Below are 72,089 nucleotides of genomic sequence, written 5' to 3'. Positions count from 1 at the left end.
AGCCCTATGTCAGTAAAGTCGGGTTCTATTCTACAACCTGGCGAAGTTTACAAATCTTGGGCGCCAGGTAACAGGAGCATTTAACAGAGAAACTCGAGATTATCCATAGCAAGGATTTACGGGAAATGCAGTTTTCACCAGGATATTGGACGACGCTGCTCCGCTGGCACAGGCGTACTTCCGCTTGTAGCTGTAAATTGTCTTTCCCTAGGCCTTTTTCGGGAAGCGATTCCTGGGCTGCCTAGTCTCTGCGCTCCTCAGGAGCCAGTGCAACCCAACGAGGGAGCAGAGGGTGAGCCCGGGAGGGTTAGGGGAGGGAAGATCGGTACGACGCAGCTCGGGGGCGGGCGGAGGTGGGACTAGGGAGGAGCCCAGCTGACCTCTCTGCAGGACCCCGCTGCACTTGAGCTCGAGAGGTCGAGAGCAGGCCGCCTTGTCTTGCTAAAGGGACCGCTGGGTGGAGGCGCCTCTGTCAGTGGAAGAGGCCGGCCTCCACAATGGGGACCCGGGGGCGCGAGCTCCGTGGCGGCTGCACAGTTCGTGCGTGTTCGTCTAGCCAAGGAAAGGGAGCGCTGGCTGGAGCGATCGGAGCGGGATTCCAGTTCCAGCGCTTTCACTGAGCAACCCTGGGAATGACAGTTAACTGCAGGGGGTACAATTTCGTCTTCTGCAAAACGAGAATATTAGTAATACCCGACTCATGCAGTTCTGCGCTGTATATATAATGTATGTATTAGTAGTAGTAGTAGTGTATGGATGCTCGGTTGTGTCCAGCTCTTTGCCACATCTTGGCTCCTCTGACCCTGTCTACTCCCGCCAGGCTCCTCTATCCATGGGATTATCCTGACAAGAATACTGAAATGAAATGGGTCGCCATTTCCTTTTCTAGAGGATCTCTCCCACTCAGGGATCCAACCCAAATCTGCAGCTTCTGCGTTGGCAGGTGGATTCTTTTACCATTGAACCACCTGGGAAGCCCAATATATATATTATGAATATACAAATACACACACACACTGGTTTTTTTCCATCAGAGATCTTCATTTCTCACAACTATCTCTGAGGTGGGTTTAACTGTCTTCATGTTAAGAGAGAGGACCACTTGAGGCTCAGAGAGGTGAAGTGATCCAAGATCACAGAGTCAGCAGCGCTGGGAATCTAATTTTCAACTTTCAATGTTCTTTTTCCTTTTTTGCAAATCTCTTGTTCTTTCTACTAAACCACCCTGCTTAAAACCCAGCATTGTTATTCATAGCATTGGGCCCTGATACATCTTTTTTGATCCCAAGGAAATAATTGTGAAATACATATGGACTGAATCATTGCTTGCCCTTGTGTCTTGGGGATTCTTGATGACCCTTCTGAGCCCTTCGAACAGGCAGCCCAATTGAGGTTTCTAAGCCTGGTCTGCCTTGTTCTGTCTTCATTCTTGGAAGCCTTTATTTGAGTTTGTAGAGGACCCAGCCCATGAACCTTAGAGAAAGTATGTTCTGTGAGGGTCAGATTGGGGGCCCTGTTTGAAAGTTCCAACTAAGTTTAATTCGTCCCTCTGGCCCTGGTCCCAGCTTTCTTGTAACGAAACAGCTCTTGAGGTGAGAAGGGGCAATCCATAGAAACCCTCCCTGGAAGATTACCAGAGCTCAGAATGGAGTCAAAAGAGGCCCAAGAAAGAACTTCCTGGGCGTAATTATTGGTTCTCCTACTCAGAGTGAGCAAGGCTTGGGTGATGTAATTACATCCAGAAGCCATTGCATACTGTCCAGTGAGCAGCTTTCAGAACTGAGATGACGCTCAGCATGAGCAAGGGGCCAGCAGCACAGCTGAGGGCAGTTAGGAGGCAGCGTTGTGAGGACACAGTTCAGCAAAAGGAATTACTGCCTATAGAAGGGGAAACTGCCCCTCTCGCTGGCCCTAATCAGTCCACTCCCTTCACCCTGCATTTACTCTTTACACAGTCTACAGAGAGGCATCACTGCTCCTTTAATTCTGATTGTTAAAGAAATCAATATGTAAAGAGACTTTGAAGATTGTTTTTTTGTTTTGCCTTTATTTGAAAGGTGAAAAGAAATGGTCCTACAAAATGAATGACTTGTGTACAGTCACATGATTTATTAGTGGCATGCCCAGAGAACTTACTACTGTCCACTCTTAATAATTAAGTGACATCAAGTTGTTTTATTAAAAGATCCTTTTGAGAAACTAAGAGTAAATAAAACACTCTATCCCTTTCCAGGAGATGTTGGTGAGGATTTTCTAACTTAAGGTCCAAACGCTGTCACTAAGAATGCAGAGACACAGTACAGCCAGGGCTTGCTTGCTTGCTTCCCTGATTTTATTTAGCTATTTTTGCAGTGTTGGTTCTAATGAAGGCAGTCTTCTTTGTACTGTACTTTGTTTAATTAGTCCTCTGTTGTTCATTTTTATTTCAGTCAGTGGGAGGGAAAGATGAATCCTTTATAAAGTAGTAAGAAATGTGTGCATTCGTGCATGCCAAGTTGCTTCAGTCATGTCTGACTCTGTGCAGTCCTATGGACTGTAGCCTGCCAGGCTCCTCCGTCCATAGGATTCTCCAGGAAAGAATACTGGAATGGATTGCCATGCCCTCCTCAAGAAATATGTACCTTCATTCAATGAAGAATCACATTCCAAACTCTCTCTGACCTATCAGAGTCAACGTAGACACATGGGTGCTCTTCCACAGGATCTGTCCTGCCCTTCTTAGGGCTTAAGGGATGTTGTCTCACAGGGGCCTGTAGACAGCTGCTGTTTGAAGCTTAATAGGCAGCTGACTCTGGGAGCTGCACAGCAGGCTCGTTGCACAGGACCTCATTCTCTCTCCATCCCCAGCTGTACCTTTAAGGTTCTTTTCAGGTTTCTAAGAGAATCAAGAAATGAACAGATCACAGGTGAGTTGTTTATTCCCACTTTGTTTTACAATGAACTTTATGCAATTGTAAGGGAACAAGTATTAAAATAAAAAGGTAAAAATACATGAAAATCAATGTCAAAAAACTGTACAGAGTATAAGGTCACTAGCTGAGCTGAATCATAGTATAGGTATCTACAGGTTCTACAATGTGCTGGAGTCATGAAAGTCAACCTGCGGATTGGCTTCTAATCTTCCTGACGGCAAAAGAGAACCCACAGAGGAGTCTTCTAGAGTACTAAAACATTGACAGTGCTATAGCAAATTATCATAGACCAGTGGATTAAACAACAAAGACTTATTTCTCAGAGTTCTGGGGTCTAGAAAGTCTAAGGTCAAGGTGCCGACAGATTTGGTTCTTGATGTGAAGTCAAGTGGGCCTTAGGAAGCGTCACTATGAACAAAGCTAGTGGAGGTGATGGAATTCCAGTTGAGCTATTTCAAATCCTGAAAGATGATACTGTGAAAGTGCTGCACTCAATATGCCAGCAAATTTGGAAAACTCAGCAGTGGCCATAGGACTGGAAAATGTCAGTTTTCATTCCAATCCCAAAGAAAGGCAATGCCAAAGACTGCTCAAACTCCCACACAATTGCACTCATCTCACACGCTAGTAGAGTAATGCTCAAAATTCTCCAAACCAGGCTTCAGCAATACGTGAACCGTGAACCTCCAGATGTTCAAGCTGGTTTTAGAAAAGGCAGAGGAACAAGAGATCAAATTGCCAACATCCGATGGATCATGGAAAAAGCAAGAGAGTTCCAGAAAAACATCTACTTCTGCTTTACTGACTATGCCAAAGCCTTAGACTGTGTGGAAAATTCTAAAAGAGATAGGAAGACCAGACCACCTGACCTGCCTCTTAAGAAACCTATATGCAGGTCAGGAAGCAACAGTTAGAACTGGACATGGAACAACAGACTGGTTCCAAATAGGAAAAGGAGTACGTCAAGGCTGTATATTGTCCCCCTGCTTATTTAACTTATATGCAGAGTACATCATGAGAAACGCTGGGCTGGAAGAAGCACAAGCTGGAATTAAGATTGCCGGGAGAAATATCAATAACCTCAGATATGCAGATGACACCACCCTTATGGCAGAAAGTGAAAAGGAACTCAAAAGCCTCTTGACGAAAGTGAAAGAGGAGAGCGAAAAAGTTGGCTTAAAGCTCAACATTCAGAAAACGAAGATCATGGCATCTGGTCCCATCACTTCATGGGAAATAGATGGGAAACAGTGGAAACAGTGTCAGACTTTATTTTGGGGGTCTCCAAAATCACTGCAGATGGTGACTTCAGCCGTGAAATTAGAAGACGCTTACTCCTTGGAAGAAAAGTTATGACCAACCTAGACAGCATATTCAAAAGCAGAGATATTACTTTGCCAACAAAGGTCCGTCTAGTCAAGGCTATGGTTTTTCCAGTGGTCGTGTATGGATGTAAGAGTTGAACTGTGAAGAAAGCTGAGTACCAAAGAATTGATGCTTTTGAACTGTGGTGTTGGAGAAGACTCTTGAGAGTTCCTTAGACTGCAAGGAGATCCAACCAGTCCATCCTAAAGGAGATTGGTCCTGGGTGTTCATTGGAAGGACTGATGCTGAAGCTGAAACTGCAATACTTTGGCTACCTCATGCAAAGAGTTGACTCATTGGAAAAGACCCTAATTCTGGGAGGGATTCGGGGCAGAAAGAGAAGGGGACCACAGAGGATGAGATGGCTGGATGGCATCACCAACTCAATGTACATGAGTTTGAGTGAACTCCGGGAGTTGTTGATGGACAGGGAGACCTGGCGTGCTGTGATTCATGGGGTTGCAAAGAGTCGGACACGACTGAGTGACTGAACTGAACTGAGGGCCCTCTTTCAGTTTGCAGATGGCCACCTTCTCTTTGTATCCTTACTTGGTTGAGAAAGAGAGCTGGCGGGCGGGGCGGGGGCGGGGGGGAGGCGGGCCCGCTCTCTTGTGTCTTTTCTTCTAAAGGAACTAAATTTATCATGAGGCCTCCATGCTGACGAGCCAACTATCTCCCAAAGGCCCCATCTCCAAATACCATCACATTGGGTATTAGGCCTTCAACATACAAATTGGGACAGTGAAGAGGGGACACAAATGTTCAGTTGATTACAGGGTTTGAATAGACAATTTTCCAATGGTCTTGCTTGGTCCAGCAGTAAGATCTAGAATATCAGAAGAAGGTTGAATGGTCTGCATGCCCTTAAAATAGCTCTGCATGAGTATTTCCCTTAGCTAGATGGTAGAGCTGTGCATAAGACTGCCACTTACCCTGCTTTCTTGCCCGCAATCAGCAATTGGTATTGTCAGACTCTAGATGTATTGCCAATCTCATTTCTTTCTTTTTTTTTTTTTAAGAAATTTGACTGTGACTATTTTATTTATTTATGGCTGCACTGGGTCTTCATTGCCATCTGCAGGCTTCTCTTATTGTGGAGCATGGGCTCTAGGATTACAGACTTCAGTAGTTGTGGCACCTGGGCTTATTGCTCCTTGGCATATTGCCCCTTGGCATGTGGAATCTTCCCAGAGCAGGGATCAAACCCATGTCCTCTGCATTGGCAGGCAGATTCTTAACCACTGGACCACAGGGGAAGTCTGCCAATCACATTTCTGAAAAAAGCTCATAATTTTAATTTGCATTTCTGAGATTACTTCCAGAAATGATTTCCCATGTAGCTCAACTGGTAAAGAATCTGCCTGCAATGCAAGAGACTCCAGTTCGATTCCTGAGTCAGGAAGATCCGCTGGAGAAGGGATAGGTTACCCATTCCAGTATTCTTGGGCTTCCCTGGTAGCTCAGCTGGTACAGAATTCACCTGCAATGTGGGAGACCTGGGTTCAGTCCGTGAGTTGGGAAGATCCTCTGGAGAAGGGAATGGCTACTCATTCTAGCAATCTGGCCTGGAGAATTCTATTGACTGTATAGTCCATGGGGCACAGAGTTGGATACAACTGAGTGACTTTCAGTCTGAGATTACTAATCAGCTTGTACATCACATATATTGGCTTTTCGTTGCTTTTGTGAATGACTTCATTTTTAAATTATATTTTTCTATATTAATTTAAATAATATTTTATACATTTTAAACAGTAATTTTTTCTTTTTCTACTATATTTTTTGTGTATGTTTCCTCTAACTCTCCCAAACTCCCTCTGCAGTGCCTTTGGCCTTATGAGAGTTTTGTGTTTTTGTATAGACTGATCTTTTGATCTTTCCCATTTGATTTTTTTTCTTTTGAATTTTATTTTAAAATTCTTCTCTAACCCAAGATCATAGTATTTTATTTAATTAATATTAATACTATTTAAAAATATTTAAGTAAAATATTTAAGCCTTGAATCAATATGGAATTCACTATTGTAGATAGTTTGAGGAAGGAATCTAGTTTTACCTTTTAACACATAAAGCCAGTTGCACCAACTCATTATTATTGTTTGTAATTGTAATGTAATTGTAACTGTGATGCCACAGTGTATTACCATGTCTCCACACATCTATTTCTGGGCATTCTAATTTATTTGATTAGTTATTAATTCAGCTTAGAGTGTGGAATCCTGGATTAGATCTTGGAACAAAAAAAGGATATTAATGGAAAAATTGGTGAAATCTAAATAAAGAGCATAGTTTGGTTAATAGCATACCAATGTTAATTTCCTTTTTTTTTTTTTCTTTTTGGCCTGTGGAATTTTAGTTCCCTGACCAGCAACTGAATGCAGGCCCTTGGCAGTGACAGTGAGGAATCCTAACCACTGGACCATCAGGGAATTCCTATGCTGTTAATTTCTTGATTTTGATAATTGTATTGTTTGCAGATGGGACATGGAAAGTATAAAGTAATTCTGGAAAATGATTTTGTGCTATAAATAAAAATGTACTGAAATACCTGATTAAAAGAACTCAGAAGGCCACCATTGACCAAACTGAGACAGCTTAGCTTCAAAAAGAATAACTGGTAATGGATTATTACACAACAACCAAAAAAATGTCATGAGTTCCTAGTAATACAGAAGAGAGATGTAGAAGAAATAAAGAAAGCTCTTCCTCATGGAAAAAAAAATGCCAACTAGCAAATACAGAAGAAATTAGAGTAAGAAAATCATCATTTTATAAGCCCCACAGTATTAACTGACTTTACAACAATCATCCATTGGTACTAAAACCATTGACTGAAATGTTGAAGGTGAACAGGTTAATTATTAAATAATTATAAGGCCTTAAAGCATTGCTTCCTCTCTCTCCCCAGAGTACTTATCAATTCCAGGAGAAAGTGTACCTTTACAATGGAGATTGCTGGTGATCATCACTTTATCCAAATACTCATACTCATTTTCACCAATAGAGGCATAATCTGGTGTTTAGTTCCCCTTTCTGTTGCAATAAGAGGTGAGCAAAGCACCTGTGTTGTGTTCTTTTCCAAAATATAAAAAGCCGATCTTCATTTAGCCATAAGGAAACAATCTGACAAATCCAGGATATGGGATATTTTACAAGACAGCTGGTCTGGGTTTTTTTTAATTAATTAATTTTATTTTTGGCTGCTTCCGCATGTAACCCGCTCCACCTGTGCTGGAAGCGTGGAGTCTCAACCACTGGACCACCAGAGAAGTCCTGGATATTTAAAAAAATCAAAACCAAAAGATAAACTTTGTTCTTAGACTAGAGAAGATAGAAGAGGCACAACAGCCAAGTGTAATATGTGAAACTGGGTTGAATTCTGGATTGGGGAACTATTCTGAAAAATTGCATAAATAAGAGTTGTGTTAGATTATATTATTGAATTAATCTCCACAGGTATGAATGTGATGTATGGGAATGTGACTTTATTCTAAGGATATACATGCTGAAATATAGAAGAGTGAAGTGTCATGATCATTGCAAATTTCAAGTAATTCAGCAAAAGTTATATATAGAAAGAAATACCAAAAATATTACAAAAGAATTTAGGTGATGATTATTCAAGTGTTCATTTTAGTTTTTTCAGCTTTTCTTTAAGTCTGAAAATCAAAATGAAAAAGTTAGGGGTAAAAAACAGCATTGTGGTTAAAACTTCCCTGGTGGTCCAATGGCTAAGACTCCATGCTCACAATGCAGGGAGCCCAGGTTTGATCCTTGGTCAGGGAACCAAATCCCCACATGCTGCAACTGAAAAAAAGAAGATTCCCCATGCCACAACTAAAGGTCCCACATGCTGCCCTAAGGCCTGGCTCAGCCAAATAATTAAAAAAAAAAAAACAAAAAAAAAACACAGCATTTTGGCATACACCTCGCATCTGGAGCTTGATGTCTAATACCACTCCCCACTGAAAGGAACCAGGACCCATTGGAGGATTGACTGTTCCAGAGCTGGAGCAGGATGAGTGTAAGATGAATTTGGGACATCGTGTTATGCCCTAAAGGAAAGAAGTATTCAAAGTAACCACAGGGCATGTCAGGTTGAAGGGGCTTCTACCAGTCAAATTTGAGATAGTTGAACACCAACATAATTAGGTACAATAATGAATTGTAAACCACTGGGGAAAATAGGAATTTGTGAGTCTATATGTATAATAAATTGGCAGAAAGGAGATTTCTTGCTTATGGTAGATTAAGAGCAAATTGGTAAATATGGAAGGAGTACAGAAGCTGAAAAACATTTTGCATTTATCATAGTGAAGATTGTATCAGGCAAGAATCATGAATTGGGGCTTCCCTGGTGGTGCAGGGGTTAAGACTGTGCTTTCACTGCAAGGAGCACTGGCTTGACCCTTGGTCGGAGAAGTTCTGCATGCCATGAGGTGTGGCCGAAGGAAAAAAGAAAATTTGAAAATTTAAGAAAGAATCATCAATTGATGCAAAATCTGATGAGGATTGAGGGCTTTTCATGGTCTTAAAGTCTCCCCAGAGATCACTTATTAGTTCCAAGGGAATTTTAAAAAGGCAGTAATTATATGGTGGAGAAATTCGACAACCCTTTGCCGAAGTGGTCAGAATTAGCATTTTCACTGAGGGAGAGTGGCAGCATATGCTGTGGATGGGATGCCTATGGAGGGGACAACATCACCTATGCACTTTCCAGCCTAGTTCACATAACCTGAACCTAACCACGAGGAAACAGCAGACACACCGAAAGTGAGCATTCTAATTTTTTGAAAGGCTGTGCTCAGTCACTTAAGTTGTGTCCAACTCTTTGTGACCCTATGGACTATAGCCTACTAGTCTCCTCTGTCCATGATGTTCTCCAGGCAAGAATGCTGGAGTGGGTTGCCATGCCCTCCTCCAAAGGATCTTCCCCACCCAGGGACTGAACCTGTATCTCCTTTATCTCCTGCATTACAGGTGGATTCTTTATCTCTGAGCCACCAGGGAAGCCCATTTAGAAAGGGTTGGGAACCATATTTTTCAAAGATGCCAGTGTCATAAAAGACAAAAACTGTGGAAATGTCCTAGAACAAGAGAGCCTAAAGAGACATGGCAACTAAATGCAATACTTGACCCCAGACTGAATCTGCTTGGAAGAGGAAAGTTCTGTAAAAGAGGTTATTGTGTCCATTAACAAAACTGACATAAGAGAGATAACAGATATAAGTACCATGTCAATGGAGGCAACCTAGATGTCCATCGGCAGACAAATGGATAAGAAAGTGGTGGTACGTATATACAATGGAATATTACTCAGCTATTAAAAAGAAAGCATTTGAATCAGTTCTAATGAGGTGGATGAAACTGGAGCCTATTATACAGAGTGAAGTAAGTCAGAGAAAAAAAAAAACACCAATACAGTATACTAACACATATATATGGAATTTAGAAAGATGGTAATGATGACCCTATATGCGAGACAGCAAAAGAGACACAGATATAAAGAACAGACTTTTGGACTCTGGGAGAAGGCAAGGGTAGGATGATTTGAGAGAATAGCATTGAAACATGTATATTACCATACGTGAAATGGATCGCCAGTTGAGGTTCGATGCATGAGACGGGGTGCTCAGGCCAGTGCACTGGGATGACCCTGAGGGATGGGATGGGGAAGGAGGTGGAAGGAAGGGTCAGGATGGCGAACACATGTACACCCATGGCTGATTTATGTGAATGTATGGCAAAAACCACTACAATATTGTAAAGTAATTAGCCCCCAATTAAAATTAATTAATTAATTTTAAAAAAGAAAAAGCACAACTTATATCTGAGCATATCAACTCAAGCAAGACATATTCATACAATTACTTGACTTTAAAAACGGGAAAAAAAGGAGCAATAACTAGATGAAAAGTTCAAGTGACTTACAAAGGAAAGAAAATTAGATCATTATCAGATTTTTGCCGGCAATGCTTTATGCCAGACCCCCCCAAAAAAACCATTATTTACATTGAGTGAATAACAAGTTAAACTCCAACTGCTCAAACAATATATGTAATGTAAGACAGATGCAGACTTCTCAATAAATTTAAGAAACTTAAAAAAAAGTATCATGTTGATGTGATATGTACTGAATTTGATAACTATACCATGGTATATAGGAGAATATCCCTATTCTTAACAAAACACACTGAAATATTTATGGCCATGATATATGTAACTTAGCTTCAAATAGTACAGGAAAAAGTGTGAGTGTATGTTAGCAGATATGTGTTTATAGGTAAAGAAGAAGAGGGAACACCTACAAATAACAAAATGGGTTAAATGTTAACAAAAAGTGAATCTAGGTATGTGAGTATTCCTTGTACACATTTTATTTTTGCAGTATTTCTGTGGGTTTGACCACTTTTGAACATTTTTTAAAAATATAACATTATAGAGTCTAGTCTATATACTTTCTAAGGTGACTCAGATGTGCAGGCAGAGTTGGGAACCACCATTCCAGAATGTTAAATCTGAAATTATGTAAGTCCAGGGCTTATTCACATCTTTTTACTGATTCCACATTTTCTGGAGTGGGGGCTTTCAGAATGGGAGATGGGCATTCCAGGAGATGTGCAAGACTGTCCATCAGAATCTCTGAATAAGATATTACAATTTGTATTAAATTTTTATCTAAAATTGAGAAAGTGATTTTCATTAAATAATGCTTGGGTTGTAATTACATGTACTTATATACAATATATACAAATAGTATAGTTCAAATGATGGAGTGATGACCAAAGGATGTTTGGAGAGCACTGATTTATAGAAACTGGTTCTGAATTATTCCATGTCTGGCCTAGTTTAGTTCTTTATCTTACTTTATCCCTTTACTCTGTTGATCTAACACATACCCTAGTTGCTCTCCTCTGAACTTAACTTCTAAAATACATTTTAAATGCCTACAAAATGCATTTGACCATGTGGAGGCTAATGAATATTTTTACATAATACAACTACTCAAAGATTTTCAGCCTTATAACAGCCACATAATAATAGAATGGAACTAATTTTTCCTTCCTTATGTCTACGCTATATACCTTGTACAAGCTTCCCTGATGGCTCAGCTATAAAGAATCTGCCTGCCAGTGCAGGACATGTGGGTTTGATCCCTGGGTTAGGAAGATCCCCTGGAGAAGGAAATGGCACCCACTCCAGTATGCTTCTTTGGGAAACCCCATAGACAGAGGAGCCTGGCAAGCTACAGTCCATGGGGTTGCAAAGAGTTGGACATGACTACGTGACTAAACAACAATCTTGTAAGCATTTCTACATAGTTCCTATAATATCTTATTGTAAATAGATGCTTATATATCTATTTTGCTACTAGAATTTAAGCTTACTGATCTTGATTTTTTCTGAGCAGTTAGAATGTTTCCATGTACAGAGTAGTGAGCTCAACAGAAGCTTTTCTAAAGCCTCTTTCCTGTATTATTTATTTATTTTATTTTCGGCTGCACTGAGTCTTCATTGCTGGGCGCAGTCTTCCTCAAGTTGCAGCAAGTGGGAGCTACTCCCTAGTTGCACTGCATGGGCTTCTCATCGCGGAGGCTTCTCTTATTGTGCAGCACAGGTTCAGTAGTTGCGGCTCTTGGGCTCTAGAGCACAAAGCTTAATAGTTGCAGTGCACGGGCGTAGTTGCCCTGTGGCATGTGGAACCTTCCCGGACCAGAGATCAAACCCATGTCACCTGCACTGGCAAGTGAATTCTTAACCACCACACCACCAGAGAAGTCCAATAGAAGGATTTTTTAGTTCAGTAATTAACCACTAAGCTTGTTGACAAGCTATTTCTAATACCTCTTTCTCCCATAAAAATGAAAACATCATATACAGTATGCATCAAATCAAATTTTTATAACTTGTATCAGTGCATGCAATAAGGTCCATTTCTTATACATAGTTTTCACATTCTCCAATTGTTAACAATTCAGATTAAATAAAATGTACTGTTACAGGGACCAGTATCATTCAAGGATGTGTCAACCAACTTCATCCAGGCAGAGTGGCAGTGGCTAGACTCAACTCAGAAGATCTTGTATAGCAATGTGACGCTGGAAAACTGTAGCAACCTCGTCTCAGTGAGTAAGCCGAGCTTCCCATGTTACTTCTGGAGCCTGATTTCCACTTTCAGTTGATGAAACATCAAACCTCCGAAGAGTTGAATTGTTTTTAATGTTAAAGTTTGGGGTTCAAAAATTCTTTTCATAAAACATTTATTTTATGGCAGCACTGGCTGTCTCTAGTTGGAGTGAGTGGGGGCTACTCTTCGTTGCTTTTCATTGTGATGGCCTTTCTTGTTTCAGAGCACAGGCTCTAGGCAAAGTTGCAGCACATGGGCTCAGTAGTTGCGACTTGCAGGCTCTAGAGTGGGGGCTTAGTAATTATGGCGCACAGGCTTAGTTGTTACACTGCATGTGGGATCTTCCCAGACCAGTAATCAAACCTGTGTCCCCTGCGTTGGCAGGAGGATTCTTAATCACTGGACCACCATTGCTGTGTGCTCAGTAACTTAGATGTATCTGACTCTTTGACACTCTTTGGACTGTAGACTGCCAGGCTCTTCTGTCTATGGGATTTTTTCAGGCAAGAATACTGGAATGGGTTGCCATTTTCCTCCTGCAGGGGATCTTCCCACCTAGGGATCAAATCAGTGTCTTCTATGTCTCCTGCATTGCAGGTGGATTTTTTACCCACTGAGCCACCAGGGAAGTCTTCAGAATTAACTTAATTACTTTGAGGCTCTAGGAAGGATGTCAGTGTTTTTGCCCCTGGTGAGAAGTCCTACTCTGCTGAGGTTGATATAAGCACTGTAATCATGCATGACAGTCTTTAGGTGCCATGAGGCACAAGTGTCTGGATATGAGCCCTGTGTCACTTCCCATTGACAGGGTGTCTCATAACCAAACCTGATGTAATCTCCCAGTTAAGCTGGGAATAGAGCCCTGGATAACAGAGGTAGAGATCTCAAGCCAAAGCCTTCCAGGTGAGTCATTGTGTACCAAAGGAGCGGAAGCTAATGGAAATTAGATCTCAAGTGGACCATGAGTTGCTTGACAGTTACACAGTTTCTTTGGCTGCTGTAACAAAGTAACACAACCTGGGAGGCTTAAAACAACAGAAAATTTATTCTCTCACAGTCCTGGAAGCTACAAGTGAAAAATCAAAGTGTCAGCAGGACCACACTCCCTCCAGAGACTCTAAGAGGGCGTCCTTTCTGCTTCTTCCTAAATTTTGGTGTTTGCGACAGTGCTTGTCCCTCCTTGACATACAGCTGTATTACTCCAGTCCCTGCTTCCATTGTCACATGACCTTCTCTGTGTGTCATCTTCTTGTAGTGACAGCAGTCTTACTGAGTTTAGGGCCCACCCTAATCCATTATGACGTCATCCTAATTCATTACATCTGCAAAAACCCTCATTTCAAATAAGGTCACATTCTAAGATCCTGGGTGGACATAAATTTGGAGTAGACATTAGTCAACCCAGTATAAGATCTTTGAAACCTTTTTGGAAATCTCTTTTTAGAGACTTCATACCTTTTCAAAGTTTGAGGATTATCCAACCACCATTCCTCAAATACTTAAATTAACACCTTGAAATGTCACCTCCTCACAGGAAGTGCTCCTTCGATGCTTAGTGTTTATAGAGAAATTTCGTGCTCTGACATTACCCAAGGCTATGGTTTTTCCTGTGGTCATGTATGGGTGTGAGAGTTGGACTGTGAAGAAGGCTGAGCGCCAAAGAATTGATGTGTTTGAACTGTGGTGTTGGAGAAGACTCTTGAGAGTCCCTTGGACTGCAAGGAGATCCAACCAGTCCATTCTGAAGGAGATCAACCCTGGGATTTCTTTGGAAGGAATGATGCTAAAGTTGAAACTCCAGTACTTTGGCCACCTCATGCGAAGAGTTGACTCACTGGAAAAGACTCTGATGCTGGGAGGGATTGGGGGCAGGAGGAGAAGGGGACGACCAAGGATGAGATGGCTGGATGGCATCACTGACTTGATGGATGTGAGTCTGAGTGAACTCCGGGAGTTGGTGATGGACAGCGAGGCCTGGCGTGCTGTAATTCATGGGGTCGCAAAGAGTTGGACACTACTGAGCAACTGGACTGAACTGAACTGATAATACACATGCACACAACCATATGTATTTGTACATGCATATACTTATTCATTTTAAGGAATTGGTTCATGTGATTGTGGAGGCTGGCAAGTCTAAAATTTGTAGGGCAGAGAATTTGCTGGTGATCCAGTGGTTAAGACTCCAGATTCCCAGTTCAGGGGGCCCAGGTTCCACCTGGTCAGGGGACTAGATCCCTCATGCTGCAACTAAGAGTCTGCATGTCAGAACTAAAGATCCTGCATGCTGCAGCTAAAGATCCTGCACAGCCAAATAAATAAATACTAAAAAAAAAATTTTAGGGCAGACTGTCAAGCTGGAAACTATAAATGTATGTGTGTGTGCTCAGTCAATTCAGTTGTGTCCGACTCTTTTTGGCCCCATGGACTGTAGCCCGTCAGACTCTTGTCCATGGAATTTTTCAGGCAAGAATACTAGAGTGGATTGCCATTTTCTCCCTCGAGGGGATCTTTCCAACCCAGGGATCAAACCCAAATCTCTTGAATCCGCTACATTGGCAAACAAATTCTTTACTGCTAGTGCCACCTGGGAAACCCCAAAATATAAGTGTATGTGTGCTTAGTTGCTCAGTCATGTCTGACTCTTGTGGATACGGAAGTTTAAAAATAGTAGAGCTCACCAAGTTCCCCTTCACTAAGTTCCTCTGGCTTCAGATCTCAAATGTCTCCAGTGGCAGCAAGTATCAACATTCCCACAGTCAGCTATTTCTTCTCAAACTCCATTCATATTCAATTTGAATTTCACATCTGATATAATCACTTTACATTTCTTTACTGCTCTTTCATCTTTGTTGGCCTTGTTGCAGTTAACTGTTCTTGCAAATGTCTCATTGCTGAGAGATAAGGAGGCAATGCAACTGCGTGCTTTGCTGTCTGTATGATGAGTGCATGGCAACCAGTGACTGGCAGAGAGTCTTGAAGATGACATGACTGATCATTGTTCATGATGTATGTCTGTTATTTTGTAGTGATTTGTGAACTGAAAAACAAGCAGTGAAGTTTGTACTTTATATAATTACAGTTATCATAATAACTAAAAATCTGACCTGTGTTGTTTGGCTGGTGTTACTCAACTAAACAGTGGTGACTGAAATTCATGCATATCAAAGCCGTGCAAAGTTGGACGATCTGTGTAGACATAGATTTTCATACATACCTATTAACACAAATTCATAGATGCTTAAAAGTTTTTCCTGGCAGAGTGGGTCTTCAGATGCTTAGGAGAACTCTTGTGTAAAGGAGTGTTCCCAAGATTACACATTATCTATGCCCTGAACAGACCAGGGCATTCTGTATCATTAAAGACCCAAATTCAGTTCTCTCCTGCCTTTATGCTATTTGTTAATCCAGTTTACATCCATACCAGATTCTAAACTTCCTGAGAGTAGAAACAGTGCTTTATGTATTTTATATATCCACAGAAACTAGGATGCTTTTATGCCTACAATGTATTTTATGTTTGTGTGTACTTACATATATGGATATAGTGTAAGGGAGCAAAATTTGCAACCACAAAATGTGTGTACATCCTCTTTTGTCTTTTGCTGAAGATGATGTTTAAAGTGAGAGTTTTGAGCCATTTTGGCAAGTTACTTAGTTTTCCTGGGTCTCACCTCTGTATACATTTTATTAAATTTTTGTTTGATTTTCTATTGTTAATCTGTTCCATGTTAATTTATTTTATTTTTATTTAAGTATAATTGATTCACAATATTGTGCTAGTTTCAGGTGTACAGAATAGTGATTCAGTATTTTTGCAGATTATACTCCATTATCAGTTATTACAAGATAATGGCTATAAGTCTTTGTGCTATACAGTATATCCTTGTTACTTATCTGTTTTATGCATAGTACCTTGTATATGATAATCCCATACCCTAATTTGTCTCTCTCCTTTTCCCTCTCCCCTTAGAGGGGAGAATTGTAAACTGGTGCACCCATCATGTAAAACGGTATGGAGTTTCTTCAAAAACCTAAAAATAGAACTACCATACTATCCAGCGATTCTGCACCTGGCTGTATACCCAGAAAAAAATGAAAACGCTAGTTCAAAAAAGGTATATGCACCCAGTGTTTATAGCAGCATTATTTTTAATAGCCAAGACATTGAAGCAACCCATGAGCCCAACAGAAGACTGAATTAGGATGTGTGTTATGCAGTCATAGAAAAGAATGAAACTTTGCCATTTACTACAGTGCAGATGGACCTAGAAAATATTTGCTTAGTGAAATAAGTCAGACAGAGAAAGACAAACATATATATCATTTATATGTGGAATCTAAAAAATAATAAAATGATGCATATGCAAAACTGAAACGGACTAACAGATACAGAAAACAAGCTTGACGTAGAGAATATTATCTTTTGTTAATGTGGTGTATCACATTGATTGATTTGCAAATGTTGAACCATTCTAGTGACCCTAGAATAAATCCAACTTGGTCACACTGTATGATCCTTTGTATATATTGTTGGATTTGGTTTGCTAATATTTTGTAGAGGATTTTTACATTTGTATTCATCAAACATACTGGCCTATAATTTTATTTTTTTGTAGTGTCTTTGTCTGGTTTTGCTATCAAAGTAATGGTAGCCTCATAGGATGAATTTAGAAGTGTCTGTCCTCTTCAGTTTATTTATTTATTTTTGATCCTCAAGTTTCTTTTTTTTAAATTTTTTTAGAATTTATTTTCAATTGGAAGAGAATTGTTTACCAATGTTGTGTTGGTTTCTGTCATACAGCAGCATATCATCAACATGAATGATAGATATCATGCAAGTATACATATGTTGTCTCCCTCTGAACCTTCCTCCCATCCCCCTCCCCACCCATCCCTCTAGGCTGTCACAGAGTACCAGGTTGAATTCCCCGTGTTATACAGCAACTTCCCACTAGCTGTCAGTTTTGCATAGATAATCTCTTCAGTTTTTTGAAATAGTTTGAGATAGGTGTATGGTAGAATACCCCTGTGAAGCCTCTTGGTCCTGAACTTTTTGTCCAGGGTGTTTTAAAATTACTTATTCAACTTCACTTCTAGTGATTGTTCTGTTCAAATTGTCTGTTTCTTCTTGACTCAGTCTTGGCAGGCTATATGTTTCTAGAAATGTGTCCATTTCTTCTAGATTTTCCAATTTGTTGGCATATAACTGTTTCATAGTATTCTCTTATAATTTTTTTTATATCTTTGTGATTTCCAAATTGGAGAGGAAGAGGTAAAACTCTCATGTCAATTTAATTCTTAGACCAGTCAGAAGAATCTGGAATGAAAGAGGAAAATTTCTTCCTCCCTGACAACATTAATACATGAATTATTAAATTAATTGGGAATTTTCACTATGTTTTTCTTTCTCTCACCACAAATAACACAAAACGGGTAGTGTAGTAAACATCTTATGTAAACTTTTTCTAATTAACTCAACAGTGAACTTGGTGAAGAATTAGTTCCTAAATGTCTTTTCTCTATCTTACAATTGTGATTATTTCAGATTAATCAGATATTTCCTGTTATAGGGATCAATTTCATTTGAGGATGCAACTGTGAACTTCACCTGCTCAGAGAGTCTTGTACAGGGACATGATGCTAGAGAACTACAGCATCCTCATCTCACTGGGTAAGCAGAGTAACAGCATCAGGCCTATCCTCTCTTTGTTACCAGAACATATGGATCCTTTGTAGAGTTTAATGATATTTGATTTTGGCTACCAGGAATATAAGGTGGCCCAATGGTAAAGAATTTGCCTGCCAATGCAGGAGATGCGATTTTGATCCCTGAGTCAGGAAGATCCCCTGGAGGAGGAAATGGCAACCAACTCCAGTATTCTTGCCTGGAAAATCCCATGGACAAAGGAGCCCCCTGGGCTGCTGTCAAAAGTGTCTTGAAGAGTCAGACACATCTTAGTGACTGCATGAACCAGGAATATTGTTTGTGTTTTCACCTCCCCATTGAAAGATTTCATTGTGCAGCTCCTGAAGCTGGACCTCGGTTTTTCTTCTAAATTCCTGAAGCCAGACAGCTTTCTCTATGTCCTATATCACTTTCTACTGTCAGGGTATTGCATTACCAAACCAGAGGAGATCATCAAGTTAGAGCAAGAAGCACCATGGATATCAGAGGAAGAATTTACAAGTCAGTGTTACCCAGGTGAGTAATCCAGGGGAAACTAGATCCTTGGTGGTTGTTTTAGGTACAGGCATCTTTGGAGCTTCAACAACAAAAATCTTTGGAGCATTTTCAACAAATCCCTTTAGAAGCTCAATCTGTTTGGAAATGACTAAGGATATTTAGCTTACTTGCCTTAGATACCTGAATTCGCCACAAGATATAGTATCACACAGAAATGTTTTCTTTTTGGCTTGGCTTTTTTTAGGAGTTTAATCCCTATTATCTGTACCTTGAGTTTCATTTCTGTCTCGTAAAGAGTATTTTATCTTCATTAGTTCTCTTTCCCCTAGCATTCTCAGTTGCCCACATTCCCTCCTTTCAAGGACTTCTTTTGTTTTCAGGAGTTAATTAATTAACCAATACTAAATTGAGTATTTGATCCATTCCAATCATGTTCTAAGTGAAAGAGATACCACAGTGGATGAACTAAGTCTTTTGCTATTAGGGAATTTACATATTTGCAGGAAACAGACACAGGAAGGTGACTGCAAAAAATGGTTTAGAAGAGTGGCAAGAGTAGAAGCAAGGAGATCAGTCAGGAAAGTGATAGTGCCGTGGATCAGGCTTAGGAGGACGGAGTATATATAGTGATGGAGTTCTAGGTGTGTGGTGACAGTGAGGTTAACAAAATTAGCATGCAGACTCTAATATACCTCCTCTGATAATTTCTTGGAACACTTTCATTCCTCTGATAAATTCTTGGAACAACATCCTTGTCTGCTTGTGGCCCATGTCACATTTACTGCATAATTCTCTGATTGAGCATGTTTTATGGTGAATTTCATTCTTTGTAATTCATCCATTCTTATTCAACCTTTTATTCTCTATTCCTGATGTTTCTTTCACCTCTTCTATCCATTTTGAAAGGTATGTATGTGAAAGGCCACATAAATATATGTACATTCATTGCCAACTTTCCGCTCCCCTTTTCCACCCCAAAGTAGCTTTGATTAGCTGGTTCATTGTCACCCCTTCCCCTCAGCTCCTCAGAAAAGTGGAGGAAATGGGAAGGTTTATTTGGGAATTTTATCTCAAAAAAGATGGTTCTGAAACCAAAGAGATAAATAAAGTGTATTTGTGTATTAGCCCAATTGAAGAATTATTTTCATTCATAACATATGTTTAATTTTTCTTGTCTTTAGAAGAGTTGAAAGTTGATGGCATGATAAAGAGCAAAGAAAACCAAGATAAACATATATGGCAAGGTGCATTTATTATTAACGAAAAAGTAATTACAGAGAAAGAGAATATATTAAGAAAGTCATTTAATGTTTACATAGACTATTCCTTCCAGGAAAATGTGGAATAAATATAACCTAGAAGAAATCAGTTTAGAAAATAAGTCAGAGTTAACCACTAATAATAGAAACTATTCAAGAAAGAAATCTGGTGATACCAATGGATGTGAGAAATTACTTCCCGAAATTAATCATGAGAAAACTCATACGGGGGAGAAACATAATGAATTTAATAAACATGGGAGCACTTTCATCTTAATGAGGATTTTATTCAACAAGACAGAGGCACAGTGTGGAGCAACTATTTGAATATAATTAGTGCATTAAAGCCTTCCAAAGTAATGCTCTTTTCATTACTCAAGAGGGAACTCACACTAGAGAGAAACTCTGTGATTATAATGATTGTGAGAAAACCATCAGGGATGAGTCAAATCGTATGTTACCTCAGATAATTTACTCAAGGAAAACTCACTATAAACAATGCATCCAAGAAAGCCTGTGATAAGTCAGTCTTCTAGAAGAAATGTCATACACTTTAGATGGGTGAGAAATACCACGAGTGTAACATATGTGGAAAAAGTCTTCTTCCAGAAGCCAAACCTCACAGTACACCAGAGGGCACACACAGGAGAAAAACCCTGTCAATGTAATGAAGTGGGAAATCTTTTTACCATAAGCCAGCCCTCACTGTACATCAAAGAATTCATACAGGAGAAAGACCCTAAGAATGTACTAAGTGTGGGAAAACCTTCTATCAGAACTCAGCCGTCCATCAACATCAAAGAACACACATGGGGAGAGGCCTTATAATATTAGTGAGTGTGAAAAATCTTTCTCCCAAAAGTCAAATTTGACTGTGCATCAGAGGTCTCACAGGAGAGAAAAATCTTATAAATGTGATGAGTGTGAGAAATCCTTCAGTATACAGTCAAAACTCTCAGTACACGAGAGAATACACTCAGGGGAGAAGCCTACAAATGTAGTTAATGTGGGAAAATTTATTATATGAAGTCAACCCTTGGTAATCATCAAAGGCTTCACACAGGAGAGAAAATATATGAATGCGCTGAATGTAGGAAGACCTTCTGTGGGAAGTCAGTTCTTCTTAAACATCAGAGACCTCATACAGGAGAGAAACTTTGTGAATGTGTTGCATGTAGAAAAATCTTTTCTGAGAAGTCAACCCTTACCAAACATCAGAGGATTCGTTTTGGGGAGAAACCCTATGAATTTAACAAGTGTGGCAAAGCTTTCTGCCAAAAGTCACAACTCTTTCAACATCAGAGGATTCATACAGGGGAGAAACCCTATGAATGTCAAGAATGTGGGAGAACATTTTGCCAGAAGGTATCCTTCTATGTACATCAGAGGACACACACACGAGAGAAGCCCTTTGATTGTGAAGAGTGTGGAAAATCATTCTATGACAGTTCAACCCACCTTAAACATAAGAAAATTCACTCAGTGGAGAAACCTTATAATGATAATGAGTGTGGGAAGACCTTCAGGTACAAACCAACTCTTGTCACACATCAGAGAATACATGCAGAAGAGATACAATGTAAAGATGGGTATACAAAACATTCCTCCCATAATTCAGAGCCTTTGGTATCATAGAAACTATATCTGGGAAAGAAACTCTATGCATGTAATGAATGTGGGAAGTCCTTGTACCAGAAGTCAGCGTTCAGTTTATATCAGAGAACCACATGGAAGGAATCCTGGCAGTGTTTCTATATGCAAAAATGCATTTCCCTTTGCTGCTGGACACATTGCTCATCTATATTTCTCAGCCTCTCTCACATCCATGTGGGACAATGTGAATGAGATCTGGCGAATGGGATGTGAACATAATGATGTCATTCACTTCCAGGTCTGAGACATCATGGGCTCCATGGCACTCCTTCATGTTCTCTGTTCTCTGTGGGGTAGGAATGTAGTTGACTTCCATTGAGAGGTCTGTACACATTGTATACTGGTGAACTGACACAAGAGTAGAGACTTCTGTCAAAATCCTGAATGTTTAGAAGGCTCATCCATAAATCAAACTAATTTTAACTGGAAAGATCAGAGTCAAAAAATCTATTGGTTACAAACAAATATAGAAAGACTTTACCAAAAGGTGATATTTTACTGAACCTCGGGTAAATCAGTAGAATAAAATTTTATAAACATTTGGCTTTCTGAAAGTTTTCAGTAAAACATACTTTATCATATTTCAGAGAATTCTTATCGAGGGAAGCAATTTAGAAAAAATAGAGAAATTTTTAAAATGTTTTGGTAACAAAATTCTATAATAAAATATTTCCTATGAAAGTAGCCACTGTAGTACATGTGGTTCTGTAAAACATCAAAAACATTTTGAATTAATCAGATATATAGTATTATGAAAAGCTCTTGAACTGTGGGGGACTTTTATATTAAAGTATATATTATTTTCTGTGTTTAAAATTTTCACTGGCACTCAAGAAAAACTAAAACATCAAGATCCTGAACTTCATGCCCACTATAACGCTGGGCTGGAAGAAGCACGAGCTGGAATCAAGATTGCCGGGAGAACTATCAATAACTTCAGATATGCAGATGACACCACCCTTATGGCAGAAAGTGAAGAAGAACTAAAAAGCCTCTTGATGAAAGTGAAAGAGGAGAGTGAAAAAGTTGGCTTAAAGCTCAACACTCAGAAAACTAAGATCATGGCGTCTGGCCCCATCACTTCATGGGAAATAGATGGGGAAACAGTGGAAACAGTGTCAGACTTTATTTTTGGGGGCTCCAAAATCACTGCAGATGGTGACTGCAGCCATGAAATTAAAAGATGCTTACTCCTTGGAAGGAAAGTTATGACCAACCTAGATAGCACATTGAAAAGCAGAGACATTACTTTGCCAACAAAGGTCCGTCTAGTCAAGGTTATGGTTTTTCCAGTGGTCATGTGTGGATGTGAGAGTTGGACTATGAAGAAAGCTGAGCGCCAAAGAATTGATTCTTTTGAACTGTGATGTTGGAGAAGACTCTTGAGAGTCCCTTGAACTGCAAGGAGATCCAACAAGTCCATTCTAAAGATCGGTCCTGGATGTTCTTTGGAAGGAATGATGCTAAAGCTGAAACTCCAGTACTTTGGCCACCTGATGCGAAGAGTTGACTCATTGGAAAAGACTCTGATGCTGGGAGGGATTTTGGGCAGGAGGAGAAGGGGATGACAGAGGATGAGATGGCTGGATGGCATCACCGACTCGATGGACATGAGTCTGAGTGAACTCCGGGAGTTGGTGATGGACAGGGAGGCCTGGCATGCTGCAATTCATGGGGTCACAAAGAGTCGGACACGACTGAGCGACTAAACTGAAGTAGGTTTGAATGTGCCAGCCTAAGTTAGAAGTACTTAGGAATTATTTGTACAGTAACATGCTACATACTGTTGTCTTTACTTCCCAGTGTTAGCATCCATGGATAGTGTGGTGCAGATGTTGACAGACATGTTCTGTAAAAGGTCATATAATAAATATTTTAAACTTGCAGGCCACTTTGCTTTCTGTTCTTTTTAACAACCTATAAAAACCATTCTTAGCTCAAGGACCATTGAAAAACAGGCTGTTGGCCAGATCTGGCCTTTGGGCCAGTATACTGATCTCTGGGTAAAACAGTTAAGAGCATGGACTCTGGAACCAGTTACTAGACTCAAATCCCAGTTCTACTACATATTAGCTGTGTGACCTGGGCCAAATCCCTTAACATCCGGTCTGCAATTTCCTTATCTGCAAAGTGATGATGATGATATTACCTACCCCAGTGGAGAGGTAGTAAATGTAAACTACTTAGATCCTTGTTTAGAGTATAAGTGTTAGCTTTTCTGTGAGTAGTGTAATTTCCTCACAAAAGATTTGTAGGAGCTTTTATGGACTTTAGATATTCCACAGCTATCTCATTTGTTCCATGACAGCAGAATATTGTGTTTGTTTCATTGTCCATCTTTCCTTCATATGATACAGAAGATAATGATCTGACCTCATTTACTTTCAGTTTTTGACATATAATTGACAAAATTATAAGATACAGTTGGCTCTCCATATCCAAGTGTTCCACATCTATGCATTCAACCAACCATGAATTGAAAATATATGAAAAATAGATTCTGGAAAGTTCCCAAAAGCAAAACTTGAATTTGCTGCATGCCAGTACTATTTACAGACAATTTACATTGTATTTATAGCTATTTACATAGTATTTTCACTGTAGTAGGTAGTATTTAATCTAGAGTTGGTTAAAGTATATGGGAGGGTGTCCATAAGTTATATGCAAGTAATACCCTATTTTATATAAAGGATTTCAGTATCTGACATGGATCCTAGAACCCTTTTAGGACATTTGGTCCTGTCCAAAACATCCATTGAGCCATTTGGTCGATGATTCATTAAATAATGCAAACATTTAACTTCATCAAAAATTTGTTGTTTTTGTTGTAATTCATAATGGATTTTGGATTTCACATTTATTCTTCCTTGTCATAAAGTCTGGCAAGGTTACTCTTAAGTCAATGTTCAATTGCTCTTGAGTATGTATTGAAGTGATTGTTGGTTTCATATTCATTATACCTACTAACAATTTTGGTTATATGAATTTGATTTTGTTAATTTCATTGTGAAGTTGGGGTGGCCATCTTTGAATGTGACCACCAAGAACTGGGTGATAACTTGTTCACTGCTTTGCTATTCATCCTTTAACACTTCAGCAGATCTCCAAATTGAAAGATGATGCACTACCATCCGCTTTTGAAATTTGTTATGCCAACCTTCACTATGTTGCTCTGATTACCATTTAGTACTGAGTTATAAACATTCCAAGTTTCTGGTGGAAATCTTGCAGCTTCTGGTGTTCTGCTTCTGCCCTTCTTTCCATGGACATACACTCTCTCAACCTAATCCATTAGGTATCTAGTAATTTTCTTTTGCATTCTCCCCAGGAAATGCAAAAGTGTCCTTTACAACATGGATGTACACTTATGTGGCGGTGGGTAGTCGCTAAGTCATGTCCAACTCTTGCGACCCCATGGACTGTAGCCTGCCAGGCTCCTCTGTCCATGGGATTTTCCAGGCAAGAATACTGGAGTGGATTGCCATTTCCTTCTCCAGGGGATCTTCCCAACCCAGGAATCGAACCTGGGTCTCCTGCATTGCAGGCAGATTTCACCAACTGATCTATGAGGGAAGCTCATACACTTAGACATGTTACTTTCCATTGTCATATACTGTAGCATTAGATCCAAGGCAGATACTTTTTACCACAGTGGTTGTGAAACAAGCATCATTTTACTTGTGCATTTGATAGGGTTAGTTGAATCTTACTGATATTTGCAGTCTTGAAATTCGTTTTGTATAAAGAACAGTTAACACTGAGGTTTCTTTCCCATACAAAAGCAATATCTTCTCATATATGTATATCTTTAAGTGCCTTCTCACCATTTCGTTGTCAGGGCATAAATCAATGGCATAATATAACCCAGTACTAGACTGTACACAGTAAATAAGTGAATAATTGAGTAAAAACTGATGATGCTGGGTATAGACTGGAGTAACATCCTGGAGTAGGAAGGGATCCTGCACTCAAGTACAGAATTCCTTCAGGTGGACATGGTGGTAATTAATCTACAGTAACAGGCGGGCAGCAGAGAGCTGCATGGGTGGATGTGGTAGTGGAAATCTTTGGTGGTGGGAGTCTCCACTTTCATTTTCTTAGTGAAGTAGGAAGCAAGAAGGGGGAGGTGGCGGGAAGGATCAAAAAGAGATGAGGTGTGAAATACTCATTTAGAATAATGGCATAGATCAGACGAAGTTAGAATTATTAAAGTGAGGGCAGTCAGCATAGCTCTGGGTTTTCCTCCTGTTATGTTTATTTGCATTGCTGTAGCATGGAACAGCGGAGAAGGCAATGGCACCCCGCTCCAGTACTCTTGCCTGGAAAATCCATGGACAGAGGAGCCTGGTAGGCTGCAGTCCATGGGGTCACTAAGACTCGGGCACGACTGAGCAACTCCACTTTGAATTTTCACTGTCATGCATTGGAGAAGGAAATGGCAACCCACTCCAGTGTTCTTGCCTGGAGAATCCCATGGGTGGGGAAGTCTGGTGGACTGCCGTCTATGGGGTCGCACAGAGTCGGACACGACTGAAGCGACTTAGCAGCAGCAGCAGCAGCATGGAATGGGTAGGCAATTGGGTTTATCCAGGGCTTTCAATTTACCAAGCAGAAATGCAAGGCTATGGTTTTTCCAGCGGTCACATATGGATATGAGAGTTAGACTGTGAAGAAAGCTGAGCGCTGAAGAATTGATGCTTTTGAACTGTGGTGCTGGAGAAGCCTCTTGCAAGTCCCTTGGACTGCAAGGAGATCCAACCAGTCCATCCTAAAGGAGACCAGTCCTGGGTGTTCATTGGAAGGACTGATGCTGAGACTGAAACTCCAATACTTTGGCCACCTGATGAGAAGAGTTGACTCATTTGAAAAGACCCTGATGCTGGGAGGGATTGGGGGCAGGAGGAGAAGGGGACAGCAGACGATGAGATGGCTGGATGGCATCACCGATTCGATGCAGATGAGTTTGGGTGAACTCCCAGAGTTGGCGATGGGCAGGGAGGACTGGTGTGCTGCGATTCATGGGGTCGCAGAGTCGGACACGACTGAGCGACTGAACTGAACTGAATGATGGGTGACAGGGAGGTGAGGTTGAGGATGCAAGACACTGATTATAATGATTGACCGTGGACTTGAAACTAGTTTACTAGGGAAGGAGAAGCCATACGAGAATAAGTTAGTACTATATGAGTTGGAGATATGGGTTGGGTCATGAAGTCTTGATTCAGAGTATTAGAGGGAGTAGACTGTAAAGAAAGCAAGTGGTGGTTAGAGTGGGATGCTTCTGGGGTTTCCAGTCCTTAGACAGGACAAAGTCCAGGTAGCGTACAATCTTAGGGAGCATGAATGCTTGAAGTAAGGCAGAGGATAAAAGTGTCATTCATGGAGCCAAGAGTTCGTTGGAAGAATTATAACGTGTATACTGAAATCTCCAAGAAGTGAGGGGAACAGTGTTGCACGATGTCACAAAATTATAACATCTTCACAGATGAGGGAACTGTGTGCCCTGTACAGTAGCCTCCGAAGCACAGCACAGAGGATATAGCGTTCAATAAGTGAATACCTGTGCGATGCTGAGGGTGAAAAGCATAGGCGAGCCTAGTTTTAGGAGGTAGAAGAACTGAGCCTCGGGTGCCTTGGCGGGATCATATTGAAATGAAAATCTCCAGGAGGAAAATTCAAATTCTGAAAATGTACCTAGCATTGTTGGTGGCTCAGAGGTTAAAGCGTCTGCCTCCAATGCGGGAGACCCGGCTTCGATCCCTGGGTCGGGAAGATCCCTTGGAGAAGGAAATGGCAATCCACTCCAGTATTCTTGCCTGGAGAATCCCATGGACGGAGAAGCCTAGTAGGTTACAGTCCATGGGGTCGCAAAGAGTCGGACACGACTGAGCGACTTCACCTTCACCTTCATTGTTGGCACTAGAGCATCCCAGATCACCTGAGAGGTGGAAATGGGCAGAGCCCTGGGCGGGGGAGTTGTGCCCTAAGAAAAAGGCAAGAAGTCCACCCCCTAGGGAAAAGCTCCGCTTTCAGAAACAAAATGGCAAAAGAATTTCATGCTGGATCAGAGTATCTTGCTCTTAAAGTCTGTTGGTCTGGGCAAAAGAGGGTCCTAACAGTAAAAGCGACCTCCAGCTCTGTCATCTTTAAGGACGAGCAACCAGTGCACACGGACCAACCAGCGCGACTCCCAGTGGAGCGCTACTCCATTTGGCCAGTTGGAGGATGCAGTACCTGGGGCTTTCAAAGTGGATGGGCTCAGTGGCTCCGGTGTGACTAGGACAAATGTGTCATTTCTAGCTTTTTTCCCGAACCAGGGAACGGGTACCATGCCGCATCATCACCACGGCCTCGGGGCGAACCTGGGCGTGTGCGACGCCGGGGGAGCGGGGCGCGGGGGGCCTCCCAGACCCATCGCAGCAGCGCGAGTGTCTGCAGAACGGGGCTGCAGGGCGGGGGGGGCGGGGCGGGGCGGGGCTCCGGGTAGAGCGCACAGCGTAGTCGTTGCAACATCCGCCCTCAGCCAATCACAAGCCTTCCTTCTGGCTTTCCTCTGAAAGTCTTCCTCCCACTGCTCTTTTTCTTTTGCCTCCTTGTTTCCCGCCGGCGTGTAGAGTCCGCTGGTAGGTTACATTTCCGCTTCCGGCGCTGTCCATGTGGGCCTGAGGAAGAGTAGCAGTTGTGAACCCGGTAACGGCCGCGGGCTGGGGGAAGCGGCGGCAGTGGGGTCTTCCGGGCTGGGGCTCCAAGAGATTCGCGAGTCGCGCGCGTGGTAAGGTCCTCCCTCGGTTCTCCTGGACAGTCTGCTCCTGAGGAGCGTCTCTTCCTCGGGCAGACATACTTCGTACCTGCCAGAGAAGTGTTGAATGAAATTCACTCAGAGAGCCAGGACCGGGAGGGAAGGTGACAGGGAGAGCTGAGAGGTCGTTTCATAGCTGGGTAACGACTGAGCGACTGAACTGAACTGAACTGAATCCTAGCAGTGACTTAGACCTGAGCCAGATCTGTTGACTGTAAACTGTGCTTTTCTCATCACCCCCACCTCCACGCCCCCACGCCCCACCCAGCCGTAAGGAGAAAGTCATCAGTACAAGTTCGGAACCAAAATATATTCATAGTAGAGAGGAAGAATAATGTCTCTGAAATTCTACACCTGTTTAGTCAAAGCGTTCCTAGAACCCAGCTCTCCCAACTCTCGGCTAGTGTTTGGGTATTTGGGTTTTTGTTTTTTACGTTATGCTAGTATACGTGGCCTTTCTGTTTCCTCTGGTGAGTGGCTGTGGGAAGTCTCTGCCAACAATTGTGCAGACTCCTGATGCCCCTATTATCACAGAATATGGGTTTGGGTTTCCTCCACTAGTTAGATCTTAGCTGTAGTCGTCTCCGTGTACAATGCCTAGCTTATTATAAGCCGATGCAAATATTTATTGAACTGAAATAAATTTAGTACCTTAATTGAATTAAGTAACCTCACCCCCCATCTTTTTTTTCCCCCAAGCAAGCGCCAGATTGTATGCGACCTGATTTCCTAAAAAACTCTCCAGTCTAGTGGTTCCTAATTTATGGGCCATGAATTCCTGGGACTCTCAGAAATCATTGTAAGGGTTTCTGCAAACCCATGTGGTGTTCCGGCATCATCCAGAGTCAGTCACATCTCAGCAGGGAGATATTGCCGTTTTTATATATATATATAAATATATATATATGTGTGTGTGTGTGTGTGTGTATTAGAACTTAAAAATCTTGCATATTCAACAATTGCTAAAAGTAATACTGCTATTATGTTGGAAGATTATAAAATGATTTTATTTTTCAAAATAAAATATCTTAAAAATATGTAAGTATGAAAGCCATTTCATTAATCCAGTTGATTTTTAAGGCTGAGTTTATAGGGTAACCACTAGTCACATGTGGCCATTTAAATTTAGAGTTGAATTAAGTAAAGTTAAATAAAATTTAAAATTCAGTTTCACTAGTTCTCAATACCTACATGTGCCTGGCAGCTACTGTGTTGAAAAATACAGGATATTTAAGACAAAAGTAACCTAAGCAGAGGTAACCAATTTATAGCAAAATAGAAAAAAGTGAAATTGGGGATAATATTAAGCAGTTCCCACCCCAATCCCCCACCCCCCATTGAGTAACAGGGGTGGGAAATATATATCTCTTCATAAAGATTTAAATGAAATTTACTGTGTTTCTCTGGTTTTTGTTTTTTAATTGTAAAATGCTTCTCTTGCCTTCATCCCACTCAGTGTAGGTTAGAGTTACTTGTGAATTGGTAAAAAGCCACTATGGAGACTAAGGACCAGAAGAAACACAGAAAGAAAAACAGTGGGCCCAAAGCTGAAAAGAAGAAGAAACGGCATTTGCAAGATCTCCAACTTGGTGATGAGGAAGATGCCCGGAAGAGAAACCCCAAAGCATTTGCAGTCCAGTCTGCTGTGCGGATGGCGAGATCCTTTCACAGGTATGTTTAACTGGAATCTAGTGGTTCTTCCACTTATTCTTTTTAAATAGTAGGAGTCTCTCCAGTTATTTGGGTTCATGAGTCTGTTCCAACTCTGAAGGACATGGAGGTGCAACCTGTGCTTCTTTTACTGAAATGTAGGAAGTCTTTCCTATGGAAGCCACTTAGCCTCCAGCATCTGCGTACAGATTGGTTTCTTTTGTCCAAGAGAAAAGCTTAAGAATTTATAGAATTTGTAAATTTTAAACAATTTCTATGATAACAGGTACACTTGTGTTACTTTCTGGATATCTCTCATATAATTACAGTGTGTAGTATTAAATAGCTTTCATTAATGAGTCCTTATTGTAGGTATATTAAACATTATTGAATTAAATTCTTCTAGTGCAAATTTAACCCCAAAGCCTCCTCTTTTATTTATTATGGTACACTGCCTCCATGTTTGTCTCTTGTTTTCTTTTTAAACTATTGAAGTCAACTAATAAGGCAAACAGATTTAAGGTGTGTATAGTTTTCAGATCTGTACTATTGAAGTCAGCCTGATATAAATATATTTACTGAGGTGGTTATTTGGATTGGGACCAGAAGTTAACAATGTATAATTGTATTCACTTATTGTCTGTTCTGCTCTGTTTAAAGTCTTTGCTTCTAGGAATAATGCTGTCTATATTGAAAGTGAATTTATTTATTTATTTTTTAAAAAAACAAATAGGACTCAGGATTTGAAGACAAAAAAGCATCACATTCCAGTAGTTGATCGAACTCCACTAGAGCCCCCACCAATAGTGGTGGTAGTGATGGGGCCTCCAAAAGTTGGAAAAAGCACTTTGATTCAGTGCCTCATTCGGAACTTTACCAGACAGAAGCTGACAGAGATCAGAGGCCCAGTAACAATCGTGTCAGGTAAGAGGTGCTGTCACAGACTGGCATGGCAAGTGTCATCTAGGGGACATGCCTGTCTTTGTTGAACACTTTCTTGACTGGTAAATGTTAAAGTAATATTGTTGCTTCATGTTACTGCTCTTGTACTTTTATTGTGGCTGTAGCTTCAGAAAAGGATCGATTCCCCAAGGTAATAATAATGTAGATTTATACCTTATTCTGACTGCTTTATGGATTTGCAAGCTGTGCTCCTCTGAAAGGCTTGGCGGACCTGGGTGGGCTGGCTTGATCATGGTGAGCACCTTCATTTAACAGATAGTGAGTACCTGCTATGCACCAGGCACAGCTGCCTGCCCTCATGAAGCCACATTCATGTGGAAGTGAGGGAGTATTTCATTTCTTTTTCCTGTGAGAACTCATCTGCTCTGGAAAATGGTGACCTTTCTAAAGTCTGAGGGAAGATGAAACAAATTCCCATATGACAGTGGTAGAATCTGAAGTCTCTTCTTATAGCAATAATATATTTGGATTAAGGCTTTTCTTTTTCTTTAAGGCATTCCTATGATTATGACTGATTTATTTTAGTTTAATTTAAAAATAATGATTACTACAGGAAGTTTCTGTTGCATTATGTTTGAGGGTTTTTTCCACTGTTATGAGAACAGGGAAAACTTTGATAGAGATAGAAGTGTTAACCCACTTCTAAATAGCATGATCATGGCCATCGTGAAGCCTACTTATCTGCCCATCCAGTTGGAATTTTACCTGTTTGAGCACTTGATTCATAAGATGAACTTTTGATACTCTTTTAAAGTTAGAGAACATAGCAAGAAAACTAAGATGGAACTTGTTTGATTAGTTTTCTCCCATAAAAATGAATTTCTGATATACTCTTGTGAATGTATAAGGTACTTTACCAGATACAATTAAAAAATAATAACAATTAGAATTAACAGATTTTTTTCCAAGATTTTTTAAAAGTAAAATTTTCATTTTTTCACTTACAGGTAAAAAGCGCAGACTCACCATTATTGAATGTGGCTGTGACATTAACATGATGATTGACCTGGCTAAAGTAGCAGATTTGGTAAGTCACTGGGGACAGCATGGGTTTCTGATTGGGACTTACAGCAGTGATATAGGTTATTTATCCCATGTCGAAGGAAAGAAAGGTTTAAGATTATAGAAAGAATGATGAGTATCATCCGGAATACAAAAGATGTGTTTGAATTGGTGATGATAATGATAATTGTTATAATAAAAATAGAATGTGCATAATGAAACATATTCTGAAATCTAAAGGCAAACCATAGGTCAGAGAAAATGTTTAATGAACGTAGCTAATAAAAGCACATTGATGGAACTTCCTTGGATGTCTAGTGGCTGAAACTCCCTGCTCCCAGTATAGAGGATTCAGATTCAATCCCTGGTCAGAGAATTAGATTCCTCCATGCTGCAACTGAAGATCCTGCGTGTTGCAGCTAAAACCTGGCACAACCAAATAAATAAATATATGTATTTTTAAAGCTCATTAAGATATACATACATACATACATACAAGTTGATAATAATACCATTTCTTGGACCTTTACCAGGCACTCTGCTAACCGCTTCTACAAATTTAGCTCAGCTAATGCCCCAGTATGGCTTTGAAGTAACTAGGTATTAACTCTAGTTTACATGTGATGAAATTGAGGCTCCCAGAAAGCAACTTGTCTCAGGATGAAACCTCTGTTCTTGGTTGTGTCAGAAACTCTGTTCTTAAATTATGATCAAATATGGATCTTTTTACCATATTGGGTAAAAAAAATCTCATGACAACTTCTGAGTATTTACAATAGAAAAATCTGTGCTTTACTTAGCATAGGGAAATTTTATATCCTTGATTGCATTTATAGAAATGTTAATATCTGTTAATTACCTTTAAAACTAGCAAAAATAAAGCCAAAGAGAAAAAAATTAAACCATATTGATTAGTAAGTAAGTATGGGTTGACAGATATCTTTTTTTAAAAAAGAATTTTTTTTGTTTAGCACTTCTGAAGAGCTATTTGGGACAAAGAGCTGCAGATTTTATCCTTTAGCCCAGGAACTCTCCTAAAACATAAAAAGTTTTTAATATAGGTGATTTAATATAGGTGTTACAGTTATGCCATCTTAATATCAGAAAAATAAACACCATTCAAATTTTGAATATGTAATGCTACCATTAATAAAAATAAGTGTTATTGCCAATACAAAATAGTATAAACTTATTAAATCCTGCGCACTTAAAGTGATTGAAATAGTTCAGCATGTCATTAGTTTCTCTTTTATGTAATGTACACCATATACTAATTTTAAAAGCATGCACGTATTAAGAAAAATGCCTTTCATATACATATAAGATTTTTAAAGGCACACGTGCCTTTGGTGAGATATTCAAATTGCTACAGGGTATGCACAGTGCATGATTTTTGCTTTCCTTTCTCTGACCCCCTCATTCTCAGTTCCCCAATATCTTTCCAGATATGTATATAAAGACACATACAACCCTTTTAAAGCTCACACTATTTATCATACATGCTGTCTGTGCTTTGCTTTTTTTCACTTAGTACGTCTTGAACATGTAAAATAAGTACTATAGTTCAACCTCATTCTTTAAGTATGCAATTATGTAGATACTTAAAAGATTTATTGATTTATTTATTCCAGCTTAATTTGATTGCTCTGTTCTGGGTTGTCACAAAGCCTCTGGAGTCACAGTGAAGGCACAATGGTATATGGATTTGTGTACACATGTATGAACATTGGAGGAGTAATAGTGGCTTCACTTATCTTTAGTTTACAAAGGGTAGTGCTCTTCTCTATCTTGGTGATTCCCTAAATAATGATTTGATTTAGTCTAGAGCAGGAATTGGCAAGCTTTTTCTATAAAGGACAACATAGTAGATATCTTAGGCTTTGTGGGTCCCAGTTTCTGTTCTTGTTACTAAGTTGGCGGTTGTAGTGCAAGTGCAGTATAGACAATACATAAACAAATCAACCTGGCTGCGTTCCAGTAGAACTTTAGTTATAAAACAAGTGATAGGCCAGATTTGGCTCATGAGCCATAGTTTGGTGGTGGTCTATTTTGGGTAGCCTCCTTAAGAAATTGTGTCTTCTGTTTTTAGGTTTTGATGCTTATAGATGCCAGCTTTGGGTTTGAAATGGAAACATTTGAATTTCTAAACATCTGCCAAGTACATGGCTTTCCTAAAATTATGGGTGTTCTCACTCACCTGGATTCCTTCAAGCATAATAAGCAACTGAAGAAAACAAAGAAGCGACTAAAACATAGGTTCTGGACAGAAGTCTACCCGGTAGGAAAAGAATTAATTATTGAATACTAACACTGTAATCCTTTGAAAATAGAATAAGTAGGAGAGATTAACAAACATCTCTACAGGATCAGCTCCTTAGTTTCCTTAATATATCTGTTCATAGTCCCTGAAATATTGCCTTTAGATAGTCTTTGTTCTGGACCTCTTTCTGGGTCTCATTTGTCTCTGCATCCCTCCTGCACCAGGCAGTGTCTCGCTCTTAAGTATTTTGAATTGGTGATTTAATAGAATTTATCCAAAGGTTTTCCTTGTTGCAGGACCAGGAACTATAGTGCACACACACTAACCCTTGTTCCTTTCCCCCAGACCACTGTGTCCCATCTGCCATAGAATTTTTTCTGTGCCCAGGAGCCTGTGTTCCTTATGTACCATACTCTAGACACATGATGCCACTGCTTAACTTGAAACTAAATATATTTGCAGTTCTCTACAAAGCCCTAACAATAGGAATCCTGAAAGAAGCCAGAGAAGTTCTGGAAGCGTTGGCACAGTGGATTGCTAGAAGTCTCCCTTTCTTAGAATTGCTTCTTTAAAAGCCTTTATTTTGGTGCTGTATTGACAAGGATTTGATTTTTTGTTTTTCTTAATATTTAGGGTGCAAAGCTATTTTACCTTTCTGGAATGGTACACGGAGAATACCAAAACCAAGAAATTCACAATCTGGGCCGTTTTATTACAGTTATGAAGTTTAGACCTCTTACGTGGCAAACTTCTCACCCTTATATCCTGGCAGACAGGTAAAAAGTGAATGTAAATTTTTTCCTTCCTGACTCATGTGTTTCAAAGCTAAAAAAGGTTAGCTTATTTTGTCTTAATTATTGAAAGTATGGAGAGAAGTATAGTTGATGGAAAATATCTACTGTTTTTGTACCATTACTTATAGATACTATGGCTTTAGGAGTTAAAAAAAAAAAGTATGAAATGTTCAAAAAAAGTGAGGATTTTGAAGGCTATAGGATGTGAGCCCCATCCTGCTGTTTGAGCCTTAATTCTCAGTGATGCTGTTTTTGGACTGTGGTGCTCTGATCAGTCTGATGTGCCGTGTGCTCTCCTTTCTTGATGCTTTTTTCATATTTTTTATCAACCTGGAATACCCGTTCTCCACCTACCAAAATCTAAGCCACACTAAAAAACCCAGATCAAAGCTTATCTTCTCCCTTAAAAGGGTTTTTCTGGGTTTGTTCTCTACTTTTCCTTAACCCCAGGTGCATGTCGTTTCCCATTTCTGGTGTCTCGCTTATGGAATGTGGATCCTGTAGAGACTAAGAGAGATATAGTCAGGTGTTGCTTCTTTTTCTCTGGTAGATGGTGAACTCTGCTCCCTTATTTTTGTATTTTCTATACTTTTCTAAATAGTATGTGTAGTGAATTACTGAATGTGAGAATCATTGAAGTGTGAAGAGAGTTATAAGAACTCTGACATTCATTTCTGACATATAATATTGGGTTTGTTTTTCTAGGATGGAAGATTTGACAAACCCAGAAGACATTCGAACAAATACCAAGTGTGACCGGAAGGTGTCTCTTTATGGTTATTTAAGGGGAGCACACTTGAAAAACAAAAGCCAAGTTCACATACCAGGTATCCTTTTGCTGTAAAATATATTTGTAGAACTCTTGGCATGACTTCAGTTCTCAGTTCAGTGGCTCAGTCATGTGCAGCTCTTTGTGACCCAATGGACTACAGCACGCCAGGCCTCCCTGTCCATCACCAACTCCTGGAGCTTGTTCAAACTTATGTCCATTAAGTCGGTGATGCCATCCAACCATCTCATCCTCTGTCGTTCCCTTTTCCTCCTGCCTTTAATCTTTACCAGCATCAGGGTCTTTTCCAGTGAGTCAGTTCTTCACATCAGGTGGCCAAAATATTATAGCTTCAACTTCAGCATCAGTCCTTCCAATGAATATTCAGGACTGATTTCCTATAGAATAGATTGGTTGGATCTCCTTGCAGTCCAAGGGACTCTCAAGAGTCTTCTCTTTTGAACCACAGTTCAGAAGCATCAGTTCTCAAGAAAATCAGAAAATGGCCAAACAAGATAAAGCCATCTTGTTAAAGTTTTAAGAGTAACTCAGCTCTATATTGGTCGCCAGAGGTGTTGAGTTGACCAAATTTCCTCTACTTTGATGGAGGTGTTTAGCTGGACAGGCACAGTGCTAGTGTCAGGCTTTGCCCTTGTGGTTGAAGCCTTCTGTCTGTGTCCTTTCTGCCACCAGTCACTTGTCAGCGAATGCCGACTTTCTGTGTCTGTCTTCCAGGTGTAGGAGATTTTGCTGTGAGTGACGTCAGTTTCCTCCCAGACCCTTGTGCGCTACCTGAACAACAAAAGAAGCGCTGTTTAAATGAGAAGGAGAAGTTGGTGTATGCACCTCTCTCTGGAGTTGGTGGTGTGCTGTATGACAAAGATGCTGTCTATGTGGACCTTGGGGGCAGCCATGGCTTCCAGGAATCGGTGAGAGGAAAGTCATGGGAAGTAATGTAGTCAGCTTTTATTTAACAAAGCTTTTTATCTTTAATCATATCTATGGTAAAGGCCACAGTGCATGTTGTAAATGTTCAGAATATGTAAGTACAACAAGCAGAAAGGGAAAGTCATGTTCTCCATACATCCCTGCTGCCAAGACACACCAGGGATCCCATGTCACCCAGTGTGAGCTTTGGAAGCAGTTTGGTGCCTGTACTTCCCATTTCTCCAGCTCTCTTTGGTCATTCTCTTTTCTTTCTGTTTTTCTCTAAACATATACATATTTACTTAGATTATATTCTAGATGATTATATGCAGATATCATATACATAGTATTTGTGTGTTAGAGACAGAGATAGTATTTGTTATATGCTGACTGTAAATGCTTTTGCAGCTTCTGGGAAGCACCTAAGAATATGTGAATCTGTTTTCCCCCATATTTGCTTCAGGCTTTTCATAGCCGTGTTGTATTTCATTGTATAGATAAACTTTGTTTCCTGAACCAATCATTGGAGGACTATGGGGCTCAGTCCCAGTGTCCCCCTAGTTTGAGCAGTTGAGTGCTATAGTGAGTGCCCTCACACATGCAGCTTTGCTCACTGGGAGGGATCTTGTTATGTAGTAAATTCCTTGAAGTGCAATGTTTATATCAGAAGATAACACATTTTTTAAAAACTAGACTCCAAATTTTTATTTCTTTGACTGTTCTGAAATGAGATTTTTCTATAATTGCTTTCTGTAGCATTGACAACACAGTATTCAGGTTATCAGATGATTTACTCCATGAACTTTGGAAGAGTTTAATGAGGACAGAGGTCAGTTGTAGGCTTTGTTGTAGAAATTCTTCTTTTTTGTTTGTTTGAGGCAGTAAGAAAGGTTCTCAGAAACTGTGTTTAAGGTAATTTTGAGAAATGATTGAAACCAGTGTGTTTTCTTCAGAATCTTTGTGCGTTCCTCACTTTCCCTTTCTTGGTGACCTTGACAGGAGGAGGTGAGGCCCACTCATGAACTGGTCCAGAGTCTCATTTCTACCCATTCCACTATTGATGCCAAGATGGCTTCAAGTAGAGTGACACTGTTTACTGATTCCAGACCACTGGGGTCAGAAGATATAGACAATCAAGGGTAAGTGTGCTGTTTTTCTATTCTTAATATTAAAAAAGAAAACTTATGTAAGATTATATCATACATCATTTTGCCGTCATAAAACATTTTGGTGGGAATCTTTCCTGGTGGTTTGGTTGTGCTTTGCTTTGTATGTGCTTCTGTTTCTGAGGGCTCTTCACTTATATGACGATACATGGAGAGATTTTCTTGAAATTATATGAAGGATTCAGTTTTCACAGACTCAGAATACTTCTCAAACATTACAAAGACTTTTCCATGGGTTGCTTTTATTTCCTAGGAGTCCTGAAGCCACTTGACTTTAATTGGCCAAAATAACAGGCAGAGTTCAGGTCTCTGTCTAGAAACCACATGCCTTGTCTCTAAAATTTTTACTTCGATTGTATTGTAATATCTCCTGTGGGTTGATTTGGAGTAATATCTGACTTATGTGAATTATTTTCAGTCTGGGTTGGGAATTTGTATATATCTATACATAGTGGGTATTTTGGTTGTATATAAGGCAGAAAGTGAAGAGGAACTGAAAAGCCTCTTGATGAAAGTGAAAGAGGAGAGTGAAAAAGTTGGCTTAAACCTCAACATTCAAAAAACTAAGATCATGGCATCTGGCCCCATCACTTCATGGGAAGTAGATGGGGAAACAGGGGAAACAGTGGAAACAGTGTCAGACTTTATTTTGGGGGGCTCCAAAATGGTGATTGCAGCCATGAAATTAAAAGACGCTTACTCCTTGGAAGGAAAGTTATGACCAACCTAGATAACATATTCAAAAGCAGAGATATTACTTTGCCAACAAAGGTCCGTCTAGTCAAGGCTATGGTTTTTCCGGTGGTCATGTATGGATGTGAGAGTTGGACTGTGAAGAAAGCTGAGCGCCGAAGAATTCATGTTTTTGAACTGTGGTGTTGAAGAAGACTCATGAGAGTCCCTTGTACTGCAAGGAGACCCAACCAGTCCATCCTACAGGAGATCAGCCCTGGGTGTTCATTGGAATGATGGATATTGAGGCTGAAACTCCAATACTTTGGCCACCTCATGCGAAGAGTTGACTCATTGAAAAGACCCTGATGCTGGGAGTGGTTGGGGACAGAAGGAGAAGGGGACGACAGAGGATGAGATGGCTGGATGGCATCACCGACTCGATGGACATGAGTTTGGGTGAACTCTGGGAGTTGGTGGTGGACAGGGAAGCCTGGCGTGCTGCGATTCATGGGGTCGCAAAGAGTTGGACACGACTGAGGGACTGGACTGAACTGAACTGAAGTAATAGTGACTTATGACTGCTAATAAAAATTAGGCTGAAAATGATTGAGATTATCTACTTTATAACATTTTATATATATGTATATATATACAAAAACAGGAAAACATTTTTAGAAAAAGATCGTCAGCTGCCCTCTAACTCAGTTCAGTTCAGTCGCTCAGTCGTGTCTGACTCTTTGCAACCCCATGAATCACAGCACATCAGGCCTCCCTGTCCATCACCAACTCCCGGAGTTTACTCAAACTCATGTCCATCGAGTCATCTCATCCTGTCGTCCCCTTTTCCTCCTGCCCCCATCCCTTCCAGCATCAGAGTCTTTTCAAATGAGTCAACTCTTCACATCAGGTGGCTAAAGTATTGGAGTTTCAGCTTTAGCATCAGTCCTTCCAGTGAACACCCAGGACTGATCTCCTTTAGGATAGACTGGTTGGGTCTCCTTGCAGTCCAAGGGACTCTCAGAGTCTTCTCCAACACCACAGGTATATTGTGGTAGTTAAATTCAGTGCGTCTGCCAGTTTGGGGAAATCAGTTTCCTAATATCTCATAGGAGTTATGATGATTAAACACAGCAGTGCTCATGTACTACTTAGCATGGTGCCTGACAGATAAGAAGGATCACTAAAAGATCCCTGTTATTATGATGATTATTATTATCTATTACCATTTTTGAATATTCCTCTGATCATTCTTATGTACATGGATACTTTAAGATAGTTACAGTTAGTTATAAAACATGTAAAATTCTTGTATCTAATTGTAAGCTTTTGCTTTTTCTACACATTCTGTTTATATAGTCATCATTTTGTTATTGATGTATTCTAACTTACCATTTTCCTTTAGTACAACTTTTAATATTTTTCTAATTGATTTTTTTCACAGTTTTATATAATGCTGCTACATTAAATAGTTTGATAGTTTTTTATTTCTTACCCCAGATTCTTCTTTATCAATTATTGTGTTGGTATTTTCAAAATGGCAGTATTTGTCATCTGTTACTGCTTCTATGTTTTTTAGCTGGCATTCTTTGACACAGAACTTTCACCTTTTTATTTTAGTATCACAATTGAATAATGGGGTTTCAAAGGGGAATTTCCCAGCAGTCCAGTGGTTAGGACTCGGTGCTTTTACTGCTGGGGCCTGGGTTTGATCCCTGGTTTGGAAACTAAGATCCCTCAACCTGTGGGGGCAGTCCCCCAAGAAAAAAATCTACTTGTTATTATGCAATTACTATCATTATTGCTTGTGATGCCTTTATTGTCCCTTCAGTCTGTCTTCTGTGTCCTTTTGGCATGTTCCTGTTAGTGCCAGAGCACGTCTTGCTTTCTAATAATTGGATATTTCAGGCTTGCTTTGTACTTTCCCTGCCTTGGACCTGGAGTCAGTTATTTCCCTGAGGATCATCTGTTTCAAGCTTGGAAATAATGGGTTTTCTAAAAGATCTATTAAGCAGCCACTTCCCTTCTGAGCCATTTCTTTATAAAATTAGACTTTTTTTAAAATGTTATTTCTCTATTTTCTCTGTAAGTTCTTTTGAAGAGTGTTACTGCGTAAATATACACGAATTTGCATATGACTATAACTATTCCAGTATTTATCAAATCATTCCTTTATATGTTGTGTCATTAAAACCATTTCTTGACATTTTTTTCTGTTTCTTTGCATGTTTATTGACTTGCTGGCTTAGCTGGTTATTGTACAAATAGAATTATTTTGCATTTTTTTGTTCATATAGGCAGTGGATGCCAAAAGAGGAAAAGCAGGTGGATTTGAAAACTGGTCGAGTGCGTCGGAAAGCCATTTTTGGAGATGAAGAGGAAGATGAGTCTGGAGATAGTGATGATGAAGATGATGAAATGTCTGAAGGTGACAGATTGGAAAATAGCTGTAGTGATGATGAAACAGAAGAGGGGCCAGATGCTGAAGTGACTGATAAACAGTATATGTCTCGTAAAGGAATAAAACGGCAAAAACTTGAGATGGAAGAAGACTTTGAGGTGGATTTGCCAGCGTTTGCTGACAGTGATGATGACCTTGAGAGGAGCTCAGTGGAAGAAGAAGCAGAGGAAGCTGATGAAAGCAGTGAAGAAGAGGATTCCACTGCAGAGGAGGAGAGGGATATTTTAGAATCTAAGGCTGTTAGAGAAGGTGGTAAGCCAGAACTGTTACAAACTGATGATTCAAGTGATAGTTTGAACATGGAGAAGTCTTTGATGAGGAAAAAAGCAACTTTCACCACTTCAGATTCAGGTCATTGCACAGCTGAAGAGGCGTTTGCATCTGAAGATGAACCTGAAGGAAATTCCTCTCTCAGTACAGAGGAGGAGGATTCAGAAAATGAAGAGGCTATTAGGAAAAAGTTTCCAAAACCTTCTCAAGTGGTCAGTAGTCAGAAACTGGGGTCAGGGAACTTAATTGATGAGACCAGTGATATAGAAGACTTACTCAAAGAAGAAGAAGATTATAAGGAAGAAAATAACTATTCCACAGAAACTTCAGGTATGCTTAAATTTATTTAACTGCCCTTGTAAACTTGGCACTGAAAAGGTTCTACAGATAGAACGTCTACATTTGAGTTTCTGCTGTTTTGGAGATTTTGTTATCTGTTCAAATATTATAACTCATAAAAGGTTTTCAGGATGAATGAGCAATGAGCTTGAAGTAAGGGACAGATAAACAGACTTAACTGATGTCTGTGTTGTCTTTTCAGGTGCCCTCAAGTGGAAGGAAGACCTTTCCAGGAAGGCAGCTGAGGCCTTTCTGAGGCAGCAGCAAACAACTCCAAACCTTCGAAAGCTTATTTATGGGACAGGTGAAAGAGCTCATTCTAATTTCTTAAACTGTTTTCTGAAACGGAGATGAGATTGGTTAGAGGATTTCTGTCATACTTTTGACATCCATAGATATTCCTGGCTGTCATATTTTATGTTTGGCAGATGTTTTTAATCTTCAGCTGATGAGGACTGTAAATCAGTTATACAAAGTAGATTTATGGGTTTGCCATAAAACAAAACTTTTGATAAGAATACTCTTCTGTTATGTCATTTTGTACCCCCTGTAGAAAATCCTTCAAGGGAATTTTTTTTGTAGAATTTAGTATCAGAAAAAATTCTGCCTCTAAAGGTGTTTTTTTCTCGCTGAGAATGAGTGCTCTGTATAACTCATTCTGTTTTTTCCTTTTACCCTTCTCTGATTTTATATCTTACTAATTTGTATGTATGTTCTTCATGGAAAGAGCTTGACTCAGTAATGCAAAAGACAAAGCGGCGAACCTGATACTGCAGTTCCTATTTACTGTATGATTAGAACAAAGCCAAGGAGTACGTGTGACCTAGGAGCTCTGAGTTGGGTTGGTGTTTAAGAATTTCTGTTCAGGTTTTGCCTGAGTAATCTTAGTGATTAGAGACTCAACACTCTTAGAGAGAAACTCTTTATGATATTTGAAAGCTCTGTCTTTAAATGTCCCCTCCCTGCCCCCATCAGTATTCTCCCTCCAGACTACATGCTGAGCAGTAGTTTCCTGGCCTTGCTGTGTCTGTGGCTGATGTGCTTAGGGGCATCACCGTATCTACCTCAAAGAGGGAGCCTCAGTGCCAGGTCCTCTGGTGGGTAGCTGTGTTCTCACCTTTCTATCATGGTGATTTCTTCAGTGACAGAGGATAATGAAGAAGAAGATGGTGATAATGGGGAAGAGCTTGGAGGGTTGTTTCGTGTCAGCCAGCCTGCCAGCGAGTGTAAGCACAAGGCTGACTCTTTGGACTGCTCCAGATTTCATGTAGAGGCGCCCCATGATTGGGATTTAGAGGAGGTAAGGCTGAATATGAATAGCATATTTAACTTAGGGGAGAATTCAGGAATTGTTCTAAAAGATTATATAATTTCAAAATTGCCTACCTTTTATTAGGCTTATTTTTATAACATAACAGAGGACATTTCTCCAGAGATTGGAATGAGTATTTCATGCATTCTAAGCAAATGGCAACCCACTCCAGTGTTCTTGCCTGGAGAATCCCAGGGACAGGGGGAGCCTGGTGGGCTGCCGTCTATGGGGTCTCACAGAGTTGGACACGACTGAAGCAACGTAGTAGTAGTAGTAGTAGTAGTAGTAAGCAATAATATGTTCTGAGTTTAAGTCAGACCATATACATGTATTAATGGAACAAAGGAGAATGGTTAGCTCTTAGTGTGGATAGTATTATTAATCTTTATTTTGAAGTGTTGCATGTAGGTTTTCATACATGTGAGATATTTTGTGTTTTATAACTAGGAGATATATAATATCCCTGAGTTAACATTTTAGAATGTCTGCTATTTGTCAGGAAACAGATATCCATAACACTGGTAAATTTTCATCTCCCACTCATCACTGTCTAGTCACAGAATTCATTCAGTTCTCAGACTTTCAAGGTTTAATCCCATCTTAGACCTCTTGTCTTCTATTTTCTGTTCTGGAATGTTCTTCTGACCTTTCCACGGCTGGCTTGTTTTGATCATTCAGTTTAGTTGACATGTCAGGGAGGGCCAGTCACTATCAATTATCTGTTTTAATTTATTTTATATAATGCTTTTTTGGAGGGGGGGCAAAATTTAATACAGATTATAGAAAAACCACATAAAGTAATGGTTTGACTTAATGGCTGACTGGGTGAGTACCTCTGTAACCACCATGTGTCCATCCTAGTCACAGTCCACTCTTCTCTACAGAAGAGGGATAATAAAATGATCTGCGAAGAACCATCCTATGTTGCTACTTATGGCTATTAAGCACTTTAAATGTGGCTACTGAGACAGAAGAGCCAAAATTTTGTTTGTTTTGTTTGATCTTAATTAGAATTTAAATAACCACATGTTATAGCTACCCTCTGGACAACACATCTCAATGTGTTTTTGTTGTTGCTTGTTTGGTATCATATCTAAGAAACCATTGTCAAATCCAGAATCATAAAAATTGACTCCTGTGATTTTGTGTTAGAGTTTTATAGTTTAACTGTTACATTTAAGTCTTTGATACATTTTGAATTAATTTTTGAATTTGGTGTGAGATGAGCCCATCTTCATTCTTTTGCATGTGAATATCTAGCTGTCCTAGCCCCATCTGTTGAAAAGTCTGTTCTCTCCTCCAGTGACTTGTCCTAAAACCCTGGGTGAAAATCACTTGATCTTAGATGCATGGGGTTATTTGTGAATTCTTAATTCTATTCCATTTATCTTTACAGCTATCCTTGTGCTAGTATCATAGTATTTTTTTCATTGTAAGCTTTGAAATTAGGAAGTGAATCTCCTGACTTCGTTCTTTTTCAAGAATATTTTTTCTTTACTGCAACCTTTGGATTTTCTGGATGTTAGAATCAACTTTTCCATTTCTACAAAGAAACCAGCTGGAATTCTGATAAGAATTGCTTTCAATCTGTATTTTGGGTAGTATCAATACCTTAACAATATTGTCTTCTAATGTGTTAACATAGGATGCCTTTCCATTTATTTAAATATTTTCTGTCAATAATGTTTTGTAGTTATCAGAGTATCAGCTTTGCACTTTTGTTGAATTTATTCCTAGTGTTCTTTTTTTAAAAAATATTTATTTATTTGGCTGCATCTGGTCTTAATTATAGCATGTGTGATCTTTGTTGTGGTGTACAGGCTCTAGAGCACGAGGTCTCAGTGGTTGCAGTGCTGATAGTTTTTCTATGGATTCCTCAGGGTTTTGCATATGTAAAATCATACCACCTGCGAATAGAAATAGTTATTCTTTCTGAACTGGATTCCTTTTATTTAAATTTCTTGCCTAATGGCCCTAACTAGAACATCTAGTACAGTGTTGGATAGAAGTGGTGAGAGGAGACATCCTTATCTTACTCCTGATCTTAGAGGGAAAGTTTTCTCAGTCTTTCATTGTTAAGTATGGTGTTAGCTGTGGGTTTTTTAAAGGATGCCCTTTATCAGATTTAGGAAGTTCCTGTCTAAGTTGTTGCGTGTTTTTGATCATGGAGGGTCTGTTTTTGAAAATTTATCTGATCCCTGGTTTCCATAAGTCAGTTGTTAAGCTTCATGACAGCAAGGATCTTCTTAGAACAGTTTGTCATTCAGTGCCAGGAAAGCTTCTTGGCATAGAACAGATGTTCAGTAGTAATTAGTGAGTGATTGTAGATATGAAGGGATGAGTGAATGCACAGACTTGCTTTTGCAACCATTGTAATCATACTAGCTTTGGGGCTACTTTTTCTTTTTTTTTGGAGGGCACCACTCCATGTGGCACGTGGGATCTTAGTTACTTGATCAAGGATTGAACCTGTACCCCTTGCAGTAGAAGTGCAGAGTCTTGACCACTGAACTACCAGGGAAGTCCCCCAAGGCTCCTCTTAGAGAGTGGAATTATATATGAAAAACATGAATCATGATCAAAATGTTATGTGAAGATTTGAGCCCTTGGCAGTGAGGGACGTGTGCTGTCTTAGGTCAGGTTCCCTAGGAAGCCCTCTGAAACACAGGGTTGTGTACAAGTTTTAGTCTGTATTTGAGAAGTGCACCTAGCATCCACTCCATGTGTGTACTGGATGATCTAGCAGATCTGGGACTGGGTGCCTCAGTACTTCTTTGCAGTGTTGTACTCATACAAGACATTTTGTCTTTGTTAGAGTATTGGCTAGAGGAATTAAGTTTTCAAACAGCAGCGATAAGTACAAATTAGTGAATTGTTAAATGTCTGATTGTTTACTTATGAAGTCACTAGGCAGATAGTATTTCCCTGTCCACTGTTAATGCTATGATAGGTATGTTTTTATCTCTGTTATACTATCTATGTCAAAGTTTGGAATGAAAATATCCATAGAATTAAAATGAATATATCTATAGAAGTATCCTGAAAAATATTTAAAGGCAAATTGTCAGCTACTGTTTCTAAAAGTGGTTATTTATTGAATGGTTGGAGCCTGTCAGCTGAGTGCTGTCTTTTCTTTATAAGGTTATGAACAGTATCAGAGATTGCTTCGTGACTGGGAAGTGGGAAGAGGATAAAGATGCAGCCAAGATCTTAGCAGAAGATGGTAAGTAAAGTACTGTATTCTTCAGAGAAGACTGCCTTCTCTATATCTTATTTTCTTCCATATCTTTAATAGTCAAGTTGAAGATGCTAGTCAATTGTGAAATGCTTTGGGCATCTCCTTTGCTTGGTTCTGCCTGGATGCATATTGTGTCTAAGGTGGAAGAGGAGAGTCTCATGGCCAATGGAATTCCCCCTTGCTGATAACCCCCGGGCACCTGGTGTATCACGGTGGAGGAAAGGAGATTCAAGCTCTTTGGGAAAGTGAGCACTTTCCCGCATCACTTACTGTCAGTGGGATTCCTGATTTACCTGGATTGCTGGTGAGATCTAGTTCAGTCTTAGGCAAGAATGAGCCTGGCTGGGCTGCCTTCTCTTGCTGCTTGGGAGCTGGGAAACACTGGCATTAAGTTGCTTTCCTGTGGGTTGTGGTATAGGGAGACACAGGCCACTGTGTCATTCCTCTGGTCCTGGGGACCCTTACCAACCCATCTTTATCTTTCCACCTTTGAGAGTTCTCCTTTGGTTATCGCTTGTACTCTTGCATCATTTCTGGAGTTGATGGTTATACACAGTCAGGAACAGAGAAAATATGTCTATACCGTCTTTTCCAGACTAGAAAGCCTTGGTGATTATTTTCATTGTAACTGTGTAAACAAGAGAATTAGAATCTTCATGATACTGAATCTTCCTTTCCAAACACATGGCAGTCTGTTTGTTCAGTAGATAGTACCTTCTTCATTGAGCCATGTTGAAGAGGGTAGTTAAGGAACTTAACTTAGAGCAGTGCCTAGTATGTGAAGCACTTAAAAGCATCAGCTAAGGTTATTCCATGTGTCCTTTAAAAAGCATATTGAAACTTTTAGCATTTTTAAAATGAAGTTCCAGCACATTTCTTGTTTAGATTAGTCCTAAGTATTTTATCCTTTTTTATTTTTATCACAAATGAAATCTTCCCATCTTTTGTATCTCTTCTGGTCCTTTTGCTTTATGCTACGTGAAAATATTTTGATACCTTTCTAAATGATGCCTCCCAAAGTTTAACTTCTCTGTTTCTTTTAAGGGTAGGATCCATAACTAAACTTAGAGCTCTAAAAATGAATGGATGAACACTTCTGGGCTCGATATCCTTTTGGTTACTACTGTTACTCTCAATGCTGTGTTTTATGTAATCTAAGATTTTCCCTGGGCTTCCCTGGTGGTTCAGTGGTGAAGAATCCATCTGCTAATGCAGATTTGGTTTTGATCCCTGAGTTGAGAAGATCTTCTGGAGAAGGAAATGGCAACCCACTCCAATATTCTTGCCTGGGAAATCCCATGGACAGAAGAGCCTTGCAGGCTACAGTCCATGGGGTCACAGAAGAGTCAGACACAACTTAGTGACTAAACAATAACACAACAACAAGATTTTCCCCAGGCATATCATATGGTTGTACTGTGTTAATCTTACATTGAGACTCTTTCACATGTGTTGTTATCATGACATGGATTTTCAAGTCACTCTTTGAACTTTTGGTTTGGGGACTGATGCACATGGCCATGCTTGCTACCTCTGTATGCTTCTCTACTCCAGAATATCTATCACTAATCCTGGGAAAATAGCTCTTGGCTAAGTGGGATTTTGAAGTAAAATATGGAAAAGTGGATTAAGTTCATTTACTTAACCTAAATAGGTGATGAAATACAAAATTTGACAAGAAAAAGAAGGCTGTGTAAATGCAGGATTCTTTAGGGGTATGTAGCTATAAGAACAATGAAAATGAAGTTTGAGATGCAGAGTATCTCAGCTAATAACACTTAGTGCTAGGTGGTGCTAGAGTGTCACACGCAGGGGAGTCATTTGAATGTTCTTTTCCCAGAGGAACTCTATGGTGACTTTGAAGACCTGGAAACCGGGGACGTGCACAAGGGAAAACCAGGCCCAGATACTCAGGTATGACTTGGCCATGGCTCGCTGTCAGCCACTGGCCCTTCCTTGATCTGTGGTCGGTATGTTCTGTAGGAGGCCCCATATTGAGAAACACAAGTCTTGCTTATCTGTGTAGATTACATACTGGATGAATTTCTTCCTAAAAGTGAAGTGGGTGAGAACAGAGTAAAAAATGTTGGTTTATTTGTTATCCTTGATTCCTTGAGTTTTTTGAGTGAAACTTATTATCTCTTCTTGTTATGATTCTTCAGTCATTGAAAGTTTTAGCTCCTGGGTCACTGTCATTTGTCATCATTTTCCTCTTCTTACACTAAGTGCTGTTTTAAAAAAAATAATTCCCTGTTCTCTCTAATATTTTTAGAGCATTTGGGTTGGGGATACTTGCTGTTACTTTTATTCATGTTTGGCATTCCCAGCCATATTAAGGAATTGCAGTTAATTGTAATGTAGTTGTCTAAATGTCTCTTGTTGCAGTGCCTGTTATTTAGAGCCAAAGGCTTTGTTTTATTTTGTTTTCATGATGAGCATAACTATGATTTTTGCAGCTCAAATAGAACTGTTAAAATCTGCCTTAGTATTTAATATATAAAGAAAAGGTTTCCACAAATTTTCATGAAATTTACTCTCCTGGAAATTTAAGATTGAAGATGTGGAGGAAGAAATTAAAGAAGAAATTGACCCCAGTGCAGAGGAAAGTGCCAAGAAAAAGCATTTAGAAAAAAAGAGAAAATTGAAGGAGATGTTTGATGCAGAATATGATGAAGGAGAAAGCACATACTTTGATGATCTTAAAGGAGAAATGCAGAAACAAGCACAGGTGAGAAAACTCAGTTCCTATCAGCCTCATTTCAAGGTTGTAGTAGTGATGTGAGTATGTAACTTTGTTTAGGTCTCTGCTCCCTGACCGGCGTCTGGGCCTCTTGTTTGCACTCCTAGGTCGAGATGCAGATGAGTGTGTTTATTCATGCAGTCATCTAATTATTTCTTCAGTCAGACACTGACCGGAATTATATTAGTATCTATTTTGTACTAAGCATTATATGTTGAGGAGGCAGAAATGGCTGAGACATGGCCTCCATTTTTGAGGATCTCACAATGTAGTGATTTGAGACAGTGTGTTTATTTACATGCAGGCATTGCCTTAGTATTTTGATTACTGCTTCCTGGAGTGATGATTGAATATTTTGAATGGGCATGTGATTCTTGGCCTTGTGTGGCTTATGCACATACCAGCGCTCTCCAGGGAAGATTTTCTGAAGACCCTCCTTGATCAGAGTTCAGAGGATACTTTGAATGTAAGGTCAGATACAGAAGTAAAGAGAACATGTAGAATGCTGAAAGGGAGATGGTCTTTCTCTGCTGTCTGGGGATGCTGAGCAGGCTGTTTGAGTTGATGAACTCTAAAGTTAGAGACACAAAGATGTGTACATAGTTGATGGTGAGTGTTTAAGTTATGCTTTGACAGATGGGGCCACCAAGAATCCCTGTAAATTGGAGCACACCTTAATATGTCTTAAGCAGATTAAGTATATGATTTATTAGGGATTTTTCTGGTGGTCCAGTAGTTAAGAATCCATCTTCCAGTGCAGGAGTTGCAGGTTTGCTCCCTGGTCAGGAATCAAAAATCCTACATGCCACAGGGGAACTAAGCCTGCATGCTGCAACTAAGACCCAGTGCAGCCATATAAATAAATATTTTTAAAAGTATGTGATTTCTGAAGATGCACTTGAAGGGTTTGCTCAATCTAGTCCTTTATTTAGTCAAAGAAGTATGGTTAGTCATTAACTAACATAGTGATTCCTAGTGTGTATTCACCTTTGATAGAAGTGACTAGGTAAGTGTAAGGCTGCTGCTGCTAGGTCGCTTCAGTCATGTCTGACCCTGTGCGACCCCATAGACAGCAGCCCACCAGGCTCCCCTGTCCCTGGGATTCTCCAGGCAAGAACACTGGAGTGGGTTGCCATTTCCTTCTCCAATGCATGAAAGTGAAAAGTCAAAGCGAAGTCGCTCACTCGTGTCCGACTCTTAGCGACCCCATGGACTGCAGCCTACCAGGCTCCTCTATCCATTGAATTCTCCAGGCAAAAGTACTGGAGTGGGGTGCCATTGCCTTCTCCAAAGTGTAAGGCTAGTTCTGTTTAAAATCACCTGGAACATTGTGGGTCATTTATAAAGAACTTTGAATATGAGATGTACAAGGGGAAATAAGGATGACTTACTGTAAGGACTGGGTTGTCATAAGTAAAATAGGAAAGCCTTTCACTGGTGTCAGTCTACCAAGGAAGATGAAGTTGGGATTGGTTAAGTTTGAGATACTTTTTGGACAAGAGGAGTGTCAGGTGGTCAATGAGGAGAGCTGTTGGGGGCCAGGGACTGAGATGTACTGTCCTCAGCATCTGGTTGCTTTTTAAAGCTATGAGATGGGTGAAGTGACCTGGGGAGTGAGTGTAGGGGCAGGAGAGGAGAAGACTGAGACTGACCCCAGGTACTCTGGGTGGCTGGGCAGAGAGGATGAAGCAGCAGTGGGGACTGAGCAGCACTCAGGAGATAGAAGAACTCTAAGAGGACATGAGGTACACTGGAAACCGCTGTAGCTGGAAGTGATAAATTGTTTCAGATCCTGCTGATGTATTAATTTTGATGAAGACAGAATTGACCACTAGATTGTGAGGCCTTTAGTGACTTTGACAAGCGTTTCAATGGAGTGTTGGTTAAAGTCTAATTTTAGGGCATTTAAGAGGATAGGAGTGGCATAACTGGAACCAGCCTGTAGAACACATCTGTGGCATTTTGCTTCAAAGATAAGTGGAGAGATGGGGCAGTAGTTACAGGCAGTGAAGTCAAAATGCTTTAAGATGAGAGAAATAACAGGCAAGATTTGTTGGAATAAAGTCCCACAAGAGTACATGATCTAGGGTGCAAGTAAAGGTTGGGATTGAATTGAGGCAAGGATAGTCTCTTAACAGCTGCCCACTAGAGCTTCCTGTGATAATGGAATACCACATGTTGATACTGACCACTTGAAATATGGCTACTGTGAATGACTGAACTTAAATTTTATTTAATTTTTATTAATTTCAATTTAAATAGCCATGTGTTCCTACCATATTGAATAGTGCAGAGCTATAAGGCTGAATATGGGTATAAACCCTGGTAGAAGGGCTAGTTGGAAGTTCTTTTAGATTCCTTAAATTTTGAGTGAATTAGGAGACAGTCAACAGTTGAGAATTGGGATGAGGAAGGAGATATTGATTGATGAAACAAGAAGTGTGAAATAATTGGAGAGTAAAAAGCGAATGTGTGGACGGAAGAGTTCAGGGTGTGTGTCAACCAGCTTTAAAGGCTTCCTTCAGAGTTGTTTGTATTTGCTGTACTATAGCTTGTAGCACCAGAGAAGAAGACAGTTGGGACATATCCTCAGCAAACTATAAAGATAAAACATATATTATTTTTACCTAGGATAAAGCCTAACTAATTCTGTTCATGATTCCTTTATTTAGAAATTGGCTTTTTTCTAAATGTTAATCTTACATTTAGTAAAAATAACAGCCTTGTGGATTTTTAATTGTTTTCTTTTTCCCCCTCTCATATATATATATAGCTTAACCGGGCAGAATTTGAAGATCAAGATGATGAAGCCAGAGTTCAGTATGAGGGTTTTCGACCTGGGATGTATGTCCGAATTGAGATAGAAAATGTCCCCTGTGAATTTGTGCTTAACTTTGACCCGCATTACCCAATTATTTTGGGTGGCCTGGGCAATAGTGAGGGCAATGTTGGATATGTACAGGTAGGTACCCTTTGCTGCATACTTAACAGCTGAGGTTCTTTGGTCATACTTGAGGCAATAATCTTACTGAAATCTCTTCTCCCCTCAGATGCGTCTGAAGAAACATCGTTGGTATAAGAAAATCCTCAAGTCCCGAGATCCAATCATTTTTTCTGTAGGGTGGAGGAGGTTTCAAACCATCCCACTTTATTATATTGAAGACCACAATGGAAGACAGAGGCTTCTAAAATATACCCCACAGCACATGCATTGTGGAGCAACCTTTTGGGGTAAAAACAGATTAGAATAGACTTGTTTATAGGTTAATTTAGACCTTTTAGGATTTATCATTATAGTTTTGCTTTTTTCCTTTCATGAAATCACAATTCATAAGATTTTTCTCTTTTCTGGGGTTGGAGTATATATGTGAAACAGAATCCAGAATGTGTGATTCACTGTATTTTTTATTTTTTTCTGTTTCCTTTAAGGTCCTATCACTCCACAGGGTACTGGGTTCTTGGCAGTACAGTCTGTCAGTGGCAATATGGTAACTATCTTGGATGTTTTATTTTATAGATTGTGTTTGAGAAATAATGTCTTGATTATGAATATGTACCTGAAACTTTAAGTTGAAAATTACTCATTTTTGGTATTTATAGTCTTCAGGGAATGGCAACCCACTCCCAATCTTCTTGCTGGAAAATCCCAGACAGCGGAGCCTGGTGGGCTATAGTCTATGGGGTCGCAAAGAGTTGGACATGACTGAGCGACTAACACAGTCTTCTCTTTGCTTTCAATTTTCCTGCGTCTTTTTAATAAGTAAGGTGTGAGAGCAGAGAAGAGGGAAGTAGAATTGTAATGGTACTGATAATGTTTTATATTTTTATGTTTTTACGGACATATTTTTCTAAAATTACTTAAGCAGTGCTCACCATGAGCTAACCACTCTACTGGGTTCTGACTTCCACTGGATACCAGCTAGACATTAGACTACCCCTAATGATGCTGGTTTAGCAAAGTATGTTCACACAGCCTTCATTTGACCAATCAGAGCAGGTTTTATTGGCCTCATTTAACAGCAAAGAAAACAGAATAATGAGCAAATGTAACCCATCCTAAATGTCCAAAATTTAATTTTTCAGCCATTGTAGCCAAGTTTTCGTATTCCCTTTCATTTATTCATCTTTGTGAAACTGTGTTACTATGAAGTCACCCTCAGTAAAATGCTCAAGATATCAGTTTTGGCTTATGTGTATTATAGTTTCAGATAACTTTTGTTAAAATACTGGTTTATATGTTCACATATTCTTTCTTAGGTGACTGTAAGTGAATTGCACTTCAGTAATTTATTGCATTACAGAGATATGTAGTTTTTCTCTTGCTGATATTTTTCCTGTGTTCAAATTTTGGGGGTTCCTTTTTAGCCTGATTTCCGGATAGCTGCCACAGGAGTTGTCCTTGATCTGGATAAATCTATAAAAATTGTAAAGAAATTAAAACTAACTGGTTTTCCATATAAAATTTTCAAGAACACTTCATTCATTAAGGTCTGTATATCTCTTTATATATTCAAATATTTTTAATGTATATATTGTTAAAGGAGGCATGAAATACTTCTCATTTAGGTCTAAGATATAGTTCTAATGCTTTCAGAAAAGTATTTGAAATCTTCTCTAAACTTGGTTTTTTATATTTTTAGTTTACTCCTTTGTATTATTCTCTGTGTTACTTAAATATTCTCAGAAATCTTAAGGCGAAATAAAATAGACATATTTAGTAATTAAGGCTATTACTTATTTCCCTGTGAGATTGTCACAGAGCCAATATTGAAAATATGTAATCTCATTCACTAGGTTTTGTTTCCTACCTTTTTGGTTTGTGTTGAGAGAGGGGGAAAATCTTGAGTTTGTCAAACAGATCAGTAGAAAAATAGACAAAGCAGTTCTCAAAATACTTTATTGGCAGGGGTATGGAGAAATGGATGTTATGTCAAGCAGTATAACATGGGAGGGTAGTTTGAACAACATTTATTGGAAATTTCATTAGTGGGCTATTTCCATTAAAAATATAGAGTTAAGATGATCATAAAATGTTCTTAAGGTAATATACAACCATTAGCATTTATTTGTCTAGCTTTCTTTATTTTTGGAGTGTGTGCACATAAGTAATAGGATGTGAGCTGTATAGTCCAGCCCCGTGAGATGACGGCAAAGGCCATCTCGGCTAGTTCAGCCAATAAACGTCATTTGTTCCTTTCATCTCAAAGATAGCAGTAATGAGCATGTTTATGAGCTCACAATAGAGTCTTAATTAGTGTTATTTCAGGAAAAATAAAGTTGTATTCCTGTTGACCTAGTAATTCTACTTTTGAGGGGAAATACATTACCCTTTAATGAATTATTGTCTGTTTTTTAACCAAGGATATATTTATGAACTAAGAGGTAAAATATCTGACTTTGTGTCTACATACTTTTTTAATATTTATATATATATATATATATATATCTATAGGGAATGTTTAATTCTGCCTTGGAAGTGGCCAAATTTGAAGGTGCTGTGATTCGAACTGTCAGTGGAATAAGGGGACAGATCAAGAAGGCGCTCCGGGCTCCAGAAGGAGCTTTCCGGGCCACATTTGAGGATAAATTGCTAATGAGTGGTAAATCTCCTTTGTGGTGTGTTCTTAACAGCATGTTACTGTTCAGTATTGATTTCTAGCCAGTGTGAATTATAGGTGGGAGTTTAGACCTTTAGAAACAGGAGTCGGGACTTTCCTGGTGGTCCAGTGGGTAAGACTTTGCCTTCCAATGCAGTGGGTGTGGGTTCAGTCCCTGGTGGTGCAGCTAAGATCCCACATACCTCATGGCCAAGAAACCAAAATATAAAACAGAAGTAATATTGTATCAAATTCAATTAAGACTTTAAAAATGGTACACATCAAAAGAAAAGAAAAACAGGAGTCAGCTGTAGTTCTCCCCACTTGGAACATCTTGTGCACTGCGCCCAGCAACAACCAGAGAACTTTTATACTATTCAAAAGTAGTTCATTTGGCAGTTTCTCTTCAAATACTATGCAACCAGCTAGAAAAGTTTGGAGTATTTTGTTTTTTTGTGTGTACTAAGATGGATATGAATCTTCTCCTGAAAATGGTAATGTAAATACACTCTCTTTCCAGATATTGTCTTCATGAGAACTTGGTATCCTGTCTCCATTCCAGCCTTCTATAACCCAGTAACATCTTTGTTAAAACCAATTGGTGAGAAAGACACCTGGTCAGGAATGCGGACAACTGGTCAACTCCGGCTTGCCCATGGCATCAAACTAAAAGCCAACAAGGATTCTCTCTATAAGGTACAGTCGCGCATATGTTCTGTAGATGCGTGTCATTCAGAAGCTTTGTATGTAATGTTTTTTTGTGGTTTGAATTTTCAAGTAGAAAGTCTAACATTAAACTTGAGTGAATCTGTTTATGTTCATGGACTATTTTGGAAGGAACACAGAAAAAGTGGTAAAGTGGGTTTTCTCTGTATGGGAAAGGAGACTTAAACTTTTCACTGTATATACCTCATTTGAACTATTTTTCTTGGCACTAAATACATATATTACTTTTAAAAACATTAATACACTTATTCTCATTGAAACAATGTAGAAGGTTATTTTTGAAGGTTTTAATAAACTTTTTATTGAAGTGTTAACATGCGTACAGCTTCCCTGATAGCTCAGCTGGTAAAGAATCCGCCTACAATGCAGAAATCCCCGGTTCAATTCCTGGGTCGACAAGATCCCCTGGAGAAGGGAAAGGCTACCCACTCCCATATTCTGGCCTGGAGAATTCCATGGACTGTAGTCCTTGGGGTCACAAAGAGTCAGACACGACTGAGTGACTTTCACTTTCAACATACATACGGAGAGGAGGTACACAAATAATAAGTGTGTACAGCTCAATGAAATTTTTTTTTTGCTTTTTTTTTTAAATTGGGGGATTACAGTGTTGTGTTGGTTTCTGCTGCACAACATTGTGAATCAACCCTAAGTATACATATGTCTCCTCCTTCTTCAGCCTTCCTCCCATCGCCACCCCATCCTACCCTTTAAATCTTAAGTTCTCAGTCCCTGCCTGAATTCCCATTTTCATTCAGGATTTAGTCTCTGAGAATGTCCATTATTTTGTTCACAGCTTAACAAGGCATTTGAAAAGATTTGTTTGTGTTAATGGTAGATATTTAATTGTTTTGTAATAAGTGAGTAATTCAGGGTATTGGTTTATCATTCTGCTAGAAACAGTTTTCCAGGCATTAGTTTTTCTGTAAAATAGTTAATAAAATTTGGGTCATGTTGCCATGAATTGCTCTTAAAATATACTTGAGGACATAGTACCTGTTGTCCAGTTTGTGGAGCTTACTTATTTTTGAGAAGGATATTTCTCTGAATTCTTCTCATTGTAAAATATTTTGGTTTTTAAACAGAGAATATTGAATATTACTGTGGGCGATGTCTTTAACAATAAATTTAAAGATATTGCAGAAATATTCTCTATGTAGTCTACTTTAGTAAAGGTTTAGGGCAAAACTGTCAGCTTACTAACTACTTTTGAAGCAGTTAAGGATTTTGGTCATCTCAATTTAAGTATAGAATTTGGTTAGCTTGAAAATCGAATGTAGAGAGAGTTTTGCCTTCATTTGTCGTTTAAATCTCGCTTTTTTAAATCAGCCTTTTATCAGAAACAGAATAAACTTCTTAATGAGAATCAGGGGTGGGGGCACTTTGGCTCTTCATTGGAGGAAGAACTATGTCCTTAAATCCAGAGAGGCTGATAGTCAAGATGAAAAGCTAGATTATTCTTGTCAGGCTAGAAAAAGCCATCTCAGCGCTCCAAAGATAATGCCTAAATTTGCCATTAACAGAAAGGTTGGATCTTTTCATCCAATCTATTAAGATCCCATTGCCCATACTGTAGAAATTTGTACAGTTGATTTCTTAGAAGAATTATAAATATGTATTCCATATATATTCTATATATTCCTTTGTTTTGCCTGTAGCTATATATGCTCATTGAAGTGATTTATATTTGATGGATGATTGAGTCCTCATTTCTCATGGTCAGCAAACTATGGTATTACTGATTTGTGGAAAAATCAATCCATTGAGAAGATTTCATGCAAATTTTAAGTCCGCATAGATCATAATTTAAATATGTCATAGTCTTTGTTTTCTTTTTCTTTTTCAGCCAATTGTGAGGCAAAAGAAACATTTTAATTCCCTGCACATTCCAAAAGCCTTGCAGAAGGCCCTGCCGTTTAAGAGCAAGCCCAAGACCCAGGCAAAGGCAGACAAGACTCCAAAGGACAGAGTGAGACCAGCCGTCATACGGGAGCCTCATGAAAGGAAGGTACTGTCAATGGATGGCTTCTAGTACATTGCATTTAGACGTGAAAATCATGCTCTCAGTAACACACTTGGCATTCTTATTGCATTCTCACTTTACATGAGGAAAGGATAAGGGCCAGACTTGCTCAGGGCACTAGATCTGGAAGTTAGAAGAAAGGCCAGAATCCATTTCCCTTCTTTTGTTTAGTCCTGCTCTGCCTTATGCATTTTAATGGGGAATAAGAAGCACACAGCTGGCACGTCACTCTATCAGCTGTACAGAGTATCCAGAGTGATTAACAAAGGTGGTTTTGTGGTCAAGGCTATTAAATATGTATTTTGCTAAGTCAGTATGCTCCTACTTATATTTCAATGCAAATTATAATTCCCTAGTTCAGGATCAGTTTTCACTAGATTAATATTCATTTGGATAATGAATTGATTCTCATTTTGATACAGTCAGCTGCAATGTTTAAGATCCCTGAAACTTAGAACGAAAGCATGCTATAGCTGTAAGAATATTTTGATGCTCAGTGGGTTTTGTCCTTTTCAGATCCTTGCACTGCTGGATGCTCTGAGTACAGTGCACAGTGAGAAGATGAAGAAAGCCAAGGAGCAGCGGCATCTCCACAACAAAGAACACTTCAAAATGAAGCAGAAGGAGGAAGAAGACAAACTGAAGCGACAGAAGGACCTCAGGAAGAAGCTCTACCGAATTCAGGGTCAGAAAGAAAGAAGAAATCAGAAGTCCAGCCTAAAGGGGCCTGAGGAGCAGTTGAAGTGAGCTACAGATAGACTGTCATTTGAACCCATAGTGATGAATGTTTTCACATTGTAAGTGACAGGTCGGGGGATTGGACAAGCCTGTTTGTTTGGTGCATTACCAGACTGTGCCTTCAAGAGGAGAGATGAGACTGCTCATAGGACACGTGTTCATCCTCAACATCTAGGTTATGGCAAAATAAAGCTATATAATTTATGGTTTTCTAGATCCCCTCACATTCCTCTTAACCTGTCTCAGTTTAATTTTGTGCTACGAAAGTATTAAAATATTTTCTTGTTAATTTTGCCTGAGTAGTTTTCATTAAGGAAGAATGCTTAATAATTGCTTTTTCAACCAACTTCATGATGCGTTTTCCAGGAGGGAAAAAATGTTAACTTGAATTCTCAGCATTAAGGTAAAATTTTAGAGACGGATATGTAACTTTTGTTTTTTTGTCTGTTATATGTTGTGTTCTTTGATCATTGATCCTAATGGACATTTTAGGTCTTCACGTTTTGCAATTAGCGTTAGCTGTGCATACTCAGTCACTTCAGCCGTGTCCAGCTCTTTGTGACCCTATGGATAGTAGCCCACAAGGCTCATCTGTTCGTTGGAATCTCCAGGCGAGAATACTGGAGTGGGTTGCCATACCCTCCTCCAGAGGATCTTCCTGGCTTGTGGATCAAACCCACATCTCTTGTGTCTCCTGTATTGGCAGGCAGGTTCTTTACCACTAGTGCCATGTGGGAAGACAGTAATAGCTAGTTAACACTAAATACTCATTTAATGTTTTAGACCAGGGATGATGTATATCTGTGGAGATAATTAGGCATACTGTCTGAAGTTCACATTGGTAAACCCTCTAGGTCTAAAATAAATAACTGAGAGACAACACCACCTACCTGGGAGTGGGCAGAATCATCCAGGAATAGGAAAGGATCAAGATGAAACAGCCACGTCTTAGTGCAGTGTTCCTGCCATTAGTTAAGCCTCTCCACATACGTCAAAGAACATCATCAAGTCCAATCCCCATGTTCAGGCCAACGCCGAAGAAGCCCAAGTGATCCTGCTAAGACATCCACTCGTCTAAAAGCTGAACAGGTCCAGCTAAGCAAGGCTGTGCACAGAAGCCAGACACAAAACTTACATAAACAAAGAGGGCAGCCTGTCCTTCCCAGTGTCCTAGACTGCTACACGTAGACTTTACCATCACAGTGCTAGATGCAGGGAGGGGCTCGGTGGGGCTCCTGGCTCTGCCGCTGTTTATGGTGTGACTCTGAAAGATGATGCTGTGAAAGTGCTACACTCAATATACCAGCAAATGGAAAATTCAGCAGTGGCCACAGGACTGGAAAAAGTCAGTTTTCATTCCAATCCCAAAGAAGGGCAATGCCAAAGAATGCTCAAACTACTGCACGATTGCAGTCATCTCATACACTAGTAAAGTAATGCTCAAAATCCTCAAAGCCAGGCTTCAACAGTACATGAATTGTGAACTTCCAGATGTTCAAACTGGATTTAGAAAAGGCAGAGGAACCAGAGATCAAATTGCCAACATCCGCTGGATCATCAAAAAAGCAAGAGAGTTCCAGAAAAACATCTGCTTTATTGACTATACCAAAGCCTTTGACTGTGTGGACCACAATAAACTGGAAAATTCTTTAAGAAATGGGAAGCCAGACCACCTGACCTGCCTCTTGAGAAATCTGTATGCAGGTCAGGAAGCAACAGTTACAACTGGACATGGAACAACAGACTGGTTCCAAATAGGAAAAGGAGTATGTCAAGGCTGTATATCATCACCCTGCTTATTTAACTTATATTCAGGGTACATCATGAAAAACGCTGGGCTGGAGGAAGCACAAGCTGGAATCAAGATTGCCAGGAGAAATATCAGTAACCTCAGATATACAGATGACACCACCTTTATGACAGAGTGAAGAAGAACTAAAGAGCCTCTTGATGAAAGTGAAAGAGGAGAGTGAAAAAGTTGGCTTAAAACTCAACGTTCAGAAAACTAAGATCATGGCACCACGTCCCATCACTTCATGGCAAACAGATGGGGAAACAGTGGAAACAGAGACAGACTTTATTTGGGGGGTGCTCCAAAATCACTGCAGATGGTGACTGCAGCCATGAAATTAAAAGATGCTTGCTCCTTGGAAGAAAAGTTACGACCAACCTAGACAACCTAGTCAAAGCTATGTTTTTTCCATTAGTCATGTATGGATGTGAGAGTTGGACCATAAAGAAAGCTGAGTGCTAAAAAATTGATGCTTTTGAACTGTGGTGTTGGAGAAGACTCTTGAGAGTCTCCTGGACTGCAGGAAGATCCAACCAGTCCATCCTAAAGGAAGTCAGTCCTGAATATTCATTGGAAAGACTGATGCTGAAGCTGAAACTCCAATACTTTGGCTACCTGATGCAAAGAACTGACTCATTTGAAAAGACCCCGATGCTGGGAAAGATTGAAGGTGGGAGGAGAAGAGGACAACACAGGATGAGACTGTTGGATGGCATCACCAACTGGATGGACATGAGTTTGAGTAAACTCTGGGAGTTGGTGATGGACAGGAAGGCCTGGCATGCTGCAGTCCATGGGGTCACAAAGAGTCAGACACAGCTGAGCGACTAAACTGAACTGGGCAAATTCCCAAGTATCTCGAGTTTCAAGTTTTTTATCTGTAATATGGGGGTGATAAACTAATCTTGCAGTTTGTGAGGCTTTAATGAGGCCTAATGCGAAATGACTGGCACAGAACAGATTTTTAAATTTTTTGTTTCTCCTGGTCCCATTTTAAAGAGTTGTATAGGGTCCAAGAGTTTTAACACTTACATAGATTTTAACACATTATCTATATGTTCATGTAACCACCACCACTGTCAAGATACCAGAGTCCCTTCAGAGCACTTCCTCATGCTATGTAGCCCAAGCCTTCCTCACTTCCAACCCCCATTAACTGCTGCTGAGTTTTCCATCACTACAACTTGTCATTTCAAGAATATACAAGTAAAACAACACAGTATGTAATCTTTGAAATCAGCATTATGTCTTTGAGACCCATCCCGATTGTCCTGTGTATCAGTGGTGTATTATTTTTGTTTACTAAATAGTTACCAGCTGTACAGACAGACCACAGTTGGTTATCCATTCTCCAGTGAAAGGCCTTGTGGTTGTTTCCAGTTTGGGGCAATTATGAATATAGCTGCTATAAATATCTGTATAGAGGTTTTTGTGTGAACATGTTTTCATTACTCCAGGGTAAAAAAAATAACCCAGGAGAAGCACTTCTGGGTCATATGGTTTAAAAGAACTGTCAAACTGTGTTCTGGAGGGGTTGTACCATTCTGCATTCCCACCAGCTAATGGATATGTAGTGGTATCTCGCTATGGTTTTAATTTGCATTTCCCTAATGACCAATAATGCGGAGCATCTTTTCATATGCTTATTTGCCTTTCATGTACTGTGTCTGTCCTCTCTGGTGATATGTTTTATTTTCAAGTCTTTTGCCTACTATTTATTTGGATCATTATTGTTGATTTTGAGAGTTCTTTGTATATTTTGGAAGAAGTCCTTTGTCACCTATATGATTTGCTAATACTTTCTTCTAGTCTACTGCTGTTTTTTCATTTTCTTAAGAGTATCTTTCACAAAATTTAAAAGGTTTGTCAAGCCTAATTTATTTTCTCTTTTATGGATTGTGCATTTGGTGTCCTCACTAAGAATTCTTTTCATAGCCCCAGGTCAAGAAGATATTCTTATATGTTTTCTTCTAAAAGCTTAATAGCTTTATGCTTTTCACTTTGAGTTAATTTTTATATAGATGTGAGATTTAGATTGGAATCCTTTTTTTTTTTTACTTAAATTGTTCTAATACCATTTGTTGAAAGGCTAGCCTTTCTCCATTGAAATACCTTTGTGTCTTTGTCAAAAATCAGTTGGGCATATTTATGAGAGTGTATTCTGGGCTGTATTGATACATCCATCACTTTGCCACAATATCTTGATTATTGTAGCTTTATATTAGGTCTGTAAACTAAGAAGTGTGATTCCTCTATTTTTTCAAAATTGTTGCTGCTGTTCTAGGGCCTTTCCCTTTTGATATAAATTTTAATAAGCTTGCCTACATTTACCAAAGAATCCTGCTGTGATTTTGATGGCTTTTGATCTATAGATCAACTTGGAAAGAACTGAAATCAATATAGAGTCCTACAGTCCATGGCATATCTCTCTGTTTATATAGGACTTTTTTTGGTTGCAAATTGTTTGCTGCTAGTTTTTAGAAAAATGATTGGTTTTTGTATGTTGAACTTACATTCTGTCACTGTAATGCACCCATTTGGTCTAGATCGTTTTGTGGGGAGGAGAGCAGATTTCTTCAGATTTTATACTTAAACTATCATGTTTTCTGCAAGTAGAGAGGGTTTTTATTCCTTCCTTTATAACTGTGAAACTGATGTGTTGTGGTGGCTAGGACTTTCAGGATAATGTGAAATTGAAGTATTGAAGGTGAACATTCTTGCTTTGGTCCATTGTAGATACACTTTCTCAGTTTGAGGAAATTCCTTTCTATGCCTGGTTAGCTGGGAATCTTTATCATGAATGAATGTTATAAGGGATATGGTTCTGTAGAGTTCTTATGTCTATTTGATTATGGTATCAGGGTAATGCTGGCCTTATAAGATGATTTGGAAAATGTTCCCTCTCCTTTTATATTCTTGAATTGAGGGTAGAATTGTTTTTTCTTCTTTAAATGCTTGGTAGAATTTGTCAGTGAGGGAATTCCTTAGTGATCCAGTAGCTAAGACTCCATGCTACCAAGGCAGGGGAAATGGGTTCAATACCTGGTTGAGGAACTAAGATCCTGCAAGCTGTGAACTGTAACCAGAAAGTTTTTTTTAATGTTTATTTAACAATGAATTTAATATATTTAATAGTTACAGGACTACTCAGTTTGTTTCATCCTAAGTAAATTTTCATAGGTTATGAAATGGAATTGATTTATTTCACCTAAATTGTCAAATTTATGGGTATAGAGTTATTTGTGTGTCCCTTGTGTGTGTGTATGCTCATTCGGTTGTGTCTGACTTTGTGACCCAAAGGACTGTAGCCCACCAGACTCCTCTGTCCATGGAATTCTCCAGGCAAGAATACTGGAGTGGGTTGCCATTTCCTTCTCCAGGGGGTCTTCCCTATCCAAGGATCACCTCCTGCACTGGCAGGTGGATTCTTTACCACAGCTCCACCTGGGAAGCCCCCCGTGTGAATCTCTTACTATCCTTTTACTATCTTTTGGGTCTGTAGTGACATCACCTCTCTCATTCCTAATATTGGTAATTTGTGTCTTCTCTACTTTTGTTCTTTTTCAGTATTCCTAGAAGTTTATTAATTTTTATTTCAAAGAATGAGCTTCTGGTTTCATTGATTTTTCTCTATTCTCTTCCTGTTTTTAATTTCATTGGTTTCTGCTCTTTATTATTTCTTTTCTTATGCTTGCTTTGATTTTATTATGTTCTTTTTTCCTAATGTCTGAAGATTGAAGCTTAGATTAATGAGTTGAGACTTTTCTTTTTTCCTAAAGTAAGCATTTAATGTCATACATGTCCTCGTAAGCACTCGGCAGCTGCAGAGTGCTACAGCCTTCTATGGGTTGTGGTCACAGAGTCAGTTCCATTTACATACAAAGCCCTTGCAGTCTTATTTGGGTCAGTCTCACATGTGCATTACCCGCAGCCTGTGTGGTCCTGGGACATTGATCTATTTCTTTGGCCCATTCTCAGAGTCAATGATAAGCTGCTTAGAGTCAGATCTATGCGTGCACAGCTCAGGAGGGAGCCCAGGGGCTCATTAACAGCTTTGCGGGGGTCACTGTCCTGAACTCTTCCCACTCCATGACTTCCTGGTACTTTCCCTGTTTCCTTTTTAGCCCTCAGTCAACACTGCATCTTCCATACCACGTCTGTGCCCACATCCAGAGTCAAGCAAAGGACCAAGAGAGTAAGAAAACAATGGTTAAAACAACACCCACAACAAAACTCCTTCAAACCTGGATCAAAAAAGGGCATGCTTATGGGCTGCAGGGGGCTGGGCTGGAGAAAATGGAGTAGAGAAGACGAGAGATTTCTTGCACTCTCTCTGGGTTTTAGGAGACTCTTGCTCCTCAGCCTGAAGGCTTTCTTGAGCGGTCTCTGCACCTATATCCACCTCGAGGTTTAGGCTTCCTTGCTCGGATGAGGATAGCTGTGAGATACCAGGAAAGGGAAAATGGTAAAACTCACCACCAGCTCAGTGTTACTTTGAAGTATGGTCTCCTGTCCCAGTTCTCCTGCTGTTGTTTTATTTGACTTTAAAAATCCTCAAATAGCTCCTCTATGCATTCTATTCAAGTTTTTACACTTGCATTTCAGTGGAAGAGTGAAATGTACTTCAGTTCAGTTCAGTTCAGTCGCTCAGTCATGTCCGACTCTTTGAATTGCAGCACACCAGGCCTCCCTGTACATCACCAACTCCCAGAGTTCACTCAGATTCACGTCCATCGAGTCAGTGATGCCATCCAGCCATCTCATCCTCAGTTGTCCCCTTCTCCTCCTGCCCCTAATCCCTCCCAGCATCAAAGTCTTTTCCAATGAGTCAACTCTTCGCATGAGGTGGCCAAAGTACTGGAGTTTCAGCTTTAGCATCATTCCTTCCAAAGAAATCCCAGGGCTGATCTTCAGAATGGACTAGTTGGATCTCCTTGCAGTCCAGGGGACTCTCAAGAATCTTCTCCAACACCACAGTTCAAAAGCATCAGTTCTTTGGCTCTCAGCCTTCTTCACAGTCCAACTCTCACATCCATACATGACTACTGGAAAAACCATAGCCTTGACTAGATGGACCTTAGTTGGCAAAGTAAATGTACTTACTGAACGTTTTTTTCCTGATCTGAAGTCCCCTTTTGTTTTTCCCTTTAAAACAAATTCCTATAAATAAGATTCTGAGGCCACTTTTTAAAAATTGCTTTTTATTTGGAAATAATTATAGATTCACAGGAATTTGCCCAAAATTTTACAGGGAGTTTTCCTTGGGGCATTTACCCAGCTTCCTCCAGTGCTAACATCTGGCAGAACTGTAGTACAATATCAAAATCAGGAAAATTGACCTTGGTACAAATCCACAGAGCTTTTCAGATCTCCTGAGTCATTTATGTACAAATTTATGTGTGTTATTCTGTGTAATAGCATGTGTGTAGCTTTAATGATCACAATCATATATAACTGTGACATCACTGGAAGGCTTCCTCATGCTACCACTTTAAAGTCACATAACCCTCACCCATCCCTAACCTCTAACAACTATTAATCTGTTTTCTATCTCTATAGTTATGTTACTTCACAACTTTATGGAATCATATAATATGTGTCCTTTTAAAATCAGCTTATTTCACTCAGCATAATTTCCTTGCGTTCATGCAAGTTGTTGCAAGCGTCAATAGTCTCTTCCTTTAAATTTTTTTTAATTATTTATTTTTGGCTGTGCTGGGTCTTTACTGCTGCCGGGACTTTTCTGTAGCTGCAGCGAGCGGGGGCTGCTCTCTAGTTGCAATATGTGGGCTGCTCATTGCAGTCACTTCTCATTGCAGAGCATGGGTTCCAGGCATGCGGGCTCAGTAGTTGCAGTGCGCGGGCTCAGTTGCTCCACAGCATGTGGAATCTTTCCAGACCAGGGATCAAACCCACGTCTCCTGCATTAGCAGGCAGATTCTTTACCACTGAGCCCAGGGAAGTTCAGTCTCTTCCTTCTTAATGCTGCATGGTATTTCATAATATTTATTATGTCCTACAGTTTGTTCAGCATTCCACATTGAAGGACATGTGCAGAGTGTCTGAAAAGTGAAAGTGAAAGTTCAAGTCACTCAGTCAGGTCCGACTCTTTGCGACCCCTTGGACTTTATAGTCCATGAAATTGTCCAGGCCAGAATACTGGAGTGGGTAGCCTTTCCCTTCTCCAGGGGATTTTCCCAACCCAGGGATTGAACCCAGATCTCCTGCATTGCAGGCGGATTCTTTACCAATTGAGCTATTAGGGAATCCCTAGTTTTTTACTATTACAAACAAAACCACTCTGAACATACAGGTATAAGATTCTATATAAAAATAAGTTTTCATTTCTCCAGTAAAATGCCCAACATTGCATTTTCTGGGCCAAATGATAAGTCCGTTTTTAGTTTTCAAAGGAACTTCCAAACTATTTTCCAGAGTGGTGGTACCATTTTACAGTCTCACCAGCAATGTATGAACACTCTGGCTCTCTGCATTCTTGCAAGCATTTAGTGTTAGTGCTTTTTAAAAGCGATTCTAATAGGTGCGTAGTCATAATTCATTGTGGTTCTGATTTGCTCTTCCCTAATGACTAACGATGTTGCCCATGTTTTCATGTGTTTATTTGCCATCTATATAGCCTCTTTGGTCAAATAAATATCTGTTCAAATCTTTAGTACATTTTCAATTTTGTTTAATGTTGACTTCTGAGAATTTTTTTAAAATAAATTCTAGACATCTTAAGTTCTTTGTTAGGTATGCAATTTGCAAGTATTTTATCCCATCTGTAATTTGTCTTTTCATCATCTGAACAGGATGTTTTGCAGAGCAAAGAAAAATTTTAATTCTGATGAAGTGTGCCCAATGTTTCAAGTGTTTGGAATGTGTTCCACTCAATGTCTGTCCCTTGGGACAGCTGTAACAGTTCATAACCCCACCAGTAATGTTTGCATGCATCCATTTGCTTCATCCATGCAAAAACATCTGATGTTGAAATCTTGTTTTTAACTTTTGCTTCTAGTTCCTATATTAGGAACACCTATATTAGATGATTAATTAATATGGGCTGCTAACTCTAGTCTATGAACCCAAACCTGGGAGAAATCACAAATGAAATAACTGATAGAACCCAGAACAAAGGTGAAAATGCAAGACAGATCCAGAGGAGGCAGAGCCAAGTGGGGTAAGGGCGGGGAGGGGAGACATTCCAGTTTGGAAGCTGCTGCTCAGCTGCCTAGGACCAGGCCAGAGCAGCATCTCTCCTGCTTCTACCACCCTGGGGTCCCTGCCTGCCCAGCATTGCTCTTGTGAGGAGCAGATTCTGTGCCAGACACAGGCAAGACCAGAGCAGCCTGGAACCTACCTGGAGTGACTGCCACCCGACCTGGGCAGATCAGCTGGCTATCCCATGGCACCTCCCCATCCCCAGGTACAATGCAGGTTGACAGCCCCAGGACAAAGAAAACAACCAGGCTAGAAGAGAAGGAGGTTCCCTAAGGCCAGAGTGGCCTTGCAGGGATGAACAAAACGGGAGGCTGAGCCAGCCCATCTCACCCTGCGCTCTGCCCTTAGAGCATCCTGCCCGCCTTCCCTAACTGACCTGGAAGGTGCTGCCTGGGGCGAAGGCTGCCAGCTCCTCCTCCCAAGTGTACTCAACCGGCTAAGTTGGCTGACCTTCATCAGGGAAAGTGAGTGGCTTGGACTTCCGTGGTGGACCAGTGGTTAAGATGCCCTGCCTGCACTGCAAGAGCAGTGGTTAAGGGAGCATGAGTTCAATCCCTGTCAGGAAACTAAGACCCTACATGTCTTGTGGTGTAGCCAAAAACAAACAAAAAAACCCAACCAAACAAGTGAGACAAAAAACAGAAATAAAAGAGAAAGAAAAATGCTGTAGGGAAAAATGAGACATGTGAGGAGAGTAAACACCAAGAGGAAAAGATCACAAACTGAATACCAGAGGGAGCAAATAGACAGACAAGACAGGAAAAGCATTTACATGTGAATAATAAATACCCTCAGTAGGGTACTGGAAATACGAGGTTAGATGAGGCAGTTATGAAGAAGAACCAGCTGGTGATAAAGGGTGTAAACAGTGAAGAGATGATGAACTCAATGGGAAGGTTAAAGGGAAGAAGAGCAAATGAATGAACGGGGAGGAACCAGCGAGATGGAGAGTTAAGAGAGGATGCAGGTGAGAAGGGAAAGTGTTCCTATTTATCTATTAATAATATGAGTGCCAGAGGGAGAGGAAAAGATCAACAGATAAGAGGAAATATTTGAAAAATAACAGAATTTTCCCATTTCCGATTCCTGCCAGTGACACTTGTGCTCAATGCTTTTAATTTTTGCCAGTCTGGTGGGTACAAGAAATATTTCATTATCATTTAAATTTGCATTTTTATTAGGTATCTAGAGGGCCTTAGCATCTCGTCAAGTGTTTATCAGCCATTCTCATGTCTTCTGTAATTTGTGCATATTCCTTGCTTGTTTTTCTGTTGGTCCATATTGACTTTGTAAAAGCTCCTAAGGTATTCTGGATATAAACCATGTGGCTGTTTATAAATCTTATAAATATTTTTTCTCCAGGATAACACTTGTCTTTTGATGAGTCCATGATGCCCTTTTCCTTGTATACAGGTTTTAAATGTTGGTGTGATCAAATCTGGTGTTTTCCTTTTTGGCTTTGAGGTTTTGTGTCCTGTCTGGGTGAGTCATTCTTAACCTCTTTAATTACAAAAATGACCCTCTATTTTAAATATCCTCTTTGCCATTCTCCCAAATGACCCAGAGAGATGGTATGGGGAGGAAGGTGAGAGAGGGGTTCAGGATTGGGAACACATGTACACCCGTGGCAGATTCATGTTGATGTATGGCAAAACCAATACAGTATTGTAAAGTAAAATTAAATAAATATCCTCTTATTTTTTAAAAAAATCTTTCTGTATGTTTTCTAAATTTTTAATTTTTATTCTTTAGCTTCAAATATTAATAATTATTAAAGTATTTTTCTTTTCAATTTCATATTTATCAGGTGATTATTGGTTTTTTTTATTTTGACTAATTTATTTACATTTAGTTTAATTATTTTGAAGTAATATATGAACATAGATTGTAAACATCCCAACAATATAGGAATAGCATAAAAAGAATGGTTTTCTCTTTAACTTCCTTCCAAACTCTCTGCCTCGCAGTTAACCATGTACTCTGTCTGATATGTATCTTCCTGACACTTATATCCATGTATATTTATTTTCTTCCATGGAAGCTCTCTATTTTCACTACTGTATGCGTCTGGAGGCTCTTTTATATCATTGCAGCCTGTGTGCGCGTGTGTGTGCATGTGTGATCCTTGTTCAGTCTGTTAATCCTGTAGAGAGAACTGGGAGCTTCCCATTCTCTCCTGTGTTATGGTTACATCCATAACGGCAATCCCTTGTCTCTGGAGGTTGAGGGAGCCCTCCTTCTTTACCTTTTCAGTTATGTTTATTGTTCTTTTCAGGCTTCCCAGGTGGCCCTACTGGTAATGAACCTACCTGCCAATGCAGGAGATAATAAGAGACACCGGTTTGATCCCTGGGTCAGGAAGATCCCCTGGAGAAGGAAATGGCAACCCACTCCAGTGTTCTTGCCTGGAGAATCCCATGGACAGAGGAGCCTTGTTGGCTACAGTTCATAGGGTCTCATAGAATAGAAAATGATTGAATCAACTAGCATGCACACACATCCACATTGTTCTTTTCAGGTTTTCTGCCTCTTGTGAGGCCTATTTTGGTGATTTATATATTTCAGGAAAATCTTCCATTTGAAACCAATCAGAGTGAAGCTGTGCCTACCATCTTCTTGTGGTTTAAAACATCTCCTTCATATCAACAGTTGTGTCCCTTTTTTTAACCTCTTATTTTCAGCTTCATACTTTTTCCCCTTTTTTTTTGATTTTCCAGAGGTCTGCCTATTTTAATGGTCTTTTCAAAGAACTTTTGGTTTTACTTAACAAATCTACTTTTATTGTTGTTTTAAAATTAAATTAGTTTATTTCTTATTTCATCCTTTTTTTTAAGCTCTCTTTCCTATATTTAAGAATACCCATTGATACTCAGGGCTTACCCAGTGGCTCAGCATTAAAGAATCTGCCTGCAATGCAGAAGTTGCAGGAGATGCGGGTTTAATCCTTGGATAGGGAAGATCACCTGGAGGAGGGCATGGAAACCCACTCCAGTATTCTTGTCTGGAGAATCCCATGGACAAAGGAGTCTGGCAGGCAACAGTCCATAGAGTCACAAAGAGTCAAACACGACTGAAGTGACTTAGCAGGCAAGCATCTATACTCAAAGCTAAGAAATGTCCCCTTATTTGTACATATACTATAGGTTTTGATAGATCATGCTCTTATTGTACTGATCTTTCTTCACTTACAATGGGGTTACATCCTGATAAACCCATTGTAAGTAGAAAATATCGTAAGTTGAAAACGCTTTTAATACACATAATCTACCAAACATCGTAGCTTAGCCTGGCCTACCTTAAATGTGCTCAGGACACTCAGATTAGTTATAGTTGGGCAAAACCATCTAATACAAAGCATATTTTATAAGAAAGTTGTTGATAGCTCATGTAATTTACTGAAAGTAAAAACAGAACAGTTGTCTGGGCACAGAATGGTTCTAAGTTATCAGTCATTTATCCTTGTGATCATGTGCCTGACTGGGAGCCACAGTTCACATCATGAGACAATACTCTACCACATTTTCCTAGCCCAGGAAAAGACCAAAACTCAAAAACTGAAGTACGGTTCTACTGAATGCATATCACTTTCACCATATTATGAGTTGAAAAATCGTTAAAACATTTTTAGTCAGGGACCATCTGTAAAGAGTTTTTCATTTTAGCTCATTTTCTCTTCAACATAAGCTGTCTTTCTCTTACCCCCCTTTTATTCTGTTTACTACAAATTCATTTGGGGATATGGATTTCTCTCTACTTCACAATTTTTTTGAACTCCATATTTTATATAAATATCTTCTGGCTATTGAGATCCAACATTTTATAATTCCCGTTGTGGAAATTAATTGGGGTTCCAAAATGCATTTCTAATGTTCTTATTGTCCCTGATTGTACTGCACCCTGGTGACAGAATGTGATCTGTGAGAGACGCTGACGGCTCCTCGCTCATCGAGCACAGCATCAGTGTTTCCAAATGCTCTACAGGAGCTTGACAAGAACATATGTTCTCTGTTGGGTTCAAATCTTTCTGTAAAAGCACATTAGGGATATTCCAATCTGTTCTCTTGTTTTGTAATAGCCTCATTTGTTTTGTTTGCTGAAATCTCTCAAGCTAGTGAGACTTTTAATGTATCCAGGATGTTTCTCTGCTTAGGCTGAAGGGGTAGAGTAGAGAGGGGCCAGATGCCTGTCGTCCAGGACTGGCACCTTTTCATTTGCTCTCGTTGCACCTTGCCAGGTAAGCACTCCCCTGTCTCAGAACGTAGTGAGCACAGTGGCAGGGTGGGGTGCATTTCCCTTGGGTTGGGGCAAGACCTGAGCTGTTGCAGCTAGACACTGCCCACTCCCCTGCCTCATGATAGATCTTGTTGGTCAGCTGGCTCCCACCTGGCCTGGGATCCTGGCCAGCCCACAGTGTGGACATGGTCCCAGCAGGGATGGAGAAGAACTTAGGTTCCCTTAAGAGAACCAGGGTCTCCCCAGGCTGCTGCTGCTCTGATATCAGGATGTCTGGGAAGCCCCATACCTCTTCCCCAGTGGGCGGTCCTCTTCCTGTGGTGGTTTTCAGGGTGTCCCTCTCGCAGCCTGTCTCTCTTGTACTCTGTCTTACCCTGCTCTTTCACTGCTTATCCTCTGCTCTCCCAAACTGATTCACATCTTCCATGAGGTTTATGAAAACCAGCTCTCACACGGTGCTCTAGCAGGTGCTAAGAGTGCGTAATTCCTTATAGCAGGGACTCAAACAGATATTTGCACATCTGTGTTCTCAGCAGCATTATTCCCAATAACCAAAACTTAGAAGAAACCTAATTGTCCATCAGTGTATGAATGGATGAACAAAATGTGGTACATCCATGCAATGTAATATTATTCAGCCTTAAAAAACGAACGAAATTCCAATATATGTTACAAGGTGGATGAACCTTGAAGATATTATACTTAGTAAAACAAGCCAGACACAAAGGGGCAAATATTGTTATTCCACTTATATGAGATATCCAGAAAAGACAAAATCAAAGGGATAAAAAATAGGACAGTGGTTGCCAGGGGCTAGGGGAAGGGAGGACCTGGAGTTGTTTCATGGGTTGGAAGTTTCACTTCGGGAAGATGAAAAAGTTCTGGAGATGGTG

The 72,089-nt window shown here is 39.8% G+C and overlaps 1 protein-coding gene and 1 pseudogene across 2 annotated transcripts; both read left to right on the top strand.

The window, feature by feature from the left end:
- The first annotated feature begins 18,042 nt into the window (after positions 1-18,042).
- On the top strand, positions 18,043-28,005 carry LOC128047565 (zinc finger protein OZF-like; annotated as a pseudogene).
- A 163-nt stretch (positions 28,006-28,168) lies between these two features.
- BMS1 (BMS1 ribosome biogenesis factor) lies at positions 28,169-58,211 on the top strand. Of its 2 annotated transcripts, none has more exons than XM_052640263.1 (23): positions 28,169-28,276; positions 29,760-29,974; positions 30,687-30,877; positions 31,864-31,943; positions 34,008-34,196; positions 34,812-34,954; positions 35,678-35,799; positions 36,477-36,670; positions 37,668-37,807; positions 40,804-41,567; positions 41,779-41,880; positions 42,719-42,876; positions 46,030-46,111; positions 47,967-48,040; positions 48,678-48,854; positions 51,640-51,828; positions 51,917-52,097; positions 52,296-52,354; positions 53,232-53,354; positions 54,319-54,466; positions 54,984-55,159; positions 57,036-57,197; positions 57,729-58,211. In XM_052640263.1, exons 2-23 carry the CDS (start codon positions 29,799-29,801, stop codon positions 57,957-57,959), a joined length of 3,861 nt encoding a protein of 1,286 aa, XP_052496223.1. In that variant the 5' UTR covers positions 28,169-28,276; positions 29,760-29,798; the 3' UTR covers positions 57,960-58,211. The 2 variants fall into 2 exon arrangements, with proteins under 2 accessions (XP_052496223.1, XP_052496224.1); XM_052640264.1 differs by having other exon boundaries at positions 28,260-28,276; positions 29,765-29,974.
- The last annotated feature ends 13,878 nt before the right edge of the window (positions 58,212-72,089 follow it).

Source organism: Budorcas taxicolor, chromosome 5, assembly GCF_023091745.1.
Source record: "Budorcas taxicolor isolate Tak-1 chromosome 5, Takin1.1, whole genome shotgun sequence".
Lineage (NCBI taxonomy): Eukaryota > Metazoa > Chordata > Mammalia > Artiodactyla > Bovidae > Budorcas > Budorcas taxicolor.
Note: the sequence above shows the minus strand (reverse complement) of the source record. Positions and strands in the feature narration are given on the sequence as shown.

Bases quoted from the DNA above. Each gene is read 5' to 3' on its own strand.
- BMS1 (XM_052640263.1), top strand. From the start codon at position 29,799: ATGGAGACTAAGGACCAGAAGAAACACAGAAAGAAAAACAGTGGGCCC. The intron at 41,881-42,718 runs GTGAAAGAGCTC...TGATTTCTTCAG, and splicing joins AAAGCTTATTTATGGGACAG to TGACAGAGGATAATGAAGAA. The intron at 54,467-54,983 runs GTAAATCTCCTT...CTCTCTTTCCAG, and splicing joins GGATAAATTGCTAATGAGTG to ATATTGTCTTCATGAGAACT.